This window comes from Macrobrachium rosenbergii, chromosome 48, assembly GCF_040412425.1.
Source record: "Macrobrachium rosenbergii isolate ZJJX-2024 chromosome 48, ASM4041242v1, whole genome shotgun sequence".
NCBI lineage: Eukaryota > Metazoa > Arthropoda > Malacostraca > Decapoda > Palaemonidae > Macrobrachium > Macrobrachium rosenbergii.
In genome coordinates, this window is record NC_089788.1 from 66255635 (window position 1) to 66327723 (window position 72089).

At 37.8% G+C, this 72089-nt stretch overlaps 2 protein-coding genes across 9 annotated transcripts; one reads left to right on the top strand and one right to left on the bottom strand.

Moving 5' to 3' along the window:
• Positions 1 to 2265: 2265 nt before the first annotated feature.
• Orai (calcium release-activated calcium channel protein orai) lies at positions 2266 to 53075 on the bottom strand. 8 transcript variants are annotated; one of them, XM_067091996.1, is made up of 6 exons: positions 43490 to 43592; positions 37409 to 37645; positions 27911 to 28039; positions 15566 to 15855; positions 12501 to 12539; positions 3750 to 7626 (listed from the first exon to the last, which is right to left on the bottom strand). In XM_067091996.1, the coding sequence occupies exons 2-6, from the start codon at positions 37553 to 37555 to the stop codon at positions 7311 to 7313; spliced, it is 921 nt and encodes a 306-aa protein (XP_066948097.1). In that variant the 5' UTR covers positions 37556 to 37645; positions 43490 to 43592; the 3' UTR covers positions 3750 to 7310. The 8 variants fall into 8 exon arrangements, with proteins under 8 accessions (XP_066948098.1, XP_066948104.1, XP_066948103.1 ...); XM_067091997.1 differs by lacking the exon at positions 12501 to 12539 and having other exon boundaries at positions 2266 to 7626; positions 43490 to 43619; XM_067091998.1 differs by lacking the exons at positions 37409 to 37645; positions 43490 to 43592 and adding an exon at positions 43277 to 43431.
• LOC136831648 (uncharacterized) lies at positions 19751 to 21004 on the top strand. Its single transcript, XM_067092276.1, has 2 exons — positions 19751 to 19852; positions 19970 to 21004. The coding sequence occupies exon 2, from the start codon at positions 20222 to 20224 to the stop codon at positions 21002 to 21004; it is 783 nt and encodes a 260-aa protein (XP_066948377.1). The 5' UTR covers positions 19751 to 19852; positions 19970 to 20221.
• Positions 53076 to 72089: the final 19014 nt, after the last annotated feature.

Here is a 72089-nt window from a genome sequence, read left to right on the forward strand (position 1 = left end):
ATAAGGAAATTCTAAATATGGAAATAAGGTTCTTATGGTAAGCATGGATGAAAGTAATGCAATGCCTATCATCCTGGGAGCAACAGCAATAATACTGTAGGAACCTGGAAAGGATTGGATGCAAAAACCTTGAACTGGGTTTGCTAACAGAGGTGTATTGCTGGCCAATGCTAGGATAATTAGGAGTCTCAGAACCATAAGAAAACAAGGTAGATGGAGTCACAAGCTCAGGAAGCAGGTTGCAGCTAAGATATAACCTGAGATACCAACTTTGTTTGAAATAATAAGTGTACTTCCCTAATGAGAATTTTCTCTCATTTACTTTCTAAGGCATGTCACTACTGCTGAGCTGACATTTCATAACTACTTGCCTTTCTGAATCACACATCATTCCTCACTCTTGGACGTCATTTTAAATAATCTGATAAATTTCTAATTACTATACTATATACTGCACTTCAAGAATATACTACTTGGTTATTTCCCTGCTATTGATAATTTCCGTGAATTTTTACTGCTATTGACACAATTTCCTTTCCACCACATACATGCAGCCTAAATGATTAAAACCTAAGCATCTCATGATCAACAAGGCTTAAATACTGGTTAACCATAGAGTCACATTTATAGACTAAAAGTTCTTGCCTAAAAGAAAGATATTGAAGGGAGCAGTTGAAAGATAAAATGCAGAAAGCAATGCAGCTGGGGCTGAAGGGACTTTGCGACAAACTTTAGTACTATCAACAGTGTGCCATGCACGACAAACTGCAAGTGGTAAACCCTACAGGGAAAACACTGCAATATATGTAACATATCTGTATTATTAAAGACAAAGTCTCTCGAAATGTATTCATATACTAATATTTAGTGACAGTATTAACATAATCTATTTTGAAATAATTAAGATTATAACATTTAAGCATAGCCACCTACTATGATAGAACGTAAATTATTGAAATCTTTGTAAAGGCAAAGATTTCCCTTTATGAACGAAATGTTCCTTATAGACAAAATATTACAATATTCCTTTTCTATTCAATTCATTCCACTATAAATATGGTAACTTTTCCTTATGAAAATGTGTGATATACCCAGTAAGTACCATAATATTCCAGAAATAATAAATACAAAAAATATTTGTTGCGTAAAATTTGACGAGTAAGGATGTTAAAATCCTTTGATGGTATTTAGAGAAATAAAAATGTCACAACTCTTACCATATGCGTACAATAAAATAATTTTTAATTAAATGTAATAATGATCCTCGATACACATAAATTTACTTAAAAATTATGTATTACACCTTCTGACGAGAGCTTAGAATGAGAATACAGTACATGTTTCGGGGAGAGCAATGGGCACTTTTTTATCATTTTACGATGAAAATTTATCTTTAGCAAGACTTCATAATTTTGAATGAAATATTCACATCATTATGATTATATTGATACATCAAGATAGCTTATGCAATTAAAAATATTCAAGTACTCAAGGAAAAAAAAGGCAGCCTGAGAAAACGTAGTCTTCGTCTTATTTTTTTCATCTGTGGTTCTAAGCAATACCATACATCAATACTTTCTTAAGCATTATGTCTTAAAAAACTGACTGACTTTTCTGACAGGTCTTTGGCCAGTCATACAAGAGTCAAGTGTTTTGATTTGGTGGTTTGGTTACACTACCCAATGATGCTGGTAATTCCAACTGGTGCCAAACTACCTAACGAAGATTATTTAGTCAAAGGGTGAGCTGACCTCTCCTAAGGCGATTCCATGTCTGTCCTCGCAGAAGTTACAGCCTTCCACTTTTTAGGGGTCCTGATTTGGTCCCCCTTTGGGTGGAACCACCAACCAGTTTCCACAGATCTTGGTTAGCTTATGAAAACCACAGGCCCCAGGGTACTGGCCTATGGTATGGCAGAGGCACAATAACAACCATTTAATCTAGCCCATGCAACCAAGTTGTGCACACGCTATAAACAGCAGTGACAGATGAGGCCATCATTCAGTCATTTATGATACAACCCTATTTCTCTAGTTTAGTCTGTTTAGTGGGTCATTTATTAAGTCACAAGCAAATTATATGAAATATCAAAATACAGTATTATGGAATTACTGTTTTCTAAGAAATGAAATAACATTACAGTATTACAAACTCTCATTTGAGGTTACAAGATTAATGGGGGCTAACATGAACTACTGTATGTTACCTAACACATAACTTGAGGCACAAATTATGGTTTTACTGATGTTTAAAACACACAACAAATAATTTTGTAGTTAATATAATTCACTATTATTAAGGAATTTCAACAATTTATTCAACAGTACAGTAATAGGGCTCATTTTCAGTCATACATACTGAACACATCAGCTTTGACTGTGACAAACAGAAACAAGTTTAACATGAGATGAAAGATGAACATGGTAGAAAAAATGGAAAATGAGAATACTTGCTGCAAAACACCCCAACCTAATACGACACTTTCCTGATATACAAGTGTATTACTATCAGAAGGTTTCAAACAATGTCATATTACTGACCCACTACAAACCTACAAACAATTACAACTACATTTAGAAAAAGACATGCCACCGAGGATAAAAATTCTGTGACACTTAAAAAACGACTGGGACAGTGAATGTCTGATTCACTGGTCCAAGAAGATGATATTTTCCACAGGGGCACCACTAATGAAAACAGGGCTATTGGCACCCTTCCCTTGTTCCTCAGAAGCCAGTTGATGGAGTTAGCTCTGTATTTTGCCCACTCTCATCACCATACCCATTATATCATTTACTACCTAAATTTTGGAAGCACTCATACCCTTTGTTCCAAAGGACTGCTGTGATCCTTCAAATATCAACCTATTAATCTTACAGGCTTAGTGCTTGAAACTCTACATAAAGATTACCTAATAAAAAACTTGGAATTTCAAAGTTCTATCTCTCATCAATATTCTTGCCAATGAGTTGTACAGCAAGACTCTCATAGGGCATCAAGTCACATAAATATAGTTAAGAGTACAGTAGTTTAAAGAGAACATGAAGTTACATTGCTACACTAGACTCTCAAAGGGCACTGGTTAACACAAACACACTCTCATAGGTTGCAGTCACAGTTATGACTCTCATACAGCTCACCTGAGGAGTTTGTTCATAAGTGAGAAATAAAAATGGTACAGTAGGGTCACAGATGTCAGTCAAACAAAGAGGCCAATCAGAATGAAGAAATCAGAAGGCATAAAGGGATGATGTAAAAACCTTCAATACCAGTTATACTGTTCTGCACAAGGTACACTTTAAGCCTTCTCTATTAAAATCAGGATTGTTTCTCTAAGGCAAGATCAAACAGTGATCTGTCCTTCCTTAAATCACATATAGGCACCCTCTACTAAACACTGGGGTATCTTTTATCATTCATCTTGACTTTTGTCAGGCAAATAACAGTCTGACATATGGTCATATTAACCCATCTCCTTATTTATATATTCACTTGTCCCTGCATAGTAATTTCAAGTTCCTTATCTAACTGGATTTGATGTCTACCTTACCCCTTGTCTTGTTTTCATCAACGATTTCAAGTACCCTCTCACTCTACACATTTACATGCAAATGATTTTCCTTGACAAATCATTTTCCCCTATAGCATATATCATTATAGATACACATAGCCTATACTATCCTATGTAAAAGAAACATAACCACTGATGAAGAAAATGGAGATTCTGAACAGGCCTCAAAATAGATTGCTGAAATATATGGCTTTTATTATTATCAAGTAGTTTACATTTGGAAAACAAACACACTGAAACTGCATTTGAAAGTAAGTCTAGTATAATCTGTATTGATATATAGGCATGAATCATGTTATGACAATGAATCAATCTAAAAGCTTTTGTTTTGCTGATCTGCAAATGAAGCTCTAAGGAAAATATCAGGAGTCAGATGGCAGAATAGAGTTATAAATGACACCATCAGGCAAATTACAGAAGCTTCATCTAAGCAGATGACATACTAATGAATGGGAGATGGAGATTGCTTGGACATGTCCTTCTCACAACCCCTAGTAATATAGTATATGATAGTGTCAGCTGGACTCCTGTGGGTGCCAGAAGAGTTGGAAGACCTAAACCTACTTTTATGATAACCAAGAGAAGAGAGGCTGCAGATGAGATTTGTGGAAGATAGAGCACATGAAGGACATGAGTGGCAGAGTTTCACTGAAGCCCTTTGCACTATGCAATGTTGGAGGTGATGATGATGACAAACTTAACCAGACCACAGAATTAAAATAAGATTCATGGTCATAGTGCAGTAGAAAAATTATACTAAAAATGTGGATGCTGCAGGGGTATAGGGTGCCCAGCAGATAGAAACCATACCTAGATTTCAGTGACACATGGTTTTGACATGTAAAGAGAAAATATGAAAAATAGTCAGAAAAATATTAGATACAGAAGCATGCTGAAGAACAACTGAAAGACACAGAAAATTATAGAAAAGGGGCACAAGCAAAGGTCTAAGGTAGACGGGAATTCAGGTGGAAAGTGGAGAGAACTCGTTACACACTGAACCCTGTAAATGGAAGAGCCCATGCAACAATGTTAATAATGATGTTGACAGTCATTCTCTTTCCATTTTGGACCTCTACTTGAGTTCATATAATTCTGATGTTAATCTAGATGTCATCTTGATAAAGGAGCGATAACTTATCTTAATGTTTCAAAGACTTTCAAAGACCCATTGTCTTTCTGTCTCTTCAACTAATGCTTCTTCAAATGTCAAAATTTGTAAATATGGACACTGAACTAATCCAATCTATCGACATTTTGAGTTTTAAGATGTTAACAGCTGAATGTCTTTTCATGACCACACTATAAGACCATTAAGTGTTGCTTTCAAGATGCCACAAATACTAAAAACTTTTCTGTAAATAAATGATGCAACTTCTACTTTGGTCATTGTTCTCAAGACCTCATGACAGCTGTTCCTCTGCCATTTAGCCATGCTCACTGTGCATGTCAAGTTTCACATCCCAACACATATTATGTTGAAATCATAACCTTAGGAATCAGCTGATCTGACCAAGGTTTAAAAGCATCATTTCCAGAATGTGGAATTCTCAAGTCTCTTAACTTATTTCCTGAATCATTTAACCTGCCTGTTTTCAAGAGGTGGGTCTTTCACCACTTAACCTGTTAAGCGTCTCTTATGGGAGATGTCAAGGCTCCCGTATCATCACATTTTCTCGCTTGCAAAGCGGCCATTTGGTCTAAGCTAATTTTTATGCTTTTTTGCGTTCCTTATCATACAGATATTGTTTTTCTTCCTGTATACACATTAGGATATTACATAAAGTAGAATAAAAAAAGATGAAAGAATTGATTTTTAATTTTTATATATCCTAAAGATCACAAGCATGAAATATAAAAAAAGTAAAATTTTTTCTTTCAAATACCATTCCCTGAAATAGAGCCAGTAGAGCAATAAATGGTTTCACTTCATTTACATTTGTATCATACCATTTTAGTGCATTTGATATTCTAGGCAAACTTTTTACATATTCACCGAGAAACTGGTTGGCATATCTGTCCAATTCTGTTACAATGTGCTCCATGGCTTTGTCATCAAAAAACTTCTAAAAAAAAAAAAAAAAAACTCCATAGGGTTTTCCTCATCTTGAACAATAAATTTCACACCTTTAGGTGAATGAAAATAAAGGGACTCCTCTCCTTATAGGTTGCTGCCCAGTCACTTGGCAATGCGATGCTCGACTCTAAATTATGGTTTTCTTCAGAATCAGAGAAATCTTCCTCATTCTACGTTAGAGGCTTCTGAGCTGCTACTCTGAGTCTTGTAGTCATCATCAGTCTCTATACTGAGTAGTAACAATATCTATTCAGGCCAAAAAGTTTTCTTTTGCTTTGGAATGATGTTTATAGGGATAAATGGGATCTAATAAAAAAAATCAACCATTAACTAACGAACACCTGAAGCGTACTGGGAAGTGAGAGGTAGATGTCCTCTAACAGACTGTTTTTCTGTTACGAAAATAAGTTGCCATTTACCCCCAATTTAGCTCGTAATGTTACCAAATGATGTTCCTATAATTTTTATAAAAGTAAAGTGCATTTCTGAGTTTGATCAGTGTGGCACCAGCCTTGAAAGAGGGAGAATGTGTTACTCCACTGAAGGCAGTGTGATATGAGGGGTAGGCGACAGAGATATGCCATTGGTGACGCTTAACAGGTTAAAGGGTAGAGTTCACTGATATTTTCCCTGAAAAAGAAATTATCCCAACAATTTTCTCAATATTTTTCTTTGTAGCTGATATTGAGAATAGAGGAATTAAAGCTGAAATTCACTCTGCTAATTATTTTAGAGAGAGAAAACTTGACTTGAGATCAGTCAAAGGTAAATTGTTCACTGCATTTTATATTTTCATTCTAACTCATCATTATTCACCATTATTAAATATACTATTTCGGCAATTTTTTAGATGCACAGACCAAATGTGCAGGCATACAAATACCTCCATCCAACCCAGACTTAAAAGAAACGAGAAAAAGCATTAAAGGAAAAATGGTAGGGCTCAACCCTGAAGGAAGCATTAGACCCCTCTTAAAGTAGAGAAGAAAACCTGAAGTTTGGCAACATGCACAAAATCACTTAACAGTGAAATCTTGTATTTAGGTGAATGAAAAGAGTATGTTTGTGTCATGATAAACTACAAATAATCAACATGCTGACTACTACCAACCTAGTTTTACTTTAGGTTTCACCTTTTGTTGATTTAATAGTTTGTAATGAAAACTCACTTAACCTAAATGAAATAGATATATCAATATAAGGTAATCACTCTCAAATTCAATGTAATGCCAAGAATAAATAAAAATTACTGTAAAAGGTCAAAGGCAATGAGATTGCACTTAAAAAATGTTATCAACATACTCCACAAGCATTCTATTGCTATCCCAAGAATAAAACCCATGAAAAAGCAATTATTCTTGGCCCTGACCTAAAAAGTTCTGTTATCTATGAATATAATATTTATGAATTTTGTGAGGTGAAAACACAAAGTCTGTAATATAATTTTCAACTAATGTAACAAAAGCTTCATGTGACTTAAACAATTAAGTACTTTCACATACTCATAGACTTCAAAAGGTCCAGAAAGATCAGGGCTTTAGGACACCTATAAATGAGGCTCAAACAACAGACATACAGTATATCATCAGTCATACTTACAAAAATAATTTAAATGCTATCTACTCTGTATTAAACTACACTTATATAAAACAAATTGAACAATCACACAACTTGTACGGAGGAACGACGTTCTCCATTATACTGACTGTCATTTGATCTTTGCTGAAGTGCTCGTAACTGCTCCTCAATATCTTTCAGGTCTTTACCAGCATTTTCTACTTTATGGGCCACTAACTTCCAATAGAAATGCAAAGCAAAGAGTGTAAAAAGAATAACTATAGGAACAAGGAGTACAGTTGAGCCAATTGCAGCATTCTGCGAGTAATCCAGGAATTTAACCCAAGACAGCAAGCCAATTTCCACCAAGAAGAGCAATATCCCAAAGACAGTTGAAAAGCTCCATGCAGCTTCAATGTACCTGAAAAAGAAAAAGATTGATTAAATTACTGTTCCATGTATAGCATATACTAAATTAATAATGTAATAAAACGAGTTCTACAAGAAGAGAAAAATTAACTTCAGATAAATGAACATGGACTGCATCTGCATTTGCGTCATTGCAATTCCAATGGTCATATTTAGACCACACTGAGATTTCAAAATTTCCCCCACCTCATCAGTCTTGTTCATCAGACAAGAAAAATAAGAGCCCACACATGTGCCACCAAAAGCAACTTTTGAGATCCAAAAACATTCTTAACTGTTCATAAACCTACAGCTATGTTCATAACTTGTTTGTGCTGCAACTCATCAGTTATTCAGTCAATGTTCATCAACATTTGATAATTTTCCAGATCTTTGTAATTTTTTGTTTAGTAAATAACTTCATAAATGTGATCTCAGCATACAGAATACTTTTCAGTCACCTGTGCTTCACGTTTTCTCCAGTAAACCTCACGCTTTGTCATAACATTTGCATAATTCCAGTGTTTTCCCTATATCCTGTACTTTATTTCTTATCTGTAGTATTTTCATAATTCACACATATGTATTTTTGTGACAATGACTATCATCTGTATGGTATTGCGAGTTGCATTAGCATAATTATTACTTTTTTAAAAAGATACTGACTTGCAGTAGCCATAATTATTACTTTTTTAAAGATATCATTGACATATTTTCATGATGCCTGTAACTATCAATAATAGTAGCCCCTCAACTTATCAGATGCTTCCTAGGTCTGGCCTTGGGATACATAAGAAAGATACTGTAGATTTTCATACACTTGAAAATTCTAGATATCCCTATACAGGCAGTCCCCGGATAACGGCGATCTGGTTTTACGGCGCTTGTCTAGCGATGAAAATTGGCAATTTTTGGCGCCGAAAATTGCCGATTTCAGCTTATCAGCACTGATACATACCTAATAGAGGTGCTGGTAACTGAAAATCAGTGCTTTCCAATGCCGATAAGCCCTGAAATTCGGTGAAAATGTGCGAAGATCGCTGATTTTTGTTAGCGGCGATTTTCGGTTATCATCACACCCTCAGGACAGAACCCCTGCCGATAACCGGGGACTGCCTGTACTAATATTAACTCCATATATTTTCTAGCTTAAACTAAACTGTAAATTACACTTATCATTCAACTGAAGAGATGTCTTATGTAAAATACTTCCTATCTGAAAAGACAGCCTATCATTAAAATTATAAAAAATGCAACTTACAAACCTGAGGTCTTTACATTGGAAAATCTCTCCTGCACTAGCTGGAAACAGATTATGAAAAATGAAAACATAAGGTATGGCAGAATAGTACATAGCGTCATCCAGTGGGGTCAGTGACTGGGAGGAGCCTCATCTCACTCGCCCCAAAGAATCCCATGACGCATCAGTGTTCTTCTAGCCCAGGGAAACTGATTAAGGGATGGCTGAGGTGGGCCATTAATGTACAGTAAAGACCTCAGGTTTGTATTCGATGTGGGGCTGGCAAAGAAGGTTGTGCCAAGGAGGAATCTCTCTCGGTGCTTTGGTCAGCAGAGCTAGAAGGTCGGGGTACTACTCAGTGTGCGGCCACAGGGGAGCCATCAGTGTCATCCTGAGGTTCTGGGAGGTCATCATCCTTCTGAGCACCTGATGAATCAGGCAAAAGGGTGGAAAGGTGTAAACATCCAGGCTGCCCCATGGATGTTGAAGTGTGTCTTCTGCCGCTACCCAAGGGTCTGGAACTACTGAGAAGAATACTTCCAGCTTTCTGTTGAAAAGGGTGGCAAAAAGATCCACCATCGCCTTCCCCAAAGAAAGAACATTCTTTTTGCCTCTTCTTGGTGTAATGACCACTATGTTCCTCTTGTCTGGAATGTGCCTTAGCTGACTGAACCACTGAGTGGTTTACTGCCCACTGATGTAACTGAACTGTTAAATCATGAAGATGGTGAGAGACTAGCTCCCCCATTTGTTTATGTAAGCCACCACTATGATATGGTTGGACATCAAGACCACAGAATGTCCTGTCACCTGATGCTGAAAATCCTGAAGGGCTAAATAAGCCGCCTTCAGTTCCAGGATATTGATGTGAAGTTGTTGCTCTTCTTGATTCGACATTCCTGAAGTCAGAAGATCCTCCATGTGAGCCCCTCATCCTTTGGTCAAGGCATCTGAAAAGAGAAGAATCTATGGAAGATGAGCATGAAGGGGAATTCCTATGGTCAGGCTCCTGTTGTCCAGTCACCATGCCAAGTCCCATCTCACCTCTTATGATAGAGGAACACGGAATAATAGAGAGTCCCTCACTGGGGACCAGTGTAGGTTGAAGGAGTTCTGGGGACCAGAACTCCTTCAACCTCCACTGTAACCAGTGAAGGTGAAGTTGGCCTCGAGGGACGAGGTTCTACAAAAATGGCAGATGACCTGGAACAACTTGCCACTGACGTGCTGGCCGTTTCAGTTTCAACAAGAATGACCTCATGACTGTCTTGAATTTCTCTATTCTTGAATCTGAAGGAAAGACTCTTGATGTGACGGTCTGTCAGCATACTCAAAAACACAGAAATACAGAAACAATTGCAAACGAAATGGCAGGTATACAAAAAACCGGTTTTTCATGAGAGATGAGCAGCGCACATCCACATAAAAGGCAGTTAAGAGAACACTGATGCATCATGGGATTCTTTGGGGCAAGCGAGATGAGGCTCCTCCCACTTGCTGACCCCACTGGATGATGTTATGTATTACTCTGCCATGCCTTGATCGATTACGTTTTAATTTTTCATAACTGGTTTCCAGCTAGCGCAGGAAAAATTTCCCAATGTAAAGACGGAAGGGTTTGTTATCGTATAGGAACAAAAGCAAATTAAGTCTTATGGGTTGAGGAATTAATGTATTACTTTTCATCTTTATAAATTACAAGGTTTAATATCACTTATATTCAGTGCCTCTTGTTAGCTGTTTGGTGCTTTATTACATCAAACAGCCTTACTTTTGTGATTTTGTGCCTAGTATTTTTGTACATATCTCATGGACTTTAGGATATACACTGAGAATTTCGAGAGGTTCATGGCCCCGGACAGTAAGGTTAGGTCAATGTTGCAAAAGCTGTGGTATGGGACAGATCACCTTGGTTCTAATGTCGTCTGTTTTATGTCCCAAAGGTGACAAATGGAAGGTGGCTGACAATCAACCTAAACCCAGTGAACGAGATCCTCCAATATGTCCCACTCTCGAAGGGGGCACTGGAGTTACAGCACAATCCATTAGGACTTTGGACTTCTTGGCATTGACTTCTTGGCATTCCTAAACTTCAAGGTCAAGGGAATAGATATGCTTTGTATGAGCCCAGTGTTTCAGCCTGGCAACAGCTTCAAAGTCTTATTTCAAAACTCTGTCAACAGTGTCAGCATGGGTGGATATGCCTGGCATACAACTTTGGAGATAACTGGATGGCTGGCTGGCTAGGGTGGCAACAGGTCTGGTTCCTGTAATGACAGCTTTAGCACTGTCTGAATCCCAACACCAAGGTGTGCCAGTCCATGTTTCGTCATCATGGGAGAGTCCCACACAGCTTTTTCAGACTGAGGCTGTTCCAGTTGCAGGTAAAGTTGCAGTCACTGCTGTCATTTTCAGACAATGAAGCAGCTGTGGCCTTGGGAAAAGTCTTGGATGACCTTCAATGGTCATAAAGACTCTGGTCACTTCTTATCAGGAGTAACCTTTGCCCCTCCCTCTTTAGAGATCTTAATATTCAAATATGTCTACACACAAGTGAGAACTAAATCTCCTGGATGTGCAGGGGAAGGGCTTTTGGTCAGCACACAGTATGAAACAGCAGAATAACTTTATTGAGTTGAAGGGTGTCATCCTAGACCTCCATCAATCATTCCATTTTTAATAGGAAAGGTTGCAATGATGGACATCTCTACACTGATGGCACACCTGAAGAATCCTGGTGTCCAAAGTCAGCAGCCCCTCATGACATAAAAGTAGACATCTTCATTTGGGCAGAGACAAATGACAAGCACTGTTCTGTGATTTGTCCCAAGAAAGCACAACAAAAGGATGTGTACTGTATTCAGTTGGAGGTGGCAGATTCTGGCATCAGAGTGGTTCCCATCTGCCATCATAGTGGTTCCTACATCTAGAAGTCTGGAAGGCTATTTGAGAATTGTGGGACATGCCTTTGGTGGAGCTGTTGATGACAAACCTGAACCACGTATTGCCAACACATAATTCAAATTAGCCTACCTAGGACTTCTCGCCTGAAAGTTGGTTGCAATGTTGCATTCCTGAAACAAGATGGATGCGTAAGCTTTTCTGTCTTTCAGCCTCATTTGGAGGACACTGGGCAAGCTCAGGACCCCCAGCTACACAAGGATGATGGTGACTGACAGTCTTTGGCTACAGAAGGAATGATTCATAAACCTGCCTGTAATGTACATGGCCATCAGAAGTCTGACTTGGAAGAAACTTCTCAAGCAACCAGATTTCCATGGCAACCCCAAGAGAATTCAAAGTATTGCCTGGAGGTTACCCATCAGATCTTGAAGGTTCAGGAATTTAGGAAGAGTCAGCAGCAACCATCCAAGAATCCTGCTGAACTCGACCAACAACTTTCAAGCCAAGTGGAGTTAATTCTGTAGCTGATGTCTTAAGAAGGGCATTAATCTGATCGATTCCAATATTTCTGTGATTGCAGTCTTTCTTCTTTTCCATGTCACTGCAAAATCTTGTCAGTCTCTTCTATTAAAGGTTAAAAGTCTGCTCTCTTGCAGGTGTTCAAGCTACAAGATCTGAATGTGGGTGCTTCAGTTGTTCGTGAAAGGCACATCAATCCAGTGAAGAGGGTGACTGGATCTTACCTGTTTTCTGAAGTGGAGGATGTGTGGACTGTTGATCTTCTGTTTGGTAGACAAAAGAATGAAGAATGTTGAGTCTAGGGATGTTCAAGAATGCAAATGTTGTGTAAATGTGATAGACAGTTTATAGGAAAATACTAGGTCTGTGTTATAAGAACTTAGTTTCTGGGACAGCCAAAGTACTTTGTATCAATAAACCTTACGTAAAGCGTGCAGGATAATGGCACTCAATATGTTGGGTTGGAAAGCATAGGCAGGAATAAAGTAAGGAAAATAGGGAAGAAAAAAATAATTTAATAATAAGGGACAAAGTTTATAGAATAAAAAAACAAACAGGTGGTCTACAAAATAAAGAATCACAAACCTTGATGCTGTCAATATCTGTAAATGAGTTGGAAAAATGACCGTTTTGTTTTTCAGTGAGCCCTAGGAAAATCAAAACCTTTTTGGATACTTCACATATACCAAACTAACCTAATTAATTCAAAAAATCCTTTATGAAAACTCCAAGAAAACAACAAGCTCTGAATCCCAATAAGAAGCTGGCAAAGTAGTAATGACAAAAAACAAAGATCTCCCAAGATAAGAGTTTCTCCTGAGGAAATACATCTTCATTTAGTCTTCTATTTCGATAATCTAGTTTATAGCAGATTCTATGTTTTTGATGAGCCAGTCCTGATAATCCCTACGACAATGGAATTTTCCTCTTACTTTGAGAGTGGGAGGATTTGGGAATCTTCAGTTATAGTTTTCTTATGACCTCTTAAGAGACCATATATGGATGTAGTGGTATCTATGATATATGAAGTATAATTTTCCCAGTCTGCTTTATTCACATCATAGCATGGAACAGAATGATTAAGATTGAATTTGCTATCATTACTGGGTAATGAATACTAGAATATAAATCATCCAAAACGTGCTGCTCAAATCTGTTTGCCACCTGAATGGAGCATATGGAAAGTGAGTGATGATGAATTATTCATTCAAGCAACAGAAGTTATTGGTTTTGGCAGTCTGAAGTAATTACAGTACATTTTGTATATCATAAGCATAATAATTATAGTTTCATTGGTCATCTATTTCGCTTACAGTTATTTCACTAAAGCTAGCAACAGGTAATGTCATGGCAAATAAAAAATGTGGGACTTGGGATTACTATTGCATCACAAGTGATTTTGCCATGGACATAAATTACCATTCTACGTTTATTGTCAGTTTTCCAGGACTGACTGACTTAATGGTAATTTCTGATTTGTATACCAAATTACCAATGTCTTTTATACAAGCTCATGGGATTATATTCTCATATCAAAATTGTACACGCTCATTCTATGGAACTGTCAGGACTGAAGACTGTAGCAAGTTATGGTAAATAACTGCTTTGATATTCTCTATGGGCTTCTGATTTTGATCAGATTTAGTACTTTTCACTCTAATGCTGGTTATTCTACCTTCAGATACTGTACATCAATGTTATTTGCTTGGTATATCATGTTACTTTAACATCATAAATCTTTTTGGGTTTCAATCTGAGACTTCATAAATAATACAGATAGTGAATTTCAGAATTATCCCTCATTCATGAAGTTATGTCATTCATATTTGTAGGATCCACACAAGGGGCTGATAATTACTGATTAAAAAATACTCATAGCAGCATGAGTCTTGAAATGGAAAAACAAATCACAGTTATGTATGGGTACACATATTTAAAAATAAACTTCTACAGAGGTCTTTTGGGAATCTGTTCAATTCCCCTTTTCAACGGAAAAGGAGAATCGAATAGATTCCTGAAAGACCTCTGTACAAATTTTGTTTTTAAATATGTGTACCCATACATAACTGAGATTTGTTTCTCCAATAATTGATTATAAATTAATTCTTAAAGGCCACTAGGTCATATTTCTATGCTGACAAGGCTCACTTAAAGGCTTATTCCTAAACAGGGCTGGCTGGGTTTGGGATGAAAATTTGTTTACTGCAATATGGCTATAGAATTTAAATTAGGAATAAGAAACCATGCACATCATTTTGAGCCCCATTTTTTTTGGGGGGGAAAAGGGGGAAAACAGCAAAATAAATTTTTTAAAATACAAACACAGTTTATGAGTCTATTTGCTTGGTCAGCAATCCATAAGATACACTGCATAATGAAAAAGAGGAACAAGATGATGATTCTTTGTCTGCCGCACATCTAGTAACCACAGATTCGCCAATGATTGTCAGTCCTTCCCATATTGCTTGCACTAGCCAGAAGGCTAGAGGAGCCTGTAGGAGGGCCCTCTAAGTAAATTGTTATATTTATAATAAAATACTAGCTACTTTGCAAGCTACTAATAAGGATTCAAAATTATCTACCTCCACCTGGGCTTTTATAAAGTAAAAGGCTTTTTTATTTGATAAGCTTCAGTCTCAGAACTAGGAAGTCTGACACTGGTGTCTTGTTGCCACTGCCTATATTTCTCTATGTTTTCTAAGTATAGATAATGCTACAGCTTAAATGCTTTTCTCATTTTTTCTACATACTTCCATAAACTACACTTATCCAGAAGTGTGCAATAAACTCAGTCTATATGAAAAAAGACTTGCATGTAAGGTGAAATGTATAATTTAATTCATAAAAGATTAAAATTTCACTTTATGACGTGATCAGTGGTTTGATACTTCAATGAAAGGACATTACATCGAAAACATGAGCAAATCAGGTGATGGGAAATTAATGATTTACAATTTTGCTTTATAAATACTCATATACAGGTATTCTAGAATATATTTAGTATCTCCTTTCACAAAGGAAAGATTACTGTTCCTTTAATTAAACCCTTATACTACTGTATATCTTGGTACTTTTGTCATAAATTTAGAACTTTAAACTGATGAAAATATCCTAACCTAATGAAAGTTATCAGTATCTTCACTGAGCATCAAGACGAAAAACTATTGACACTTGAGGGAAGTGAAAGGTAATACTATATCTGTACTAAATTTGTTAGGTAAAACATACTTTAATTATTGCACAATTTTAAAGTCAGATATTCCAAAACAGTATTCATGAAATACATTACCTGTGCATGGTCAGATGTGGTGAGTCAGATATAACATTTGTATTTGCTCCATGCAAACTGGTGACAGAGTCAACATGTGTCATATTGGCAACAGCTTCAACGTGTGGCAGCACACAAGTGGAGATCATCAATGCCAGTAAATGAACAGCAACAAGTAATGTTGTGCATACACTGAATGCTATTAACAAGCCCTCTGGAACATGGCTACAGGGACTTTTATCCTCAGGGCAATTGGGCAAATTCTTATCACAATTACAGTGTGGGGTTAACTGTACTTCAACCATGGCTACCTGAAAAGAGAAACCAAATTTTGCTACTATTTTACCAAAGCAATGCCATCAATAAATAAATATGTATTTCTGTTCTTACACGTATGGCAAAGTAACCAACATCTACTGTAATATTGAAAACAACCATAATTAATGAAATACTCCTTATGGAATATTTGGAATATTACCTTAAAGAACTTCATGTGAAACATGAGTCTGTTGGTTGGGAAGTGTTCTCATGTCTGCTTAGGGGAGGGGCCACTTCTGGCATAAAGCCAGCTTAATCTTAACCAACCAACCATGAAACACTAAAAAAAAATTCCAATTTCATAGTTCATTACCAATAATATTTTTACATCAGATTTTTTCAATATGGGGTTACATGTGAAATGAGTTACCCCTACTCTCTCTAGTCTAGTACAATATCTGCCAGCTTTCAGTGATTTCCAGGGCTTTCCTACAGGTCTTCATCTTGCCACTTCCTCATTTACTACTTTTCTGACTAACTGTTCCTAATCCCTTCATATCCATTTTCATGGGATACATCTCTGCCACTTCATCTATATCATGATACTCTCACTGCAAACCAGCCATGAACTGTAGTATTCTAGTCCAACTTTTCAAAATCCTCATTTTCTTGACAGTGCACACATATCTCTCCATTCAATAGTACACGCCTTATGCACATAAAAAAATGTTTGCTCCGTTTCCTGATGGGATACTTTTATTTGTCAAAAATCAAGCAATTTCTTGACATTTTACCCATGCTGCTACATGCTCCAAGATGCTACCAAGGCAAAATTTACCTATCTATTCTAAGAGCTATCCTTCCATTGTATAACAATGTTCAACCTCTGTCTCTTTCCAATTTGCACCTATATATTGCAGGAACTGAAAAGACCTATCTCTTTATATATTTTGCAAATTTAAGCATCTCTTGTGACACTGTTGATTCACAGTAATGAGTGAACCTCCACACCTTCCTTATAACAACCACTTGGCCACTTTCCTGGTACTTATTTCCTTTGTTTGCTTTCCAGTCATTTTAAGTATTGTTGTGTGCTGATTTTTAGACTTGTCCTCTTCATTTATCTCTTCTATCAATCAAACATTTCCGCAACCTCTTCCTCTGATTTTGCAGTTAACGCCAGGTTTCCTACATGCAGCAGTTACTAGAAGTCTACTTTCTTACAATCCTTTGTAGCTTCAAGTACTTTGGTGCACAGCAAAGGGTTCAGGGCTTACTCTTGATGGAAACCCGAATTTTTTCAAATTTTTCTGATACCACTGTCATCATTGTAGATGTTGTTTTATTGTCCTGTAACATGGTAAGCCCAAAGTCTTTCTATACCTTCTGCCTTCATAATGTCCATCTAGTTGATTGTCTTGGTCCACAATGAAAAAATTTCTTAATATCTAAAACCATGTGGTACAATCTCTTCCTCAATCTCTTGTATTGTTCCTGTACTTGCTTCAATATAAAGAAAGACTACTCTGTTGCTGACCTCTGGGAAGAAGCCAAACTATGAATTTACAGTTTTTCTTAGCCTGTTCCTCCAGCACATTCTCTGATATTTGAACATACTGCTTAAACAACCTTATTCTCTCTATATTTGCCACACTACAGTGCATCCCTTTACACTGTATATTATTGTTGTCATAACAATGTTTTTATTCTTCTGGTCCTATACCTTCCTTTTATCCCAGCTGCTCTTAGCAAATAACTTATTTCTGATGGTCCAGTGCATTTCATCTTTTCATCATACCATGGGTTCTTTCAACTTTAACATATGTTATTTCTGAGTCCAGTCCCGTGTCAGCCGGTGAAATTCCATTACAGCACGAATTTCCAGGTATAACCTTGCTAGATATACCAGAAAAAGAGCTTTCAGGAAAGCTGGGGTTACTACCCCAGTCGGCGTCTTCTAGGAAGGCGTCGGTATAAGAAGGGGTGAGTGAATTACCACTACCACGGAAACCTACTCGAAAGATCTCTCCCTATCAAAATCCCCGAACAGAGCGGTGAGCCGTTACAGCCCCACACCAAACACCCGCCAGGATCAGCGACACCAGCGCCACCTACCACATTCCATTTTCTAGCACGTGAAATCGCTGTTTGTTTTGTGTGCTCGTCTCCATTATTTTGAATTTTTCTACTTTCTGCGATGGCGTCGAGCAGCTTTACCATTTCCAAGTTAAGTACCATCTTCTTGTGGGGTTTTGTTCTATTTTTTGGCTGTTACGGTCTCGTATTTTCATAAATATTGAGATCTTATTATGTCGCCACGTGGCGTCCCCCGCCAGCCATGTCGACCATGAGGCTTACTCCTTCTGTTCTTTTCAGTTGGAGTTGTCTCCTCGTCGTTATAGATAGATTTTGCCCCCTTGGTTCCCTTCCTGGTGGTTCCTTGCGGTGGCTCCCCCCCTTATGAATTACGTTCAATTGGCCTACTGGCCTCTGTGGGAGTGATGCCCCGTCTAGGTACCCCTCCAGGTTGGGTTCCTGTTATTTTTGGTCTTACTAGGCTAATTAATTTTTGCTTGAAGATGGTGCTCTCTTTTAGTTTTATTTTTATTATTTTATTGGGTGGTTTACCTCGGGTGTTGGCGGCAGCCTCAGATCTAACCGCTTCCCCGTGGTAGGCTACGCTCTCTGTTGAGCACATTTTAGTTTTTTATGAGTGATGGTTATTTTGTGGAGTAGGCTTGTTTGCTTCCTTCCCCTTGCCCTGGGTGGGGAGTTCAGGTTGAGGGAGTTTTGTTGCTGTTTCCTCCGGGATCGTTTTTCGGTGGGCAGAGTGAGCCCCTTAGTTCTCTTCCTCCATTTTGGGGGGAATCGAGTTCTTAGGATGTGTTTCCTCTAGGCTAGTCGCCCCCTTGCCCGCCATTCTCGATCCCGGTTGGTTCTCGGCACAAAATTTCTCTCCCTGTTGCTTCCTCCTCCCTTCTGCCCTCCTTTTCCTAGCCTATATTAAGGTTAGGTCCATATTAGGCTTCGCCTAGGTAGGAGTCGGGCTTCGGGTTGCGTTGCTTCCAGTCATATTACCCTTCCAAGATTCATCGTCTGGGAGGTATGGTGCAGTTGAGCGGGTGAGCTTCTCCCCGTCTCCTGTTCCTTCCTGGTAGCCTACTCCTCCTCCTTCCCTCCCCCCTCCTCCTCTCTCCAGCCTTGCTCTACTCGTGCGGGTGACGCTAGATGGCGTTTTCTCCGAGTTCAGGGACTTCTCCTGTTGGTTGAGGGATTCGCTCCCTCCCATATCGTCCCTAGCATCGCTGTATTGGGGTTGGTGGTTTGTTTACTCGAACGTGTTCGAGTCACTCCTCGTCTCCCCGTCGGGTTACGTTGATACGGTAATAAATATTGCTTCAGCCTATGTTACGAACATACGAGCATTTTACCCGTCTTGTTTCTCCGGCGGGGAAGTAAGGGCGGAAGGTTTTTCATTTTATAGAGGAGCGGATCCTTCCGTCCTCTTGTGTTCTTACCATCACTCGTTACTGTTATTATTTTTGTTATTGTTTTTTAGATAAGTCTGTTATCTACAGGAGTACTCTCCTTAATTCATTATATATATTATATACGTGAGTCCGGTCCTATACCCGGGGGCTCCGCCGTTATTTTACTGGCAGCCCTTATGGTTAGTTCCTGGTCTCTCTTTCCTTCATTCCCCGGAGTACTCCGGGGTCTGAAATCCTTTACCTTCCACTCTATGTAATTTAGAGCTTATTGGCCCAGTTTATGATAAGGGAGTTCTTCTCCGCCGGAGTATTCCGGTTGCAGTTGAGTTTCCCGGCCTCGCCAGCTTTAGTTTGCTTAGGGTGGGAGGTTCATGTACTTTTCTACTTACAGACTGTTCGCTGTGAGGAGCGGGTGCACCGCCTCCCTCCAACAACCTTACGGTCACGTGGTTGCCGGACCCACGCTGGTTGTGCGGTCCGACTGGATGACCTGGTTGTCTGGCACCCTGATGGTTGTGAGGTTTGCTTCGCTCTCTGCACAACTGTCCAGGATGAGTCGGTAAGTGACAGTCTTTACATTACTCCTGCTTTATGCTCCTCATATTGTATATTGTATATTGTTTATGAGGTTCCCGGAATGGTTTTCGTTCTTAGCTAATTGTTGGTTTTCTTACAGGCGGACGAAGCTTCCAAGAAGTCTGCCTTGGAATCCCTCCGGGCCTGGGTGGCTGGGTTTGGCAGGAACGTTCCGTCGGGGAAGCCCTACGTCCTCGACGCCAGGTTGAGGGACTTGCTCTACCCCGGCGCACGGGTGGCGGCCGCAGTGCCTGAAGACCTTGCCACCCCTATCATCCAGCAAATCCGGGATGCGACCCAGCCACCCCAAGCGGATATCCTCTACGCTGAGGTCTCGGAGGATGTAGCCGCCATGGATCTTAACCTGGAACCAATGAACATAGAGCAGGACCAGGTGGTAAGTGGTGAGGTAAGTGAGGTTGTTGGGGCGGGCCCCCCTTTATTTGACTCCCCTGCTTCATCAATTTCTTCTTTCGCAGGTTTTGTGAAGTCTTCCTCCTTGGGTGATAGAGCTCCGTCTGCTATCCCCAAGTTGAAGTTGAAGACTTCATGGAAGGCGAAGGGCTACAAGTCCTCGACTTCCAAGAAGGCATCGCCCTTCCCCCCGTCGAAGGCTAAGGTTTCAGGACCTGTAGCCTCCGGGAGCAAGTCTGGTTCCTCCAGCAAAGGCGCGAGTAAGAGGGCTGCAAAACCAAGCCCTCCTCGCCAACCTGCTTTCGACGCAGAGGCCTTTGCCAATCAGCTCTATAAGCGATTTACAGAGGACCTAGATTCGAGATTTAACAAAATCTCCGAGAAGTTGGCCAGTCATGATAACATACTGGCGGGAATGGCTCACCCACCCCCAGCCGAACCACAGTATGTTATCCCCGACACTGCGGACCTCCCGCCGTTCGATGTCGGTAACCCTTGGCGTTTTGCACTCCGGGCCATCCAACATGATGGCAAGCTGACACTTGATGGTCTTGGCACGAGACGGTTGGAGGAATTGGAGTTCTTCCCCCCCGATCTCCTGCCCCCTTACCCAGGCTTCGTGAGGCTTACGGAGGAAGCTTGGATTCGGTCAGACAAGGTTCCTAGGAGACTGTCATCGTCCCTAGGGACCAAGCTCAGTCGGCTCTTCTGCGCACTCTGACAGAGTGGCAGGCGGACAACACGGTTGACTCCTTTCAAGGGCAACTTTACTATGTTTGCCCTGGGAGACAACCTACCCACCCCTTGCTTGACAAAGTCGCTCTGGCTACGGCCCGAGCGTGCCCGATGGTAATCCGTTACCACAGCTGAGGGAGACAGACCCTACTCCCTGGTATTCCCAGGAAGTAATGAGTTCTGGTTGGGCGCCCGTCCACTTTCACAGTCGGGAAGCTGGACCCTTCTGCGCTTCCACACAATTCAGTGAGCAGCTCCCAAGCTGCCGGAAACTCTTTTGAAAGCGGAGTTTGATGCTCGGGTTAAGTTAGCCCGGTCCTTGAACTCCGTATGCCTTACTGAAGCTACTGCCGTCTCCTGCTCGGACGAGCCTTTTTCCAAGTTTTGGCTAAATCCTTGCTGGCAGGCTTCCAGTCTGACTTATTTGAATTTATCATGGCCAGACTGGAATGTAGGAAGTTCATCTTTGCCGATGCGACTATCCGCCACGAGCCTAACAAGCTCGTGAAAAGCTCGATCTGGGGACCTAACCTCTTCCCTGAAGAGGAGGTCACGAATGTTATGGCCGAGGCTACACGGGCCAACCAGAGTCTTCGTTCTCGCTGGGGCATTTCGGCCTATAAGCGTAAGACCCCAGAATCGGCCGGCCCCCAATCGAGAGGAGGTAAACGCTTTCAGGAGGCATAAGAGGCCCCACCATCAGGCGGTAGTCCAAGCCGTCCCGGTCTCGGCAGTAGCGCAGCCTTCTACTTCAAGGCTCACCCCCAACAGTATGTGCTGGTCCAACCAGCTGCACCCTCCTATGTGGCCTCACCAGCGTACAACCCCACATATGAGGGCCGTGGTTACTTTCACGGCCTTAATAGGGTTGCAGGGGGGAGGAAGAGGCAAAGCCCCCTCATAGAGGGGAAGCCCAACACCACCCCAAGGGGAAGACCTGGACGTGGTAGGGGAATAAACCCGCTCCCTCCCACTGAGAGAACACAGGTAGGCGGTCGCCTGTTTTGGTTCAGGGACCAATGGACCTTCAGCCCTTGGGCACACAGCATTGTGTCCAAAGGACTAGGATGGAGCTGGATCAAAACCCTCCTCCTCTAACCAGGTTTTACCAGCCACCCACATCAATCCTAAAGGATTACGTGACAGAATTGCTCAACAAACGAGCAATAAAGAAAGTAAGGCACCTAAAGTTTCAAGGCAGGTTATTCACTGTTCCCAAAAAGACTCCGATCAGCAAAGAGTGATCCTGGATCTGTCGCATCTAAATCTCTACATAAAATGCGACAAATTTCGCATGCTTACGGTAGCTCAAGTCACGGACTCTACTTCCGCGTGGAGCCGTCACCACCTCTATCGATCTTTCAGGCGCTTATTATCACGTCCGGTTGCGCGGAACTTCTCTCAGTTCCTCGGTTTCAGACTCGGGAATCAAGCCTACTCCTTCAGGGTCATGCCCTTCGGTCTGAACATTGCGCCCAGGATATTCACAAAGCTGGCGGACACGGTAGTACAACAACTCCGGTCTCAAGGGATATCCCTAGCAGCATATTTGGACGATTGGATAATTTGGGCACCAACAGTTCCGGAGTGTCAGAAAGCTACGTCCATAGTCATCAATTTCCTGGAGTCGCTAGGTTTTCAACTGAACAGAGAGAAGTCCCGTCTGACTCCGGAGTCCCGGTTTCAGTGGTTGGGTCTCCAGTGGGATCTGTCATCTCACACGCTGTCCCTTCCGCCTCCCAAGAGGAAAGAGATAGCATCTCTCACCAGAAGATTCCTCAAAAATCCATCAGCATCCCGCCGGTCCCAAGAAAGGGTCCTGGGATCTCTTCAGTTTGCCTCAGTGACAAACCTGCTATTAAAAGCGAAATTAAAAGACATAAACAGAGTGTGGCGGAGTCGAGCCAATGTCAAGCTCAGAGACAAGGTCTCCTCCATTCCTCAAATCTTAAAGACAAGATTGCGACCTTGGACCTCGGTCAAAGGCCTGTCCAATACAGTTCCGCTTCAATTTCCCCCTCCGGCACTAGTAGTTCACACAGACGCTTCCCTAAGCGGCTGGGGGGGATATTCACCAAAACAAAAAGTACAAGGAACGTGGTCCACAATGTTTCAGCAGTTCCATATAAATACCCTGGAAGCTATGGCGGTCTTTCTAACTCTGAAGAAAATCCGCCCCCCCAACCGGATTCATATCAGGTTGGTATTGGACAGCGCAGTGGTAGTTCATTGCATCAACAGGGGCGGCTCCAAATCAGGCCGAGTAAACCAAGTAATGGTTGCTATCTTCTCCCTGGCGAACAAGCACGGCTGGCACCTGTCAGCCACCCACCTAGCGGGGTGCGGAACGTGGTGGCGGATTCCCTGTCCAGGACTACTCCGTTGGAGACGGAGTGGTCCCTGGACGTGGAATCTTTCAAATGGATTTGCCGCCGGGTTCCGGGCCTCCAAGTGGATCTGTTCGCAACGGAGAGCAACTTCAAGCTCCCCTGTTATGTGGCCCCCAACCTGGACCCTCAGGCGTTCGCCATAGACGCAATGACAGTAGATTGGAACAATTGGGAGAAGATTTATCTTTTCCCCCCAATAAATTTACTGCTGAAAGTTTTACACAAACTCAGGACATTCAAAGGTCAATTAGCCCTAGTAGCCCCTATTGGCGAAGAGCAATTGGTTCCTCTTCTTCAGGAACTGGGATTACGGAGTCTTCGGATTCCCAAGCCCATTCTGACTCAGACAGTACAAACCAAGACTGTGTCAGCTTCCTCAAGAATTCAGAATGCCCTAGTTTTATGGACTTTATAAAATTCTGCAGCCCAAAAGGAGCGAACATTGACCCTGTCAACACTCTGTTTTTAGAATCAGATAAAAGAGATTCTACTATTAGACAGTATGACTCAGCAGTCAAAAATTAGCCTCCTTCCTAAAAGCATCTGAAGCCAAAATCATGACAGCTAATTTAGGAGTTTCCTTCTTTAGATCATTGTTTGAGAAAGGCCTTGCTCCGGCCACTATTACCACAATCAAGTCAGCATTAAAGAAAGTATTTCTTTCTGGCTTTAAAATCGACCTTACAGATTCCTACTTTTCATCTATCCCCAGAGCATGCGCTCGTCTGAGACCAGTATCACGCCCACAGTCTGTTACGTGGTTTCTCAATGACGTCCTCAAGTTAGCATCAGAGATGGATAACTTTCATTGCTCTTATCAGGATATGTTAAGGAAGACTTTATTTTTGATTAGCTTGGCTTCAGGTGCTAGAATCTCAGAGCTGTCGGCTCTCACTAGAGGTGATAATTATGTGAACTTCCTCCCGTCTGAGAGGTCCTCCTTTCCCCTGACCCTAGATTTTTAGCTAAGAACGAAGACCCACAGGACAGGTGGTCTCCTTGGAAGGTGGTGCCCCTTCCTCAAGACCAGTCTTTATGTCCAGTTTATACACTTAAATCTTACCTTTTAAGAACTCCACAGAGTAAGTCGGGTCCTCTTTTTATCAGGGAGAAAGGTGGTACTCTTTCACTAAATGCTATAAGACAACAAATTCTATATTTCATTAAACAAGCCAACCCAGATTCAGTTCCCAAGGTTCATGATATTCGAGCAGTTGCTACTTCCATTAATTACTTTCATAATATGGACTTTTCAGAGTTATCTAAATTTACGGGTTGGAAATCACCTCTAGTGTTTAAACGCCACTATTTAAAATCGCTCAAGCCTGAAATTTTCTACCATAGCTGTGGGAAGTGTCATCTCCCCACCTTAATTAATCATATCCTTGTCCTTTCCTTTCCCCGCCCGCCTGCCTCATTTACTTTTCTGCTTATTCTCCTGGTTGATTATACCTCACTGCCTGGCTCCTCATATTGATGTTTCTTGTACCTGTTGATGGAAAAAGTGTAATCTGACATGCCATGATTGTTTTCTTATGGGGTACTGGACAGTTTTTATTTGGCTCCACGTACCCCAGATATATGTATATGTTCTTATTGCTCATTGATTTTGTCTCTTACGTGTTTAGCCTAAGTTTACGTGTATAGTATTAAGGTTATATTTGCAGTTATTTTGTGCGCTTTTCATGTTTCACCTTGCTTTAAGTAATTTTAAGGTTTTGGGGCTTCTTCTCCGTCGTCGGGACCTCCCCACGCTTTATAGTATTAAGTTTTTAATGTGCCTTAGATTTAGTATGCCTTAGTCTTAATATTCTTGCTACATGGAAGAGATTGCTTAATTAAAATTATTTTTGTAAAACTTTTGCCTTTTCTTCAGATTACCCCCATTTTTTTTCCTGGTAGTTGCAGCCTTGGCATGATTCTCTATCACGATTTCACCGGCTGACACGGGACTGGACTCAGAAAAGGGATTTTGACAAAGGAAAAATCTATTTCTGAGGAAGGTCCCGTGTCACCCGGTGACCCTCCCCTGAATCACCTAGTACTCTCCTCCCTCTTGCACATGCCAAGTCTGGGGTTAGTGCTAGCATGGAATGAGGTAGGTGGCGCTGGTGTCGCCGTCCTGGCGGGTGTTTGGTGTGGGGCTGTAACGGCTCACCGCTCTGTTCCGGGGATTTTGATAGGGAGAGATCTTTCGAGTAGGTTTCCGTGGTAGTGGTAATTCACTCACCCCTTCTTATACCGACGCCTTCCTAGAAGCTCGACTGGGGGTAGTAACCCCAGCTTTCCTGAAAGCTCTTTTTCTCTGGTATATCTAGCAAGGTTATACCTGGAAATTCGTGCTGTAATGGAATTTCACCGGGTGACACGGGACCTTCCTCAGAAATAGATTTTTCCTTTGTCAAAATCCCTTATTTGCATCCTCCAATTCTTATTCACCCTCTTCAACAAAAAAGTTCTCAAAACACTACCTTCATCATTCCTTTCTCTTCAAATTTAATTTCTCCATTTCCTTCTTTTATGTACTTTGTCCCTTTCACATCATTTCCCTCTGCTGGCTAAGATTCAGATTCCATTTCTTAAAACTCCTCTTTGCTCTTTCCACTTGCCTCTTGTTATTCCTGTAAATTTCTTTATCTTCTTCTCTACCTGTCCTTCACATGAAGGTTCTCTTCTCTCAGTTACCCTTTGATTTCACAACCACGTCTCTTTTCTTCTTCATTCCTTCCCCAGTGCTCAACTGCATGCCACTTCTCACATCCTTCATATGCCTCCTTTCAGTGGTTTAAGTGCTTTGATGCATTTGCTACACTTTTGTGATACTCCCTTTGGCTCCATTTCTTAATTTCCATATTTTTATTTTCTTGACTGTCTCTTTGTTTGCATTTTTATTCATCATTATTGAGTCAACCCATAACAATCTATGTTGTGTGATGCATGTCTCGCCTGGTGTTATATAACTGTGAAATCCTTGGTTCACCTGTCCTTCTCATCATAATAAAATTAATGTTCTTCAGCTCCTCTATTCTTTTATCTTATCACTTCTCTCTGGGTTTCTCAAATACAGTGTTAAGCAACTTCACTCAAAGCACAAAAAAAAATTCAAATGATTAAAATAATTACTCTATTTTTTAACACAAACTACTGGGGCACAGTACTTCTTTCTTCTTAGTTTTCAAAGGTGAAAAAACAATTGCCCTCATGATTGCAGAAATCATTTGATCACTTTCCACAATCACAGATGAACATAATAAATATCTAAAGGAGCCATCTACACTTGTGTTATCTCCAAATCTTGGGTTTCATCCAGCTGATCTTACACATGCAAAAGGCTATAATTAAAAACTTCATTCACCTAGGCTCCATATGGTTCATACATCATGTTGATGGCGCTAACTATGTATTGGCTACAAAAACAATGTTCAAAGAAGGAATGAAGTAGAGGCTTACCAAATGGATTTATATGCTCTCTTAAAAGACTCAGGAGGGTCAGATTTTAGTTCAAGGATTTACCTGTAGATGAATTATCTTTATCTTGAAGTTCATGAATATCTTTAAGGTCAATAAATGATAAAATATTCAGTCTAAACATCTGGAAGTATCTCTAAAAGTGTGCCCATGTGTGCAGCACACTGTAAATAGTACTGAAGGTTCTTCAGCCCCAGCAGCTTGGCTTACTGCCTATTACCTTCCACCTGTCAACTTGGGTCTCTTTACAACTAGTTGTCCAACGCCTCCAACTGTACCTTGCTTCAATTTTCAGCCTCATTTGAGAACAACTCCTTCAGGCGAGGCCAAAGAAAGACTCAAGATGTTACATTGCTAAACTACTTTGTAACATATAAATGAAATACACTTTTGCGTTTGCACCCGTGAAAATACTCTCTCCACCCTTTAAAAAATGCCCTGCTAACATAGGAGTCATGAAGAATCTCTTTGACAGTATCAATTGTACAGAAAAGTCAGTTTTAAGTAATATGTCTTCAGCAGTTCACTTGTATATGATCGTAAATCCTGCTCAGAGCTGTTGACAAAAAGTCTTCAGAAAGTTGCATGTCTGATAACCAACGTCAAAATAAAACAATCAAAATACTCAGTCAATGCAGAAACAATAAAACTGATTTGAATGAATTCCACAACAAAAATATATATACAGTATACAGTATATCACTCAGTTAACTTGGGGGTTGTAGTCCCTAAGCAACCCTCCTGGTACATGGTGGGTTTCCTTACGAGATCCCATAAATGGTGACACTATAATTCTGAATCTACAGTACATTCTCTTTGGAGAATCTGGTTTCCAGAAAATATACCTGGATGCAAATGATTCCAAACAAGAGGCTGAATGATTTTGATTCTTCAAAATCTGTAGTACCTTGGTTTCCCATGAGTTTGTTTACTTTGCACCTTTTATTGCAAGGTAAATAACAAGAACTTAAGGCTATAGAGCAACAAAAATTTAAAAAATCAGTAAAAAATCATGTACCTTATAATATACTTACCATTGCAAAACCAGAGAGTAAGGCTGATGTTCGACTTGAGGCTTTGAGCTTTGCACGGCTCAAGTGTAATTGCCGTAATGTATACATTCCCATTGCATTAGTTGCTGCGGGGACCAGCCGCATGGAAATCTGAAATAGTGGATGAGGTATTTTCAATAAAGATAAATGTAGTTATCATTACGTATATTATAGACTACAAGGTTGAAGATTCTGAAAATCTTAAACTAAAGACAATTTCTGAATACTGTAACTATTTTAAATGATATAAAATACAAGTAAATTTTCAAAATTCAGTTAGCATAAATTTCAAAAAATGCATGCTTGCAGGAGAATATTTACTTTATGTATTTACTGAAAGATACTTCTGCAATTTTCATTATCATATGCAAGAAGATGTGCTCATTCTTAACACATGAGCCATAATGCTATTTACTGATGAGTAAGTGTAAATAGAATCAGATGACCATTCACAGTGAGGAAAACCCACAGTTAAAACCCAAGGTAGGAGTAAGGTATTACTGAACTGAAAATCAAATAAGTACTGTAATTTGCACCATAAAAACTGAAAAATATATTACTAAAGTAGATAAAAGTGTGCCTGTGTATACCAAACCCAAAAAGGCTCAAAACCATGACTGAAAGGTCACTGTACAGAACCTTTGACACATCCTAAGCACAGTTTAACAGAGACACCTGCTACAAATAGTGACACGTATACAGTACTCTAACTATTTACAAAAATGCAACTGAAAGGATATCAAGGCCAGTGCTCTCATTACATTTGTTTCTAAGCATGAGCTGTACAGCAAATTTTCTTTATAAAAAAGGTTGCAAAACTAAATACTGTACAGTAATTAGTGGTACACAGGTGACTTCAAATACTGCTAAAATTTTAATTTATTTCCAAGTGGTCACCACTTCAGTAATGCTATGGACAGTTGAAGTTAATTTTTCATATAAAGAACAAATAGGGGACAAAACTCCCAAATCACTTATTTTTTACAAAAATATATCCCAAGATTTCTTTGGTCAGTGTTATAATCCTTTATAAGTGTAATTCTATGCAGAAAGTCAGTTCTAGTCAAACAGTCCTAATTACAAAAAAAAGCAACACATAAGACTAAATGCACCTGGAAAATAATTCAAAATAAATATGGCGTATGTAAAATAACCAAGTTTTTATTTCTCCATCATTTTGGGAGCTGTTAGTTTGTGATGGAAGTCATATAGAAAGGTAGGTAAAACACAATACAGAAATGTCAATAACTGTGGGCAACTTATAAAAATCTACCAACAGCTTTTCAAGGTTTACAGTAGTTGTAATTTAACCTGATTGGTTATATTCACTAATTTGTTAATGGTTAAAAGTTGAGTGGCATCAACTCCTGATATACATAACATTCCTATCTGTGCTGCATGTGAAGAAGCAATGGTATTCATTATGAGTTTCAATGCTAATAGTCAGTGCAGACTTTAGGTTACCACAGTTCTACAGTTAGGTTAAAAGATAAATATATAAAACTGCAATGACCTACATATCAATGACTGCTCTACAGGTTGAAAATGTGACGGTGGCCTTTAGAGTTGGAACTGAGTAACCCATAAGTGTATTCATGTGAATCCATAGTATCTAGGTAGATTATTCTTCATAAAATTCTTGAAAATGCTAAGCACAATATCACTACAGATATACAGTACTATCCACATTCATATAACATGCCACCAAACAGGGCAACTAACATCAGCTATCATATCACTGGTGAATGCTGACTTTTGTGAACTGGCTGTAAAAACTCAAAAGCTGGAAACGTGAAGATTTGTTGCAACTTCATTTGCAGTAACTTTAGGGGGAGTGTAGTGAAATGAGGGTTATTGGTGCAAGAAAATACCTTGTCATCCTTGTCAATACCAAACTTTCAATTTATGGTTGTCAAAAATCTATTTCCTTAATAAAAATTTGAACATAGGATACTCAGGTAATGCACAGCTACCTCTTGCTGAAAGAGGTTTGTAACTGGAATGCAGGTTGCCACTTTATTTTAACAAGACAAGGTGCCCACAAAACCAAACATACATGCAAATGTGAAATATGAATACAGTATGCAATAACGGGAATGTTAGGATAGCCTTAACTATGTCAAATAGGTACTGACACTAGTTGAATTTATTTATAATTACATAGGGCACTCATTACAATGCATTTGCTTTAAATATGCAAAACAGGTTGCACATTTAGATAATTTAGAGGTTGGGTAATGTTGCAAGCTAAAGAGAGGTAACTTTCTGTTAGCTTGAACACCACCTTGAGAGGTTATGAATACTTGTATAACATGAGTTTATAAAGTAGGCAGCATTTCCAATACTGAGAGCAACTGCAGCAATGATATATCGCCAGTCACCACAATACCATGTGATATCGAGTACATTCTTGTCTACTTATTTGCAGCTTGGCACCTGATATCATGGGTGTCACCCCCAGACAAAAGGAGTGCAAAGATGCCACAATGGTGTGAGGCACACAGACTGATGTGCCCTATTGAAAGGAGTATCTTCTCTCACTACTTTATCAATACACCTTAGAGACATCCAGATTAATTGTGATACATACTGTCCTTGATCTGAATACAGGACATCACTGTAGTGATCAAAAACCTCTGTATATACAAAAGCTATTGGTACAATTCTTAAACTATGGTGAGTGAATGCTTGAAACTTAAGGGTCTGAGAATTAATGGAAACTCAAAGTTGATTACTACCGCTGCACAGATTTTATTAATCATGAAGGAATTGGCTTGGGGCATTTTGACTATCATTTCCAAATTCCCACTTTGTGATATTTCAATTAAAAATAAAAGGAATCTGTAATGTAGCTCCTATATAAACCCTCGATCATCTACACAATACAACCATGACTGCACCTTTTTCAGTGCAAACAGGTATATGTATGCAACAGCAATATATGGCAAAAGTGAAAATAAAAACTCACAGTGTACATATGGATGTGTGGAGTAAAGACTGAATTGTCTGGGTGGTAGTTCAAAAAATACCTCTGCTCATCCTGGCAAACTAGGTGAACACTATATCTACACTGATTGGTTCAATGAGAATGTCGTGCTGACTAGCTTATTCTAGAGGATGGGGGAAATTATTGTTTTTCCATCAGTATTCCCAGGTAAACTGTGCACTATGTACATTATTATACTGCGCTTACAAATGGTTCATGATACAACTGTATACCATGTGTACTGCACTGTACATGCAAAATTGTACCCGTGGAAAATGTAAATAACATGAGTATTTAGCAGACATGCGGTGTGGTAGCTTCACACTTACACTGTGCACACCATTCAACATTACTGGTAATCTGGCTATTTATTTTCCCTTGTTGCACTTGCACTTACACAGTATTTAATATGCATACAGACATAAGTTAAATACAATACAAAAGCTTTTGGTATCTTGTGTTTGATGACAATGACTTGATCATGAATGCATAGCTTGGATAGGCTTGGGTAGGCTGTGATGAGTTCATAAGTGAGACATTTGCTTGCCGTCATATTTTCTGGTGTTTTATGTATACTGTAATATAAATTTGATATAAAAAAATAAAAAATCACTCCTATTTCCTAGGATTCTACACAATTTTTTTTAGACAATGTAGGTTCTCAAAGACTTGCAAGAGTAAGGCTAGGAATTTTGGGTAGCCTACAGGTAGCATAGCCTAGGCTAGCCTGGTCACTATTCCTACATCCTCACTTTACACATACTCATCAGCACTTTTGGACCCAGTACTGTGAATAACTGAGATGTTTCTAGGTATGACTGGATTTTCCAATCTTTATGTATTTGACTCACGTGTTCACGGTGTTATCAAGTTTCGACAACCATTTCCAGCTAGTGCACCTTTTGCAGTTCTCGTGGGATACCTGGATTCTTCTTAACTATCTAACTTGCCCTGTCTTATGCTCCTCCACATAAAGTTTAATGAAAAGGTAGGGATCTCTTGTTCCTGCTCACTCAGTGGAATCAAAATCACTATCTAATTTCACTCTTAGAATCCTGGGTTCAAGCTCCGTTCATGGCTTGATAATTTTAATGACAAAATGTTTTACTGTCCCTTTAAGCTGAGGATGGGGATTTGGGAAGGTCCATTGATCTACCTGCATCAGTAGCCAATGCTTGGTCTCCCCTGGTCCTAACTTGGGTGGAAAGGAGGCTTGGGTAGTGATCATGTGTGTGTATATGTTTGGTTCTTAAGACATTATGCAATAGCAATGACCTGTCTCTTGCCTCTGCCACACATGAGCAACCTTTAAACCTTGTGGCAATCAGCATTCGAGCTTAAACAGTGAGCGGGTAGGATCAGCGGGGTTGAAGGCATTCATAATTTTCTTCTTTAACAGCACTTTTCATGGATTCATCTCCATTTTCAATGCCCAGCATCAATGATCATTATTTTTATGAAACCCGTACACAGAAATCTATTCACCCATTATGACAACACCCTTCTCACCATATTCTTATAACACGTGACTCTAAATGCATGTAAGTAAAATGGTTTATAATTCATATGAACACATGTTGAATGGCTAAAAAATCCACGTATGTCTATATACAACTGAATACCTGATAACATTTTCCACAAAAATAACACTTTCTGCTGTATGATCTACTAGTGCCAAGATGACTCTCACAGCAGAGAAAAGTCTCCTTCCTGTATATTTACCTACTTCTGTGCATAACACATCACAAAAACTTCAAGCACTATGTTGTATAAGAAATAACCCAACCACCAACATAATTATCATATATCCATTAATTGCAAATTTGCTATTAGAAGTCTCCACAGCAATTTTACAAAGTACCATGCATTCCTTTGTGCAAGTGCAAGTAAAAACATGTCTCTGCAATCAACAGGTGCAAGATGTAAAAAAAAAAACACACACACATAACGAAATTATGATATTTCCCAAAAATTTTGAAGAAAAAATCTATACATACACCAATATTCAAAGTCAACAGAAATAAAAAAAAATCATGTAAAGTACAATGATGCCACTTTATAATAACATGACATATTACAATATTGATAATTTGTGAGGAAAGTGATAAGTACCAATGGCTAAACCAACAAAACAACTTGCCTTGGAATAAGTTCACACTTAAAAGTATGCATGTAAGACATAGTTCCTGAAAGAACATGAAAAAAACTTTACTAATAGCTTTGAGGAAACTAAAACCATTAACAAAGAATATCAAAAAGAGCAAATATACTTTGTCCTGAAGCTTTGAAGTCCTACTTTTCAAGTGCAATAAATGACAGCCGTAACTCACATCCAAGCAACCTCACAAATCCTGATGAGGGGCATCACTAATATTACTTCACTTTTAAATCAGAAAAACGAAAAAGGAGTCCTGCAATTTGTGAAGTTGCCTTTTTTGTCCAGTACTTTTGGAAGAACGCTTTTACTCTTGATATTATCATCAATTTAGAGAGAAAACGTATAAAGAAAACGAATACGATTCAAAAGCTATATGCTCAACAATTTCAAGATACCATTTTAGCTTAAAATTAATTTCCTGCAATACTGTACCATTCACAGTTAATCTTAAAACATAACTTCAAGAACAGAAAATGAATCAGTGAGAAGGCTATGGTTCAACTTTGGCTCACCCAAGTATCACTTATGGTTAAAGGGGTTCAGTGACAAATGATCAATGAAACTGAATAAAAATCAAATTTTTTTACAGCTAGATATGGCATAAGGCAATGTCAAATATTACATCAAAATTTGTTATAGTTTCATAGTTATAGGAGATTTTTCCTTTAGCATCCCAACAAACTTGGGCATTTGCGGTATTTTGTCAGAACAGTATAATATACTGTTTATTACAATAAGGAGTTCTTCGCTGGGTGAGCGGGTTCCGTTCTCAGCTACCACTCTGATGGTTGCGAGTTCGAATCTCCGAGCGGCCAGTGAAGAACAAGAGAAATTGGTTTCTGGTGATAGAAATTCATTTCTCGCTATAATGTGGTTCGGATTCCACAATAAGCTGTAGGTCCCGTTGCTAGGTAACCAATTGGTTCTTAGCCACGTAAAAATAAATCTAATCCTTCGGGCCAGCCGTAGGAGAGCCGTTAATCAGCTCAGTGGTCTGGTTAAACTAAGATATAGTTACTTACTTATTACAATAAGGTATTATAAATCTTACTGAAATAATACAGGTACCATCAAACTTAATTACTGGTGCCTTTTCCCCACCACCATATGGAGCTCGGTACACTTAAAACATTGGTCCAAGTAACACTGAGCCACATCAGGCCAAATTTTAGAAGACCATATCACAAAACATAAGTTAATTTTACTTCCAAATCTTACTTCTCCATCTTTTCCAACTACTTTCATTAAAAATTCATACACGATAGGCTGAATACTGTCCAATCAATACCCTAAGATTTTTTTCATTATCCTAAAGGACTGAATTTTGGCAGATTTTTGACAATGGTAAAACGAAAAATAGAGGCTTTTTATATATAAATAAATGATATTTACTAAGATTTCACCTTGTAGATTTATTGGTTATTACAAGACCTTTGTACCATATTTTCATTCGTGAAGAGCTGTTAATATAAGGGTGGGGTATTTGAATTTTGTTTTTAACTGAGGGGAGGTGAGAAAATGGTCACTGAATGGATTTCTTGTTTTAAGACTGATGTATATGATGCCATTTATTCTTGGTATCAACACTATAGCCAAATCCCAAAAAACAGTTACAAGAGTCTTCTGCGGAAAGAAAATTTTATCAAGAACAATACAATTAAAAACTGAAATACAGTACAGTATATACCACTGAAACACATTAAACATTAACACAAACACAGACGAAAATTATTTGCAATATCACTAAGAAAAATGTAAATATATCTAAAGAGGCAGTTCAACTGACAAATAAGCAGGAATATTTTATACAAAGCAAAAACTGAATAAAAGTTACGTTAATTTCACCATTACAACAGTAAAACAGAAAGAACTTACTACTGTAGTGCTTTCATCACAACAAAAGTGAAGCAGAAAAAACATACTTCTGTAGTGCCATAGTGTACTATAAACTTTTAATCTGTAATAATGTAGCTGGATATATAGGGGGAAGAAAGAGAGGATAGGTGGCTTGTAAAGGAAAAGACCTGAAGGACTAAAAATACAGTAGTGACATATAAAAAAAGTTACAATAAGAACTAAATATGGAAAAAACAACAGTCCAGTGTCTGTTCACAGTGCCACACTGCTGAGTGCTGTACAGAAAGTTTTCCTTTATTTTTACTGCATAACAGGTTTCCTTAAATTGTTGCACATGGTGATGCTCATAAGTTCAACTGAAACTGCATTACCACTTCAAATTGCCACACACCTTTTCCATGCTTTTGACATTTTCCAGTGGCTAAAAACTTGAATAAATGTATTTATCAATTTGTTTGTTTGCTGTTTGTATGTCACAGGACTCCCCATAAATTTTTTCTAATTTTTTATATATGAGCAACACATTAAACAGCAACTTGCTTAATAAGTTTATATCTTTCTGGGTGTGTGCTATATAAATGTGTACACATTGTGAAAAATAATAAAACTTTCATCGAGAACAGTGACATAGTGCAAACTGGTACACATGGTTATTTCCTAAAATTCATCAGTCTCCAAACTCAAATCCCACTGTCAGCTTGCATTAGCATGATGACACTAATGTCAACGTGGAAAATGTTTCTGACCCGGTAATTTTTAAATTTTTTTTTTTTTTTTTGTAATTTGAATAAGCATTATAGTTCAAATCTGTTGAAGTTGATAGTAGTTATGCTAAATATTAGGCCTTCTTCCAAGCTTTCATTGGAGAAAAATTCACAACCCAAAAGTCTGGTAGTTCAAAAATATGAGATACCTGATAAGCAGCAATTCTGTGAGAAATTCAAGACAGCCTATTCACAACCATCTGTAGGAGTAGCATCAAAATGTCACTAGAATAATGTTTCATGGTCGTCATCACTGTTTTTATTTTAGGGTTTCCTTTTGCTGGTCAGACATTTGATCACCTATTTTCTTCTATCTTATGACAATCTTTCTACCGAATTTCCCAAATCATACCCATTCTCTATGACCTTCTAAGTTTTCCCACTGATCAAAGTCCCACTATTTCCACATCCACTTTTTCATTTTGCTGATTATTCCCTCATTACTAGCCATACAGCTAACTGCTTTTATCCTGGCTACTGCTACTAATTTTCTTACTGCCCTTTTAGCTCTAAATTTACATTTGGGCTACTCTTACACAAACACGATGCTCTACCTCCTCCAAAACCTGGCTCTCCAGCGTAACACGACCCCTCTCCACCATCTCTTTACGATCAACTTTACTTATAAACGTGTGATATCAAAATCCCTTGACACAAATTTTAAGCTTTTTCATCAAGAGTAATACAAACGACACCATCAGTTAAAGATACGCAGTATACACAATGCTGCTTTGACCCCCTATACTTCATCCACAGGACCATCAAGTCCATTTTCTATTCTAAATCTTTGCTTTCTTTCTGGTCTACATCATCTTTGTTTTGTTTACACTGCTTATTCGCTCACTCCTTTTCCATTAAACTCATCTCTTTTAAACTATTCTAAAACCCTAACTCTTGAATCTGCTGTTAAACCCAGGTCATTCAAACACAGCAGCTCCCAGAGGCCTTCCTGTCTCCATTGCTATAATAAACAATACATGGATCAAATTTTTTGGGCATACTTGCCACTGTTTTCACTCTAGATTTTGAATCATGATTTTGCAAGCTTTGTCAATTACCTGGGTACATTTGATACATAAAAGATATGTCTTTTAATGAAGGGCAAAAAAAATGGATAGCTAGGAGGAAAGAGACCCAGTGAAACAGATAAAAAGTAAAATACAGAAAAAAGTATTGCAGTCTGGGACTAAAGGGACCATAAAAAGAATCTTAAGTACTGTACTGTCTGACGTGTGTCTTATAAAGCTCACTGTAAGAGGCACCCCACAAAGGGGTGTCGAAGTCAAACTGGTAAATCGGTGCCCTTTTAATGAGGGCAACTCATCCCAGTTTAATAAAACAACCATTCTTCTGAATAATTCACACAAAAAGTTATTTAACACTGAAATACATGACAAATTCTACGAAGGTACTGTATGCAAAGTCATAAACAGATACAGAACTAAGTTGCTGGCAGTTTAAATAAATGTGGAATTTTATCACTAATACACAAACAACTACGACAACAACTACTTAAAAGCACAGTATACATTTACAAACAGGATGTACTTGAAGTCTTCATTGGTTCTATAAGAATGAAAATGACTGCCTATAAAATAGCTCTAAAATGGGTTGCATGTTTCAAGCTAAAGGAATTGGTGCATATGTTAACAATGAAATGTAAAGAATACAAAGAAATAAGTTAATATAGTGCTAATAACCAATGTCTTACTAACCGCATGCCCCTGCATCATACGTGAAGCTCCTATGTAAGGAAAGTTAGAAGTAGGTACAGAAGTAGAGAAGGACCTTGGGCGGCTGACCCCCCTTGGGGGTGAAGGGGGTACCAAAAGGGAAGACTGACCGGTATCAGACCCAAACATGGTTTCAGTGTGCTTACTAATGGGAAAAGCTCAAAGGAACGACACAACACTTGTACTCCACAATAAATCTTTTCCTTTCCTGGAAGTGAACTAAATACAAACATGTTAGTTTCTAATCAGAGAGGGGTTAGTTATCAAGATACTAGGATAAGGAACACACTATTGGTCTACAATTAAAAACATTTCCATTTATCCATCAAGTTTTTTTGGATTGAAAATCACAACTACATTTACAATCATCATTCAGGACAATCTTTAACGTTGCAAATGGTATTAAATAAAAATCCCGTTCCATTTTCCCAATTAGCCTTTGAAATACTGGTAAAATCATTCCCTCAAAATATTGAGGTTCTTTCTTTTAAATGGCATCTGTAAGACAACCATAAATTCTAGTGCTCAAAATAACAAGCAAATGTACTATTTGAAAGAGTGGATTAAAAATGTTATTTGTAGGCTGGTACAGTATCTGAAAATTCTGACAACTGAATAAAAAAATCAGAAACTTTTGAAGTCCGGCAAAATTCAAAAGTAAGCTTGCAAAGCTATTTCTCTCTTTCCCCATTTAACGCTTCTCTCAAAATTACAATGCTGAATATTCATTAGTGTGATACTGTAACAATGGTCATCTAAACAAATAATAGACTAAGAGCACAAAATAACTCAGTCTTATAGTTAATTTTAATTTTGTAACACCCTCTTCTATACTCTCCTACCTGCTTCTTCTCATTTTAAAAGTAAAGGATAGTTGAACTGGACTAGCATCTCTCAAGATGGTATTTGTACTCGCAAGGTCAAACAGACCAAATCCCTCGTATTATTTGAAAATACGGTACTCCCCAGTCTATCCAAACAATGACTCTGGAAATCTGTAATCCACAGGTTATACTGTTCAGTCACTGTTTCTTCCCTTTTGATGTTAAACTTTGGAACTCTCTTCCTACTTCCAGCTTTCTTTATGCATATCCCACCCTTCTTTCCCTTTCCTTGATTTCTTAAGGCATGGCTGGAAAAGGATATTCAGGTGTCTGTAGCATTGGTGTCTGCTCTTAAAACTATGGCACCAAAATAATTCAATAGAAGAACTCTTTTACCCATGACCCTAAAATACCAAATGTTTAGAATATAGTAGACATTATAAATAGTGTCTGAAAATTCTGCAAAATGGAGTAGCATATATTACAGAAAAATCCCAAATGTTTAGCACATAGTACACATCATAGTTCCTGAAAATTCAATAAAACAGATTACAGTACTATATATAACAGCAAAGTCCCATGCATATTAGCAATAAATTTTTTGTAATACTGTAGTGAAGAGATCAAGACTGGTATACAGTAGTTGAATAAATCAAGACCTCACACTGAAAAAATGTAACATTACTAGACCTTTCTTGACTGCTGGCATATGAATCATTTATAAAAGGCAGATTAAATCATTCATGTAACACCAAAAAAATATTCTATTTAGAAAATGGTGTCTACATCAAGCTTACTGAATGATGGTAAATACTGGAATCTCACAAAGATAGAGATAATCTCATGTCCCCCATAAGTCCACAACTATTTCTTTAAAAGTCCAGATATGAAGTCAAGTCCCACAAAACATGATGTTCAACAGATATTCACAACTTCATTGTATAGCCCTAAAACAGACTTATGCTCTAGAGGATGGAAAAATCCCAGTCACAAAAATACAAATGTGATTATGCTAACAAATACTTTTCTGTCAAAGAAACATTGTTGAAATATTCTTTACATTACACGATTAAGTCTGCAAATGACAAAAAGTGGCAATAAGCAGAGATGATCTACCAAGCCTGATAAACAATGATTTTTCTAGTACTAGCAGCAGGCAGAAAACCTCATTCTCAGAATGTCACTGAAGTGCTATTTTAGCAAATGAAAGTTCTTGTAAAAATAACTTCTTGTGAAGTGGCTATAAAAGTTAACACATGGTTATTTCTATTTACAAAGCCACCAGGAGCTGCAATATACTGGTATAAAATAGTTATCAGCAAGGTATCAGAACAAGAAAGAGCTATATGTTCAAGCTTAGAACCTTATTTACAAAATGGATAGTACAGTACTAAGTATAATACCTACGTAAAGTACCACATATTGCCTATTCCTTGGAAAAAAAAAAAAAAGTTCTATTTACAGAATCAATGATTCAGCCTGTGCATGTAACTGGTTTGATTTAAAAAACCATGACCCAAACTCCCGATGATCAATAAGCCACCTAATGTGTATTGGAAGAGCTATGAGAGTAGTCTGTGGGTGCTGTTTGCATTAACGATGAGCTTGTGAAAAATTGTTTAGTGCACTATAGTTACTAAATTCTCTCAATCTTACAAATTTAATAAGAAAGACCACTTTTGGTTGGTTTACAATGCACTGAAAAACTGACTATAAAATTCTTTTGATAGAATGTGTGTGTCATTAAATACAGCACTGGCCCATCATAATACAAATGACTAAATTATTCTAGCCCTGAAAGCCTTACTGCAAATACTAGGCTATAGTTATGAATCTAAGCAAAACATATTAATAAGCCTTATTCTTTCCTGTTTCCTGAAAAAAATTGTTTTAAATCTCTAGCAGTTCCTTGGAAGTTTTGACATAATAAAAACTAAAGCTCTGAGATGAAATGTTTATTAAAGGGCTAAGTTTTAATTAAAATGGCTTGATTTTAAAATAAATACAGTACAAAATCTGATGAGTAATTGTAGTATGAAAAACATATGCTTCATGAATGTCAACACTTAGAAAACTTGAAATAACACTTGATAAGTGTATATGCCCTAAAAAATAAGTGAAAGGTAGTAAACACCCTGTATTCACGGGGGATGCGTACCACGCCCTCCGCGAATAGCTAAAATCTGCGAATACTTAAAACCCCTAGAACCCCTCTAAAAACACTTAGAACTGCCTATTTTGATAGTTCAAACACCAAAAAAAAACCCTCTACAAATGCTTATACCTGAGCATTTTAATATTTTTATCATAAAAAGTGCATTTATTGATGAAAATTATATGAACATACAGTAATTAGTGAAAAACACTGGAAGCAGGCAAATTTTCCGGGAACAATGTGTACGTATGTTCCATAGAGAAATCCGCGAATTGGTGAGTATGCGAATCATGAGAATGCAAATACGGGGGGTTTACTGTGTACTGTATAATATAACCTAACCAAGGATTCAGCATCCTACCTGCCTGGCCCTGGACATCCCACTTTAACCTTCAAATAAGGAGAGGACTAATACCACTTACAATCTGACCTCAACTACGACAGTGTTATTACCTGGCTGGAGTTTTCTGCCTGCCCCTGAATTTTCTAAAATGAAAAGGGTCAAGCACCAATTAAAAAGACCTGGTAAGTACTTCCAAAGATAATTTCACCAACTTCTTATGTGACATTAGTTGTGGAACTTTGTGACACAGTTTCACACAGGAACTTTGTGTCACATGGTGTTGGAGATGCTGATTATCACTATGTACCATACTGCCATTATTCTGTTCCCATCTTTTCCTTATACTGGATTTCAAAATATTCTTACCAACAATGACTGATTTTTCTGACTCCCTTTAGCAAATCCCTCATTATCAACAATGGTCATGGAGTTTTAAACATTTTTCAACATGCATAAAATACAAAATTCTTATTTAATTTACCCTACCTGATGGAATCACATCACATCATTACATGATCAGAGCAGAAATGTGCCAAATGCTGTACCAGCATGTGTAGTAATTACATAACTGGGAGGCAAAAAACTTAGTCAAACATGTGAAATATATATTTTTCTAACTGCTTGCATTTTATGCAGTTTTTACCTCTCCTGTTGGTGCAATCTGCTTATTATTGTAATTCCTTCACTATGTACCTTAGAATAATGGGGGGAAGAAGGTGGAAAAGAAGGGTTTTCAGTAAAAAAAGAAAAAAAAAGTGAATCCATAATGGTAAAACATAAATCACATGATAAGTAGTCTAAACCATATAACTGTGTAAAGGACAATTACAGAGGTATATCCAAACATTCCCTAACCCTATCTAACCAAAGAAGGTTCCTAACATTCCACAAGGGGAAAGGATTTGCTTGACAACCTAACCAAACCTACAGCTCTTCATTATTGAGAAACACACAGCTAAATATTCCAACTTTCCCTAACTTTAGACATCAGTTCCAACCTGACTGAGAGTTGGCTTTACTCCCCTCAATCCACTAACTACATGACCTACAGCATCTGGAATCATAAGAGTGAAATACACAAATACATCCTAACCTCACCTACCCTTCCCTAGAACACAGGGTTCTACTGTAAAGATGTGGGGCATCCCTGAACTTACCTGATGCATCCAATTACAACAATCCTTAAGTTTAGGATGTAGGTATAGAAGGCAGTTATTCATCAAGAGGAGTAGGTTGTACTCTGCTTGCATTAGGCTATTTGAACGTGGGTAGCCTAATTTTGTGATTTCCAGGGTAAGTTAACGCATACATTCATTCTTGTGTCAATCCCATCAACTAACTTTATGTCTAAAAGCAGGGGTCTTTTGTCTTATTTTGATATTTAATCTTACTCTTGGGATTACACTCACTTCACTAGACATTCAGGGCAAAACAGCCAATTTTACACAGAACATATCAAGGCTGTTATTTTCAGGTGTTGAAAATTTGGGTTTCCAAAAGTACAGGGGGAAGATCATCTAGAGAAACTGTATAAAAAAAATTATTCTAAAGGAAAGAAACACGAGGACATCTGCTATTTGCCAAGCACCAGTCTTCACACAGAATGTCCACAAAGTTACTGAAATGCCTGAAAACAGCATAGCCTAAGTGGGCTTGACCAATGTTAACAAGTATCCATACTTTTATTGCAAAATATTTAGCCTACACTAAGTTGTTATCCCTTTTTCTTTCAAATTATGGAAAAAGTGCCAAAATGACCATCACTCAACCATTGCCGATATTGTTTTCTGTGTTGGTGAAATATTATCGTATAATAGGATAGCCTAACCTTCAAGGGAGCGAATGCAGAATGTGAGGTAAGAGCTACCGGACCCCAAAAGTAGGCTAAGCTGTGACCCATTACTGCATTCTACCCCATTACATATTCTAAGGATATAATTAAAGCTAAAGCTAGTTTAAGTGTATTCTTAAGCTAGATTAGCCTAGGGGCCAGCTGAGACAGACGGACACAGGTTCTCCCAACGAAAACAAACCTAACCTTTCCTAGGATGCCTTGTTCTGACCTAACCAGGCCTCTCCTTCCTAACCTAACTTGGGGCACCGTGCCCTGACCTGGCTGGGGGGGGGGGGAACCACCAAGTAACAGTAAACACCTGAAAAAACATGGACTACGCTTCTGCTCGGAGATAGTGTTAGGGCCTGCTCCTGTCATTTTGCAAACTAGCCTGGCCCTTAGATTAGCATATACCCTACTGGTAGGCTAAGAATACTCGTAAGTCTAATCCTCACTGGATGATCTATGAAAATTTTACATCAACAAAACCCTTCGCTGTGTAACCTACAGTAATCCTAAAGTATCCAAGCACACTAGGCTTCCAGATACAATAAATTACACGTAAGCTAACGCTGCACAGGACAGGCTAAACATAAACCTTGCTGTGGAAGACAGGGCAACGGGACTCTGACCTTTGTTACCTAACCTACCACTGCCCGACTGAATGATTTCGCATTAATAGTGTATACCTTACCTTTTCATTGCTTCGCTGTTGAGTATTCATGTGAATTTGCGAGAAAAGAAATCACGAATGGGATGAGAAACTTTAATCGCCAAGGTGAGAGAAACTCTCGTGCTGGTTCGGTTTCCTGGTTCTGGTCTTGGAAAGCAACAATGGACATCGTACATAAACACTATGAAAGGTATATCGCACACCATATAAACCTTAAAACTAAAATTTACTCACCAACAATCACGTCTTCGCTTAAAAAGACATAACAAAACAGGATCGTCAGCAAGAAAATTTTTTTTTTCCTTGTTTCCACCACTAGGATATGGTAAACTTGTCAAATCTACAGTGGGTGAAAATACTACGCATGACGTCAAATGCACTTGCACCAATCAAAACCTTGCAGTATCAAAACAATGAGTTGTCCAGTGAAAATAACGAGGCTTCCCGTGTGACGTTCTTTTATACCAAAGTGACAAGGCAAAGGTCTTATATAGTTAATTCTTTATATTAGCTCCGCGCCTGTTTTTACCTTTTAAACTGGTTTTTTCTACACTTTTAGGGGTTCTGATACTGGCGGTGCATCTGTTTGTTGTCGGCCAAATGGAATGTCCCTTCGCGTGTTTAGTACTGGCCCAGGGGGTGTTGGGTACCCATACGTTAACAAGTTATTGCACTTGCCGGACGGGGTATGAACCGTTCGAAACAGACTTACCCGTGCTCTGTCTTGTGAAGATCGTGTATGGAAACCCCTTGTTGGATGGACTTTAGGGGTTAATTACAGGTTAATTACACTCGAGCGCCAAAAATTAAAGGTAAATTCATTATTAGCAACCAAAAAAACTGTAGAAAAAGTTAAGTTAGAAGGCTGTCGCCGCCACGGAGCTACTATATAGTTCTACCGTGATGGCAATAGCCACAATGCCCTCATAACTTCTGGAAGAATTTGAGAGGAGGGCACTGTGGCTATTACAATTACCAATGTATCTAGTAAAAAGTGACCAATAGATTCTACATATCTATCTATACACACACACACACACACACACACACACACACACACACACACACACACACATATATATATATATATATATATATATATATATATATATATATATATATATATATATATATATATATGCAACATACGGGGATGCTCAAGGGAACAAGTACCAGTGCAAATGCCGAACCAGATTAACTTAGATCTAATCGCGAGCATCCTTTCTATAAAAATTTATGCTGGTCAATAAAATAACGAGAACTCATGGGCTTGGCCAATGCGGGAGTCCCACTCATGTCATGGCTCCACCGAATGACAATGCATAATTGCATTATTTTTTCCTATAATTATCTTGAATTAGTTCATTTTGCCTGAAGAATGCAAGATAAAATACATATTGAAATTCATAATTTCCTCACTTCCCCTTCATCAAATTTGAAGTTCATTTCTAGTGTCTGTAGATTTCTTTGTTAGAAAGTATTCTTAAGTACAATCTCTGAAAAGAAAAAAACATTCAGTAGATGGTCTAGCTAGCAGCAGGAGAGAGGTAGCTTGGTTGCTCAGAAATGTTTCACTACAATCTCCAGATTATTAATTCCTCAGAGAGAGAGAGAGAGAGAGAGAGAGAGAGAGAGAGAGAGAGAGAGAGAGAGAGAGAGAGAGAGAGAGAGAGAGAGGTTTTTGAGAATTTATTGCTTGTGCAACGCATGTATAATTATGTATTACATGGCGATGGAAAATTATGTTCAAATGACCTTACTGTTATAAAGAATAATAATAATAATAATAATAATAATAATAATAATAATGATACTAATAATAATAATAATAATAATAATAATAATAATAATAATAATAATAATAAAGTATTACGATTCGTAATATAAAAGCTATTAACAAGTAAGTTAGCTATCTAAAGGAAAATTATTTTTTTGCATTAACACACCATTATGTCAACACTCAGTCTAGGGCTCACAATTGTATTGATATCCAGCCATCTGTGTAGCGATATTTTGGATAAGAAATGAGACAGATACATAAGATGAAGGCAATTTTTGTAACAGTAAGATGCACGTGAGTTGCAAAAAAAAAATTTTTTTTTTGTATTAGCATTTTAAAATCTGTCTTGTTTGATGTACATGCGTAGTTACAGAAAAACAGCATTCTTTTAACAAATTAACATCTAAAATTCAAACTTGACATAAAATTTGATATACTGAATATGAGACCAATGCCACAATGGAATCAGCCTTTGAAGAAGAAGAGGAAAGATAAGATTTTAGATTTTAAAGTCAAGTGATGAAATAACTCTCTTTTGGTATATTATATTCTTTGACATAACGCTGGAATAAACACTGGCGCACAAACGTACTGCGTTTCCTAGGAAGGAATGTTTTATCATATAGTGATAAGAGACTGTTAACACCTAAAATATGTACCATCCCTGAGCCACCAGGAAAGCAAATCGGAACTGGGACAAACATTTTCCCAAACTATTTCTCAGCGACAAGCAGGGGTACACCTCTCTGAAAAGTGTTTTATTGGCACGTGCGATGCCACTTTCTGTAATAGCAGCTTTGCTCCGGAGGGAAAAAGAGGCTTTTATCTTTTCCTCCTTGAGTGCTCAAGTTAGAAATATATCATTGGTCACGCTGAGGGGAATGTACAGGCAACTCCAATACTGCCTTTTGGATTCACAGCGTCAGCTTTAGATCTCTGTCTCTCTCTCTTATACCAAAAGCCCAGGAGATTGATAAACTTTTCGTTGTTAAACACGTCTTCATTTATTGTCTGATCCTCTTCAGAAATGTCTATTTCGATATCCAGTTGCAAAAGCCTCTCGATTTTGACCTTCAAGACTTTCAGTGTATTATACCTATGTATATATATACAGTATATATATATATACGTATTTACATATGTATATATACATATATATATATATATATGTATGTATGTATGTATGTATGTATGTATGTATGTATGTATGTATGTATGTATGTATGTATATATATATATATATATATATATATATATATATATATATATATATATATATATACATGCATACATACATATATAAACAGTCGACTAACAACCAAATACCCCACTAATGTTAAGTCTGCAGAGGCTCTTTTTTTTTTTGACAACGGGCCTAAATCTCTTCTTTCCTTGCCTGGGATCGAACTCTACATTGCTGCTGCTGATGAGAGGCTGGTACCACTCAAAATTGAGACCCCCAACAAACACACACACACACACACACACACAGAGAGAGAGAGAGAGAGAGAGAGAGAGAGAGAGAGAGAGAGAGATTTTTGTAAAATATGGTAATTTATAACCGGAAGATATGGAGTTCCTAAATCTCTCCTTTAAATCGTTGCTATCATACTCTTCATGGTAAAAATTCTGATCTCTTCAAAATAAAAATCTTGATAGGTGAATTGGTAAAAATCTATCAAAGAAATTGGTACTAAAGGAAGTTGAGTATAAAGAAAGTTAAATACAGAAACTTTTAAAGCCCATTTTTATCCTTAAACTCTCCGCTGATCACTTTTATATTTTTTTTCGCGTTTCTCAGTTATTAAGCGATAATGGATCCAGTTTTTATATAAATATGCACTTTCACAGGTCTCTTTGTATAAATTAGTTTTACTGATAAAAATTACATTTAAGCAGGTAATTCAGCTTTCTTAAAACACAGGCACATAATCGCACACATTTCTTTCTCTGTCTCTCTCTATATTGTATATATATATATATATATATATATATATATATATATATATATATATATATATATATATATATATATATATATATATATACTTTGCATAAATACAGTGCATGCTCTTGCTGTCTCATACTTTGATCCCATGTAAATCTACAAGTTCCATAAAAGATTTTATTTCCTCCAGAACAAAATAAAATATGCAGTAACCTGAAACTTCTGATTCTTCTCTTTTTATCACCTTGCACGCGCACAATGTGAGTACTATATGCGTTAAGGTGTGTCGGTGTGTGTGTGTATATATGTGTGTGTGTTTACATATGTGTATGCTTCGATCTCTCTCTCTCTCTCTCTCTCTCCTCCTCCCAGAAAGAAAACAGGAAAACGCAAATTCGTTTGCCAGTGAATCACACGCTCTGCGCTTCCTCAGAGAGAGACGACGCTCGGGCGCGCGTAAAGGCTGGGTGTGTGCAAAGCTACTTGAGTTTTCGCACAAATGATCTACTTTGGTTCGCAAGCATCGAGACGGCTGAAGCCCACACGAAGGAATAGGAATCCGTCAGCCTCCCTCTTCCCTGAAAAGGAAAGCCCCTCCACCTCTCTCTCTCCCCTTCCCCTGCGCATTGGCCCTTCCAGTGCCCCGCTTTAAATCCCCCTGCCTGGCGCTAGATTGAAACCCAACCAGACGTATGATTGGTGTTACTCCGTATCTTTGAATGAACTCTGTCGCCTCACTCGAATTTTTCGTCTCGTCTGCGAAAGAAGAAGAAGAAAAATACGAAGAGGAAATGGTGTTGGAGGCCAGGAGAAGAAAGATAAATGGCGTTGGATGCCCGAAGCAAAAGAGGAAATGGCGCTGGAGACTAGAATTTCCCTATTCACATCTGCTCTTAATTTGTGTTCTTGCTTACCCTCCGTTATCTGTTTTTGCATCTTTCCTTAGCACTGAGCTTCTCCATGTGAATAACATTTACAAATATTACCTGTTGAAAACGTACCTATCCATCATACTGTTTATTTCTCAACGAGTTCATCAGGGTTTGTTTGAATTTGACATTAAGAAGTACTTGAGAATGGCAAGTTTAAAAGCCTGTTTGAGAAACAGGTTATGCAACGTTTCAGTGTGTCAAGATTCAGAAGAAATATTCCTGGGAAAAAAGAACGACCACCGTTCGGGAGTGAAATTGGGGAAGGGAATGCCTGGAACTAGATCCTTCGCAGATGGCAAGTTTAACCAAGAATGAACTGAGGGCCTCTGCCTAAAGGGAAATGGAGATTTAGGAGCAGAATGCCGGAGTACGGGCAACGTGGCAACGAGGTACGTTTTCTTAGTCTTTCATCATCTTGTCACAAACGCCACGCCTACTAAATGATATTTTTCTAGATTGATGGGGAAAGTAATTCCGCGGGTGTTCCTTCGAAATCCGTTACTAGATGCCAAGTTCCGTGGTAACAATGTTTCTCCCTCACTCTCTCTCTCTCTCTGATATTCACACACATACATGGATTTATATTCGTATAAATATACACATACATACATATACATATATATAAATAAATAAATATATATATATATATATATATATATATATATATATATATATATATATATATATATATATATATATATATATATGTATATGTATATCACACTACCACATGTGAAAAAATAAGATTGGGTGTAGGTCCCGACGAGTTTCAACTTCATTTCTAAGCCAGTCTAATTTTTTCACCTGTGTTGAAGTGTGACAAACAAATCACGTGTTAGTGTGATTATAATCATATATACAGTATATATATATATATATATATATATATATATATATATATATATATATATATATATATATTATAAGTAGATAGATAGATAGACAGATATACGTGTGTGTGGATGGGACTTTCTTACCCACCTCAGAAAGACGCATTGGGTGAATGATGCAGCACTTTGCTCAGGTTTGCTAGGTTTGTGAATCCCTTTTAACCTACCGCCCACCAGTCCATCCAGTTTTTGATTGGTAAGGGTGTTTGCTGAAGTCTATATATAGGGCAAGGAGCTCGAATACTTAACCCTAAAGACTTACTCAGAAACTGGAAGGCTGTACGTATCTGGAGAAGCCCTCCAAAAAGTAAAAGAAAGGCGTATGATAAAAAAATACAAGTCTCTTTTGATTTCAATCCTTTCAACTGCAGTTTTCTCTGCTTCACTTCTCTCCGCTCTTTCCTTTTGCACATGGCGGATCAATTCGAAAAGTTCACGCATTAGCAACTATATCTTACAGGGATTAACAGGCGTGTCTGGGGTTTCACCTTGTACAGTTCCTAAGAGATACATATTTGAAATGCTCTTTGAGGGTCTTTCACATTCTCTTAAAAGTGTACAAAGTTTTATATAATACGAATAATGAAGAAAGGTATTTCGGAAGACAGTAAGGCAGCGAGGACAGGGACGAAGATTTGCTAACCCTTTCATGCAATCACATCCGGGACATTGAGAGAGCACAGAGCATCAGTGCATATCTGATTACAGAGGTGAACACTTGCCACAAGGATTTCCCAACTGAAATAATTATTGAGAATACTCATCGAAGTTTGGTTTGTCCTCTGGGGAAAGCACTTGGTATTCATTACGCGTAGATACGTCTATGTTAAGTGGGAATATGACAAAAGCACTAGCGGGTCATCATCATCTGTTATTAAGATAAACAAATCATTATGCGACTAAGGACACTCCATTTATTATTGATTCAGCTGAGCCGTCACCGAGTGGAACCAATGAGACTGCGTTAGTTAATGAAGCAGCTGGGTCGAAAGCAAGGGAATCACCCAAAGTTCATTAACTGCGTTAACGGATTTGGCTGGAATTTATATACTGACCTGTGTCTGTTTGTTTGTTTATCTGTAGGCTACAGCAAGAAATTATTGAAGGATTTCAATTATCTTTTGAGGGCTGAACGATGAACTAAGAAGGGCCGGTTAGATTTTGAGATGGTACCGTATCCGGACGCGGATCCAAGGTGTTATTACGGCTTTCTGACCCAAGATTTCATACCATAATTAACCCCCGTTAACGAAGCTTGACGAAGGATCCGTTAGATTTAATGTGGAATTGAAAGACTAAACAGAGTCTAGTGGGTAAAAAGTGCTTATAGCGGCTGGCTTTGGTGAGGCCAAGGGTATGCGCTCTATGAATGCTTTTTATTCATTTCAGTATCAATAATGTCACTCAGTTACATAACTTATCAGTCAGTGAGTGGCCTTACTGGGCGAGTTTTAATTTAATTGTGACAGAAGAAACCATTTCTTCTCATCTTGCACAAATTACCGTTGCATCTGGTGGTCGGTTATAAATGTAAAAATTATTCCAAACGTAGTTTATATTTGAATGCAGATGACATTTCTAAGAAGTTATTTTTTAATTCAGACTCTATCTGAAAAGATGAAGTGTGTGTGTGTGTGCTACAGTGAACATCTCCGATAAAATAAATAAAACATAAAGAAATTATGAATAAATTTGAGCTCATTTCATGTAATGTTTCATCCTAAACATTACTGAATTTTGCAGTTGTGGAATACCAGATATGAGAGCGTACTGCCACCCTCTCCCTCCCCTCATTTAAAAGTTGACGTTGATGAAGTTTGTCAACTACCTAACACTGAAAGTTAGCGCTTTCAAAAACCGATTGCCAGCACAAACGTGCCACTTGAGTTTTTGAAAATAATATTGTCTGTGTAAATGACCATATTCCTAGTGCTAACTCTTGTAAACTCATGCATACAATGCTAAAACAGTATGTTACTATTTGTACTCCAACCGCCCCCACCCTCCGCCATATTTACGAGCAAAATGCCACTACTTTTATTTGTAATTTCTATGATCAATTGGTTTGGAATAATGATCGCAACCATAACCTTTATTGTATTTATTTCATAATTGACTGTTGAACTTTATGGATTTTATGGACTATTCAGTTTTATTCCAATTTTCCTTGTTCTGCCGTATTCTCTTCCACAAATCGTGTTGAATCTTAGTGAACTAATCAGTGGTCTTTCGGCCTTGTTTACAAAAATAAGTCAGTCTCGAGATTCAATGTTACTATGCTCGAATGCATTCACCCGATATTCTCCAAGAGATGCAGAATAAGAAATGAAGACTGAACTACGGAAATTAAATCATGCTTCAGAAAAGTACATACATACATATATATATAAATATATATATGTATATATACATATATATACGTGTGTGTATGTATGTGTGTTTGCGTGCGTATGTATGTATATACGTAAGAGTATGAAGACAACAAGACTACGGTTCCGGGCCTTGGGTTCCTCCTTAGAGGGGAGATAAAACAAAAGTACCGAAATATAGACTAAGAACGTAAGTCCGAGAACAAATAAAAATCCCACACCAAAAACGCCTCAAGTAAGTACAGGGAAACGACAGACTCCTCCTCCATCAAGGCACAGATGTCGCCATCACCCGAGTTTCTGTTAAAACTGTGGCAGCCCGGGCTAACCTTGCACTGCCAGTTCCGAAGACCATGGATTCAAATAAAGGAGTGCAAGGTATGACGGCTACACAATTCTGAATTTTGGAATTGAGGAGCAACAGATCGACAGACAGACACACACACATTATATATATATATATATATATATATATATATATATATATATATATATATATATATATATATATATATATATATATATACATATACATATATGTGTGTGTGTGTAAGCATTAAGCTACAAACGTCCTTTAATATCCAATTCACTCTACCTAGGAAATAATATGTTTTCATATATGTTACCCGAAGGGAATCTTTTTTAGTTGATAATAAGTTCGTCGTCTCGTGGGCTCGAACCATGGAAGAACATGAACTCTAGACTACAGTGACGCCTTAAACAACACGAATGCGCGTCACTGTCGTCCTGAGTTCCTGCTCTTCCGTGGTTCGAGCCCACGAGACGACGAACTTATTATCAACTAAAAAAATTCCCCTTCGGATAATATATATTAAAATATGTTATTTCGAGGTAGAGCGAATTGGATTAAAGGATGTTTGTAGATTAATGCTGTACATGAATCACGGTGATGTGATATAATTCATTCATATTATATATATATATATATATATATATATATATATATATATATATATATATATATATATACACACAAACATATATACAGTATACAGATATAAAAGAGATCCACACATTTTATCTTTCATCCACAGCACCATTGGGGAAATACAAGATACATATTCATATGTATGTGTATACATATCATATGAAACGAAACGTCCAAAATAAACGAGATAACAGCAGAACCCGAACTGCTCTGGTTTAACGGAGAATTCCTGGCGGTTTAAAAGTTTCAGCTATCGAAACCTACGCTGGCAGGGAGATGAATGGAGAGTTCAGGTCGATCGAAACCCCTCATCTCCAGGTAAAACAAGACCATTTTTACATTTCGCCGTCATGGCATATTGCAAGTTCTGCTTCCTTAGTCAGGGATATTGGTTTCTAGGAATCCTGGCTCCTCAAATCACTCAGGTCGAGAGAGAGAGAGTGAGAAGACACTTGTGATAATTGTTATTACCTCCCTTCCGGAATGGCTGGTTCCAGTGATAAATATTTCCTACAGTCAGCGACGCGTAGCATAAATCATAAAAATGGAAAATTTACGCAAATTTTTGGAACGAAATATAATGACGGTATCATTAGGAGACTGAAGTTGGCTCTTCAAACTCAGTATCAAAAGCATAGGTAAATTTCATCACAACCAAAGCTTTTCGTCTAATTTCGAGAATATTTCTAATTTAAAACACGAACACGAGGCCACGTATTGCTAATAGTTGTTCTCACGACTGGAAACTCGTTCCTCTACACCGAATGGCGACTAAGCAAAGGCAGCGACAGGAAGGGTAGGGGGAGGGGACGGGGAGGAGTGGGAGGGGGACGACTTATATCGAGAATAGCAATGCCTACCTTAAAGTAATCAGGTACGTCTCATGGCTTTGTGGTCTGGGCCTCAACTGCTTTTGCCCAGCCTTCGTTCCTCATTTTTATGCCCTAGCACACGGACCTGGAGACGGAAGCTGAGTTAACGGTTGTGCTTTACGACTAATTTTCCCTACATAACTACAAGACCTTAACTACATTACAAATACGGTTCAATCATGGGCATAGTAAGGAGGAGCAGGGTGAACATTTACCCACTCGAACCGTGGCGAGGGGAACCGGTAAAATTGTGAAAATAAAAGCAAAGAAATGTAACTGATACAGTGCAGTCTGCATCCTCCAAAACAAAAATGACCAAGTACGTCAATGCTTTTTGAAAAATTATGAATCAAATTTGTTTGGGGATCAGTTTTTGCACTCCCAACCAAACCCCCAAAAATGAAATCCTGGGTACGTCCACAGATTAAACACTTGACATTCTAACGTGTACATATAGGTGTCTTGGGTCAAAAGACATTAACTAAATAACTAATAAAAAATAGAAGTAACCGCCTTAGTGCAATCTGGTAAGCACACGAAGGGGCCCAAGATATTCTTGCCTTCAAGACAGAGGGGCGGGGGGGAGAGGAAGCATAAGCAGTCGAAACCTATGGGCCTGCGATATGACTTGACCTATGGTGTTTCCTCCCATCTACACCAAACTATCAGTCCGCAATGAATCACCTTTGCCATTATTTCAGTCTGCAAGTGCACTGATTAAGTTCATTTACCTCAATTCAATCGATTCATCCCGCTCATAGACGTTTCTTTTATGATACACCTCCTGGCTTGTTTTTGCTCTTGGTGTTGTTTTAGATTAAGCTGTCCTGATGCCAGGTCGTCGTCTTGCACGTATGAGCAGCTCGTGAAGAATATCAAAGAATATTAATGATGCGCTCATTGGGTGGTACTCCCCCTAGGAGCCATTAATCTTCTATAATACACCTTTATAATATATATATATATATATATATATATATATATATAATATATATATATATATATATATATATATATATATATATATATATATATATATATATATATATATATATATATATATATATATATATATATATATATATATATATATATATATATATATATATATATATATATATATATATATATAAAACGTGTGTGTGCATAAACCGTCATTCAGAATGTGTATTGCTTTCAAGGAGGAAATAAATAATTAATTTTCCCCTGCTGTAGCACCTCTTACTCATATGTCCTCACGGATAGAAAACTTTGTCTAAACACTTCACACAAAGCGACCAGTTTAGTGAAACACATCGCGTAACATGATAAACTGGATCCGGCCAGTTAGCTCTTCACGGAACTAGTCAGTGGTCTCGTCCACTTCTTGCCTTTTATTGCCAGTTGGTAGAATTCCTTTACCTCTTATTTAATAGAACCATAGGATTTTCAGGCATACAAGAGGAGGAATTGTGGTCGAAAAGCGGCCAAGTTTACAAGCACGTTTTTAGAAGTTACATTAGGTCTACTTGCGACGCCTTCATCAAAATGAACAAAAGAGACAGAAAAAGGTCTATCAGTTAATTAGGGGTCTACTCCTGCTTAGCATACCAGATGGCTGGTATGTCGAGATGATGGAATCAACGAATAGCGTTAATAGAATGAGTGCAAGTTCTGCCCAACGTGGCCACTTCTGCAGCAGCAGCGGCAGTAGTAGTAGTAGTAGTAGTAGTAGTAGTAGTAGTAGTAGTAGTAGTAGTAGTAGTAGTAGAAATAGACGGGATTTGCCTTTGAAACGGCTTCAGTAGTTTGATTGTAGCTTGCGCATCCCTTTCCTGGTAAGAGAGTACAATAGACCTTTGTAACGGCTCCATTCTCCAAAACACGGGTGACGAAACCCTTGCAGTATTAAAGCTGTGTAAGGGAGGCTCACCGCAACTCCTATCATTTGCACGCAAGGATGCGTATCACAGGACCTCGTTATGCCTAGAGATAACACCGTTGCATAGACAATTCGTCAATCAGGCCCTTAAGGCAAGGGAACAGGTCAGAGGATTCACCAACACGCTCGTGACGCAGAAATCCTTAATGATGCTAAAGCGCTGTGCAGTTCACTGTCCTTACTGATTTAACATGGATGACATTTAATTCACTTTATTAACTAACAAAAGACAACTGTACGGAAAAATATATAAGTAAATTAAATATGGCTTGTAAAAATCAAGAACTTTTTAAAATTTTAGCGTCATCCCGTAATCGTATTGGGAAATAAATAAGCTTATTCAAGACAGGGCTGGAGGAGATTAAAAATGTGAAATAGGGAAAAGGACAGAAGACTTATCCAGAGAGAGTACTGTACACAAGTTCTCCCCTAAACAACGAACAGATAGTGCGGATAATCACCAATCTCTGATGAGCAATTCTTTCTCAAAGAGTAAATAAAAGAAAATAACAGAGAAGAAAAAGAAAAAGAGGCCCCTCTTGAAGGAAAAAATGAGAGAGAGAAACAATAGAGAGTGAGTGTGTGAGAGAGAGAGAGTGCCCAAACTGCAGCAGGTTCCCGTACGCCGAGCGGTTAAACCTGAAATTCATCATTATGTATCGAGATGAAGTATACCATCGGTAATCCAATTATGATCACATTGATAATACATAACGACGAACAATGATTGCACTTCGTGGATGCGCTCCCTCACTGTTGTGGTCCGACGGGGGGGGGGGGGGGGTGGAATCCAAATGCAGTTGTTTGTGGGAATACAAGGATGGGGAATCCAATCTATTAATCTCCTTTCCATGGATGCTGTCATAGACCTGCATTGTCTACCCCCAGTGGTTTAATCAAGTTTCCGATGCATTGCTTTTCAAGGGCCTTACTCCCCCCCAAGCATCCCTCTCTCTCTACCAACCCCCTCCCCTCCCCTCCATGAAATCGAGATCTTTCTAATACGCCTATGCTTTTTTTTTTTTTGATAATCTGAAATCTACTCACGTTGAGGATTGATGCTTGAATGAAGGCAGGAAACTCCGACTATCTTATTTTAATGAGATCGCAAGATGATTATCTTGAGGAAAGCTTAATTATGACAAAATGAATTAATTAAGGATACTATTAATAACAAAGAGTCTTTCTGAAGTCACGTCATATAATGAGATAAAGGGAAAAACACAAATTATATCATTAATGTGGCATAGATCCCCGTAGGGTGGTAATGCCGTCAGTGCACCTCACGCTGTGCACTGTAGGAGTTTCTGAAGGTTCTATAGTTCCTCGTTGGGCGAGCGGGTTCCGTTCTCAGCTAGCACTCTGCTGGCCGCGAGTTCGAATCTCCGGCCGGCCAATGAAGAATAAGAGGAATTTATTTTTGGTGATAGAAATTCATTTCTCGCTATAATGTGGTTCGGATTCCACAGTAAGCTGTAGGTCCCTATGCTAGGTAACCAACTGGTTCTTAGCCACGTAAAATAAATCTAACTCTTCGGGCCAGCCCTAGGAGAGCTGTTGAACGGCTCAGTGGTCTGGTTAAACTAAGATATACTTAATTTTTCTTAAGGTTCTTTGCAGCGTCCCTTCGGCCCTTAGCTGCAGCCCCTTCCATTCATTTTATTGTCCCTCCGTTCATAGCCCCTTTTTTCCATCTTACTTTCCACCCTCTCCTAACAACTGTTACGCAGTGCAAATGCGAAGTTTTCCTCCTGTTACGCCTTTCAAACCTATTTACTTTCAATTTAATTTTAATCCCTGAACACCTCATAGGTCCAAGCGGTAGTCCTTTGGCCTACATTTTAAATTCCATTCTATGGTGACACAGATTTAAAGTTTTATGAAGCAAAGACTATATATATATACATATATATATATATATATATATATATATATATATATATACATATATATATATATATATATATATATATATATATATATATATATATATATATATATATATATATATATATATATATATATATATGAAAGTTTTATCACATCACTGTGATTCATATACAAGCATTAAGCTACAAATGTCCCTTGATGGCCGTGTGGTTTAAGGCGTCACTGTAGTCCTGAGTTCTTGTCTTTCGTGGTTTGAGCCCACGAGACGACGAAGTTATTGTCAACTAAAAAATTCCCCTGCGGGTAACATATATGAAAATATATTATTTCCGAGGCAGAGCGAATTGGATATTAAAGGACAGCTGTAGCTTGATGCTTATATATATATATATATATATATATATATATATATATATATATATATATATATATATATATATATATATATATATATATATATATATAAACAAGAGACGATGAAATGTAGACATTTCAGCGTACACTGAAACAATGCGCTTTTAAGAAGAAACATTTTACTCGTTTTTTTTTCGTTTCTTTTATCTTGAAAAGAGTTCAGAGTTCTCTTAGGATAAGAGAAATTTTTGTTTTGCTTCTCCCAAGAGGAATCTAGTTTTTCAAGCATAATTTCTTTCTCCCCAAAATCCACTAATCCAGATAGTCAACTACCCCGGTAGCTCTCCAACACATAATGTTGTTTCATGTATTAATCTCTCTCTCTGTCTCTCTCACACATATATGTATACATAAATAAATATATATATACACATTATATAAAAAATATATATATATATATATATATATATATATATATATATATATATATATATATATATATATATATATATATATATATATATATATATATATATATATATATGAAATTTTATCACACCGTGATTTATATACAATCATGAAGCTACAAATGTCGCTTAATATCAAATTCACGCTACCTGGGAGTATCCCGATAAGGAATTATCACCGAAGGAGAATTTATAAGTGATAATTGGATTGGTACTGCCGGGCGCGATCCCACGACACAGCATTTATCCAGCAACTCCAGTCGACGTTCTACCACTGAGCTATCAAAGAGGTCTGGATAAGTGCTGTGTCGTGGGATCGCGACCGGGCAGTACCAGTCCATTTATCACTTATAAATTCTCCTTCGGTGATAATTCCCTATCGGGATACTCCCGAGGTAGCGTGAATTTGATATTAAGCGACATTTGTAGCTTCATGATTATATATATATATATATATATATATATATATATATATATATATATATATATATATATACATACATACATACAGTATATATACACCCCAGAGAGGTCAAAGTATTCACACCGCACCTGTTTCATCAATGAACTTATCTCTCAGTTAGTCTGGATATTTCTCCCGAGGACTGATGTCAGGAAGCATTAAACAACTTTTTTTTTCTTTTTCACGAAGGTGGGCGAGAAGGGAAGTGTCAACGTTAGGGAGGCCTAACCTCTAAGGAAGAAATGCACATGCCTTCTAAATAAGTGGAGGTTATATGAACCAAGGAAAACAGAGGCCACGAGAGAAATCCGTAGCTGGCAGTAAAGGGAAGGACACAGTCACCGAACCGAGCATCGATGATGAATAAGGGATGTGGTAGTTAGGCGGGTGTTACCCTTATGTGTTGGGGGGTGGAGGTGGGGGTGCGGGAAAGGGTGGGGCGACTTGTCTGTGCAAGTAAATCGAAGTTTCTAAGGCTCACTGTTGACTAACTTTTTTGTTCAAATCTGTCTGTCTGTCTGTCAGTCTCGCTCTCTCTCTCTCTCTCTCTATCTCTCTCGTTCACGCGCGCGCACACGCAAATATTTACTTTATTTTTTTTTCAGCAGTCGAAACTCTGCCTCTCGGTATGATATGAACGCAACCGGAAACTTCCAGTTTTATCTTTCAAAGACGAATTCGCCGGGACTAGTGAACTCTTGATAATGGACTTTTCACGAAGTGGAATTACAAAGAGCTTTAAGAGATAAAGTGTCCTGATTTTTCTTGCTACCTTTTGACATTCGAAGATATATAACTTTTAGACAAATTTTGCTTTTCGGTCATACCGGTCACAAACCTGAATGATTTAATGAGTGAGAGAGAGAGAATATTCCCATGGAACGAATTGAGTTTTGCTTTATATATATATATATATATATATATATATATATATATATATATATATATATATATATATATATATATATATATATATATATATATATATATATATATATATATATACATATACATATATACAGTTACATAGAGATGATAGCTAGTTGTTACTTATACAATCCTGACTTTTACTACTCACAAGTATGAAGGCACAAATATCCCTTAATTTAATAAAGAATTCACTTAACTTATGGAATAACTTACACCAAGAAAGGATTAAATATGATATAAGTACACCAGCCCAGGCCAGGGTTCCAACATATGCCTTTTGAGTTGGATACAGAGGCAAAGGGATTTATCCGTTCGACTACGAAGAGAGATCTCTTTTGATAGAGCACCAAGGTACCAAAGAAGAGGTGGGTCGAGCATAGAAGGCAATATAAGCGCTAGTAAAGTTGTGGAAAGGAAGAGGATATTCTACGAGACCGATGGAAGCTGTTCAGGTGAAACAGGCGTTCGAGAGGTGGGCGAGTGGCAGGAACGATGACATGGTAAATATCTATCATGGGTGGACAAATGGATAGAAGCCTTCTGGTGGCAGTCCGCTCATGTGGAGAGAATGAAGAGGCTTGGTTTGTTTAACTTGAGGTTGTATAATTCGAGGCCTAGGAGGAAAGAGGAGGGCGACAATAAGATGTGGGGTCTATCCTTAGTTCAGCAGTGAAAGCATTAATGTGGCAGTGACTACTAACTTGTTTTTGTCTGAAACCTTCCTTCTAATAATAAAATAATATTCATTGTAAGGAAGATGTCATTAAGAATAAGATTCCAAATGTTTTCTTTATAGGCACTTAACAAAGTCTAGCGTCATCCAAGTACCGGGTGTTTCAAAATTAGAGCCCCCACCCTCCACAGAACAAATGGAAAGTTATGAAGTTTTCTGCTATAGCCTATCTCCAAGTACATTATTTTAAGTTTCTATTAAGCTATTTTTCAGTTTATATTTCTTGTATTTTTAGACTGAGTGACGGAGTTAGATACAGCCATGGCTAACAACTTGGAGGAAATCAGATGGATTGACCGAATCCGGGCTATAACCTTCAGAGAGACCAGGGATGCTGGTGCATCCTTCATTTCACATTCCTGGATAGCTAAATACATTAAAAGAGATGAATCCTTTGTTAAAAGAAACTGGAACAAAAATCCATATGACTGTCATCGCAAAAAGAGTGAGAATCTTGGAAGGCCTGAAGTCCTTTCTCAGGAGTCAAAAGACATCACAGCTGAGGCAGTGGGTAGACCAAGAATGTCTTTACATAAATTGGCGCTTGAACTAGAAACAAAAAGGGGAAAGAAGATAAGTTATAGTGCTGTATATCATGAGTTGAAAAAATCTGGTATCAGGCCATTTCATGTTATCAGCAAGCCCAACATCACTCAGCAACAGAGAGAAGACTGTGTATGATTTTGTGGTTCATTTCTTAAAGATTGGGATGAAGCTGACTTTCTCCATGTTGCCGCATCAGATGAATTCTTCATTTGCACATTCAGGAAGTCAAATCATAAAAATGACATCATTTGGGCTGCAAAGTTGGATGATATTAGCGATGATGTGCACTATCGCTAAGTTGTGAAATTTCCTGAATGATTGGGAATTTTTCTCTGTTTCACAGCCAAACGGTTAATGTGGATCATCAAAGAAAAAGGACAGTCATGGAATGGTGAATACTTCAGAGAAACTGTGCTTACTGGTGCAGTATTTCCTTTCCTCAAAGATCCTGAACATGTATTATCTGTTGAAGAAGTCACATTTTTGCATGATAAGGCACCATGTTTCAAGGCTCTTCAGACACAGGAGCTGCTTCGAAACAGTGGTATTGATTTCTTCTCGTTAAGTAAATTTCCAGATAGCTCCCCTGACCTTAATGTGTGTGAAAACATTGGTAGTATCTTAAAGGATCTTGTTGAAGCGTACAAAGTGAACTATGATGGTATACCAAGTCTTGACGACCTGCGAAGAGAGGTGACCGAAGTGCTCAGGGAAATGGAGTTTGAGTCTCAGCTTTTTTGCAATTTGCTGAAATCATACCCCTCAAGAATGCAGGCTGTGGTACAGGCAGATGGAGGCCACACAAAATATTAAATACTCAGAGAGAAACTTAAATAAATACCTGTTCTGAATTACTTTTGTTTTTGTCCATATCAATTTTAGTTTATGCTGTAGAGGGGGGGGGGGAGGCTCTAATTTCGAAACACCCTGTAGTTACTTCAAGAATCCTAGTTTTTTATTTATCTGTTGTGTTACGGGTGCTGATGTGAAACAGTAAGAAATGTGCTGAGGGTGAGATTAACACCAAATAAAAAGTATGCTGAAAGGGAGATTAAGTAAGTTGAAGTGCAGATTAATACAAAAAAGGTGTTAAAGGTGAGATAAAAAATACTTATATGCAGAGCGTAAGATTTCTTCCAGATTAAAATTATGCTGAAGCTACGACTAAGTTTAAAAAAATATATAAAATTCTTATCCTAAAATGCACTTTGCAGATAAAACTAATTTAAGAAAGTTTGATGGTAAGACTAATGCAAAAACAAGGATGTATTGAAGATGGAACTAATATAACAAATAAAAAATGCACTGAAGTTTCTTCAGTGCAATCGAGTTTTCTGTACAGCGTTTACTGCTGTATGAAACTCTCAGCCACGGCCCATGAAACTCTCAGCAGCGGTCCCCTAAAACTTTCGGCCACGGACCGGTGGTAACCTGTGTTTTTCAGACGCGCGATCATGACTAACTTTAACCTTATGTAAAATAAAAACTACTGAGGATAGAGGGCTGCAATTTGGTATGTTTGATGATTGGAGGATGGGTGATCAACATACCAATTTGTAGCCCCCTAGCCTCAGCAGTTTTTAAGATCTGAGGGCGGACAGAAAAATTGCGGACGGACAGACAAATAGCCATCTCAATAGCTTTCTTTTACAGAAAACCAAAAAGACAGTGTTGGAGGTAAGGCTAAAATGCGTTGAACAAAGCCTACAACAGTCTTCGGTGTTGGAGATGAAACCAGCATAAAATGTGAACGCATCTTTTGTGCGTGAAAGCCTCCCAGACAAGGCTGTCTCAGGAACAAAATGGAAGTGCCAGAAATGATGATTTGTAATTTGGATTCCGTAAGGCTTTGAAGGTTGGGGGAAGAATATTTTTTCGGGATAATACTCTCATTCTCACTCTAACGCCTTTGCATAAACATCAGTAACTTTCTCTCTCTCTCTCTCTCTTTTACAAGCAAAAAATAAACACTCTCATACACAATCGAACTTTCTCTCCTCTCTTTCTCTTACATATTCTATTTCTGTCTCGCGCGCGCGCGTGCGCCACAAAAATTAAGCAAAGGATCATGATTTCAAGACCATCTCGAAGTTCATTGTCCATTAACCCAAAACCAAAGGCGCAAGACATATGACGGATTTTCAAGCCTAGTAATTTATTATTATTATCATAGTATTATTATTATTATTGTTATTATTATCATTATTATTATTATTCCGTCACTGTAAGATGTATGGAGATCATTCTAGCTGTGTTGTGGAGACCAGAAGTGGTTTTTATCATTATCATTAACAAATGGGAAATGCAATAGAAATTTCAAAGTTGCGATTCTGAGAGAGAGAGAGAGAGAGAGAGAGAGAGAGAGAGAGAGAGAGAGAGATCAAAGGGCTATGTATAAATATATATACTGTATATATATATATATAAATATATATATATATATATATATATATATATATATATATATATATATATATATATATATATATATATATATATATATATATATATATGTGTGTGTATCTATCTATCTATCTATCTATATATATATATATATATATATATATATATATATATATATATATATATATATATATATATATATATATATATATATATATATATGTCTAAACAAAGTGATGGAGAGATATCAGCACATAACTGAATATAATTGGAATTATGCTGATGAGTCAACAATGCTCAGCTATTATTAGCTGTCAACACAATTTGCTTATTATGAACTGCACTGTCGCTTGTTTTGACAGCCTAATTAGATTTGCTTGTTTGTTTACTATCATGATTGAACTCTCCTCTCCATCCAGGTCATCACCAGAGAGCAGTTCTTACTGACAGATAATAATACTTCCACGATCAGTTGTATCGTAATAAGCCTCGAAGTGTGTTTACCGATGGGGATAATATGTAGCTCATTTAGTTAATTGATTAACATTTAAGTTCTTCCAGGGTAAAGATGGTTTATGAATGTAAGTTTCTTGTAAATTTATTTGCTGAACAACTGAATAAGTGGATCGCTAACGTTGCAGATTAGGATTTATCTGGGGAACTTTGTCGTAGTAAGAGAATTATTTACTGATGTGAACCTTCTCAAGTGGAATTTATGGCTTCAATTTCTCCAAATTAAGAATTTCTTCATTCCATTTTTTCCCTTAAAACAACTGAAAACCTTTTTGGAAACCACGAGTGATTAATTATTATACGCCATACGAAGATGATAACGGACAAAATCACCCTAAAATGAAACAATTTCATTAGAAATAATTTGTAAGGCCCCCTTAATTAATCTTAATAAAAATGGCGATGCAAATTCCCTCAAGAACAAATGGCGGGTATGATTCATATACCATACAGGTAGGCATCTGTGTAACTTCCCTCCCCCCCCTCTCTCTCTTTCTCACGAAAGCAATCACAAGTGCATGAAAATATTTGCTATGCAATATCTATCATTCTTCCGCAGTAAAGTACGCACTCACACTTCTTTTCTGTAGAGATTATATCATACATTTTCTCTCTCTTTATCCATCTAACTCCCATACACACATATGTATATAAACACAAGTAAACTTTTTTAAAGGAATTTCTTCCTCCGTCATTCCATCTGACTGTAACCGCTCCACTTCTCCCTCCCTCTGCCCATTCCAACAAAACTTCACGTAGTTTCTTTAGAACTTTGACATTCACTCACGCACGTGCACATCTCCTAAATGCAGTTTTTATCTCTCTCTCTCTCTCTCTGTATCGCACACACACGTCTTCTATAGATTTTTTCATATTCCTGTCTCCCACACACGAACACAATCACGCTTATATAACTTACGCGACTGTCACAAAATGGCAATGATACCTTTAAAGTTTGTAAAAATAACCCTTTCTATTTTTGAAGCATTAGGCTGCCTCCATCCGCATCTGTCGTAACGGTAGTACTCATAACTTGGAAATTTCCAGCACACATCGAGGCTTCGTGAATGAAAACGAATGAATGGTGGAAACGAGAGTCCTTCATTGCCCAACAAAAATGAAATACCATCCTTGGCCTAAGGGCGAAGCAATTGGTAATTCGACAACGAAGCATTACAACTGCATCATCATTGTACGGCAAACCAAACCGCATGACATCAGAGAGAGAGAGAGAGAGAGAGAGAGAGAGAGAGAGAGAGAGAGAGAGAGAGAGAGAGAGAACTACGTTTGTGATCTGGGAGGTTAAATATATCGCATCAATTGTAGATTCTGTTAAAGAGACCGGCTCAGTTAGGTATCGGGTCGTGAGGTGTTGATAGACGTACTGCTTCCGATATGTTTGATTGTTATTTTCTATTTAAATGAACCTTTTTTTTTAATGACAGGAGAGGGAGTTAATATCCAGGAAGGACGTGTTTTTACAGAGGTGAGGACGTATTCCTGATAAGGTGTCTGTGTTGGTATATAAAGTGGCATTGAGGTTACGAAAGAGATAGGGAAAGAGGGTTCCTTTGTAGTTTCCTGTAAAAGAAATCTGTTGAGGTGGCTATTTGTCTGTCCGTCCGCACTTTTTCTGTCCGCCCTCAGATCTTAAAAACTACAGAGGCTAGAGGGCTGCAAAATGGTATGTTGATTATCCACCCTCCAATCATCAAACATACCAAATTTCAGCCCTATAGCCTCAATAGTTTTTATTTTATTTGAGGTTAAACTTAGCCATGATCGTGGCAGAAAGTTTCATGGGGAGCGGCTGAGAGTTTCATACAGCATTATACGCTGTGCAGAAAACTCGATTGCGCCGAAGAAACTTCAGCTTATTTTTTACTTGTTTTTCTCATGGGATTGATACTGCAGTGAGGAGATGGATACAGCAAATACAACAACAATTTCTGCTGTTTCTCTGAAGGTAACATTTTCACCAATCCTGTTAGACAGTGCTTACGGTATCGTTTTGTTTTTTATATCACTGACTTTTAAGATGACCGTTATACTCGATGTATTCAATTCAGTTTTTTAATTACACCTAAGTAAATGTATCCAAATTCTGAGTGTAATATCACAGCAAAAAATAAATAAATAAATAAAAAAAAATAAGCTAAAATAAAAAAAAATAAGCCCACACAGTCAAACGCACTTGTGTAAGGGGGATAACTAAGTAGATTTCTTCTTACAAAAGTACTGAAACAAAGAGTAGGTGTTTAGGTTCAAGTGCAAATGAAACCCAAAGTTAAAACCTCTCTAGAAAGTACAATGAAGTAACAGACAGACATACACACACACAAACACCCCCAAAATGGTAATAGAAATCACAGATGTGGGTGACAATAAGGCAGTGTAAATTTAAAACCAAAATGAAACACAAATTACATTTAATAAATGGAAAGGTTGAAGTAGGGGGGGACATTATTTATGGCCTGAAAAGACTTCATCTTCCTGTTCCTCACGTATACACCACACCTTTCCTTACTCCAATTCCCTTCATAATAATAACAAGCATTCTTCTTTTATCTACCCTTTCTCTGTCCGTCTCTTTAAATATAAATGGATAATACTCAAAATCATTTTATTTTCTCGATGACTTCCAGCGTCCGAAACATTTCCGATACATGGAGCCTGAATCATAATCCCTTTTACATCTGCAGGAGTCGAGCATTTGTTTTAATGCTGGACTAGGACGGACGTTTCCGTTTTCTGTCTATATTATATATATATATATATATATATATATATATATATATATATATATATATATATATATATATATATATATATATATGTTTACATATGTGGTTATATATATGTATGTATACCTATCTATCTATCTATATATATGGATAGATAAACCATTTCAAATAATAATTATTATTTGAAAAATGAGTGGACACGCTACCCAAATTTATATATATATATATATATATATATATATATATATATATATATATATATATATATATATATATATATATATATGTATATATATATATTTTAAAATTTGGGTAGCGTGCCCACCATTTTTCGAACAATAATTATCATATTATTTGAAATGGTTTATCTATCCATATATATAGATAGATAAATATAACATATGTAAACATATATATACATATATATATATGTTTACATATGAGGCCCGAAATTAGTGTCACCGTACATAATACCTGTAAATGCAAGTAATTTGCTTCCCACTGGTTGAATGATTAGTGTGATGGACTTTTTTTTTTATTTTTTATATTGTTCCTGGCATGCCGAAAGCTTTTGATTTTTGGCATGTTTTTCACATTGATAGCAAAGAATCGACGTAATGTAATATATATATATATATATATATATATATATATATATATATATATATATATATATATATATATATATATATATATACACACACACGAGGAAGGAAAACGCCAATATGAGTGAAACAAAGGGGGAACAGAAGTGCCTTATATTTCGTGTAGTGTCTCCTCCACTTTGCAAATAATAATTATTCTTTGAAAAATGCTGGACACGCTACCCAAATTTAAATATATTGGCGTTTTCCTTCCTCGTGTGTATATATATATGTATATATATATATATATATATGTATATATATAATTTATGTATATATATATATATATACATATATTATACATAATTTATATTATATACATTACATTGAGTCTTTGCCATCAATATGAAAAACATACCAAAAATCAAAAGCTTTCGGCATACTAGGAACAAGGCAAAAGATAAGAAAAAAAAAGTCCATCACACTAATCATTCACCTAGTAGGAAGCAAATAACTTGTATCTACAGGTATTATGTACGATGACACTCATTTCGGGCCTCATTCTGACTCTTTGTGGAAAGTAGGCCTGGTTACTAACTTCAGTAATTTAATTTGTTTATTTTATTCTTATTTTATTCGTGGTTTGGGCTCGTAAGAGAGATTGAAACCTTTTAGTCCACACGCACAGTATGGCCTTTATGTATCCATAGCTTTCGGCATGTTTGCTAAAGTGATGAAATGCCGTAATGCCTCCGGTCCTATTATGAAATACAAAATATACTTATAATCATCTGAGTTCAGACATATGAAATAGTCTATTGTGTATACTCTCATATAAAAAGAAACTCTTTCTGGGAATCATTTTTCCAAGACTGGTGCGTTTTTCTATCGAAAACACAGACACGTTCGCATTGTAATTTTAGGAATGAGAGCCCATCTTCAGATCTAAAGATGTCCCGGATGCATATTCACCAACTGTATAGCCTACTATGGTTCGGCCAGACGAGTGAGAACGGGCGCCCGCTCAGTCTTTTGTTTGTTTTTACGGTAATCCCCAACGGGCTTGTACTAAACACGTCACTCAAGCCAAGGTCTAGACCTTTACTCAAGCAATGTTTCTGGTACTTTGGGCGTGGTAAATATATTGAGATTATTTTCAAGGAGATTCTATGGTTAGTTTTTAAGATATGGCGTCCCGCTTTTTTCAGGGAAGGTCCCGAACCATAATACAATTGGGGAATATGCGTCCCGTATTGGAAATGGTTTGCATTTTGATGAGCAGTCTGACCTGAAACAGAGGTCGTGGCTTGTGCCCTGTTTGTGACGGTCCTGGCGTAAATCATTTAGGCCGTAAAATCCAAAACAACATAAGACGTTATGTTTATGGTATTTACCCACGGTCAAGAGAGACGAGGTCTGCTCACTTCCCCCTAAAATCCCCCATGTAGGCTGAGCTTTGTCTACCTCCTTATTAGTCAGCAGATGAATTGCCGTAATGAGCAGGTACCTCTAAGATACGTCATTGCCTACGTAGTTACCCCAGGTGGGAGGCGACTCCGCCCGATTGGGTAGACCTTGTTGCTCTTGGCCTTGGTATTTAACGTTATTATTTTATGTTTGACGTACATCCCCAAGGGGCTGGTACTAAGCACGGTACCCATTTTGCATGTAAACGTGCTTGTGGCCTAAATGACGTACGACCGTAACGACCCGAACTCGTTTGTGATACCCAACATTTCACCCGTCATACCGACGACTGAACAGTATTGAATACGAGACATCTGCAACGCACAGAAAGCAGGAAATTAATCCAGAACTTGTACAGAAATAAACTATTTGGCAAGCAACATAACGTCGAAAGTCTCTTTGTAGTTTCACGATTGTCTGGGGAACAGAAATGTTTAAATAATTTATGATAAAGACTGAGTGTAACTAAATTGGAATCGCTTTTAGTATGTTTAAGTACATATCTAAGTATTACGCTTAATTGTGGAATCCTACATGCCTGTTTGTAAATTAATTCAGGTACCTGCTATAATGTCTCATTCCATTCCTGATAAAACAGACTCGTATTTTTTCAAACAATCCCAGACAGTTCTGAACTGCAGTTTCTGTGATTAGGTGATGTTTTATGGGGCAGATAAACGGAATAACGGTGCAATATGAACAATCATGGTATTTAGAATAAGAAGTTATACACGACTGACACCAAGAAAAGATAGTTGTCATAATAGATTTGACTATCACAAAATATCTCAGTTAAACCCCAGTGTATGATTTATAGCAATTTCAATTGCCTGCAGGATACGTTGCATGCAAAGGATATATCCATGTGCAAGCAAGTATACGTGCACCTTGTCGAATGGATACATTATGCTATTATATCTGAACGCGCAAGGCTCAGACTCTGCAGTTGAAATATCTCTCTAGTCTACTGCATCTCAACGGAGCCTTTCGTTTCCCTACAAAGGCGAGATTTCTTTCAGTCTAAAATGGTTCTCCTCATGCCCATCTGAAAGTCTGAAAAGGTGTCTTCGTGGTTGCAGGAATCAGAAGTTGTAAAGCATTTAACCATTGTCTTACGAAATGCACTTCTCAGACGAAGGTAAAATATCGGAACATTGAACTGACACAGGACTATTGCCAAGACATGAATAAAAAAAATTGCATACGCGTAATTACGAAGCGAAGTTCATCTCGGGGAAATGACAGGATCTGAAAACGGAATGTGGTGAAATGCAGTTGAATGAAGGCCAGCAGAATTCGGGGCGACTTTCTTTACTCATATAATGAGGAATGCAAAACTCATTCATTACTCATAAGTCCCACGTCAATTTATGAGGAATCTGCATTTCATACATCATACATTCGTAACCGCGTCATTATCGAACATTTCTTATCTGCATCATCACGTGTAATGATTCGCATATTCACTTTCGCGACCTCTCTCTCTCAGTGACATCTGAAGCTGTACTCTCCATTCAGAAACAAATTAATGACTAAGTACATATATGTATATATATATATATATATATATATATATATATATATATATATATATATATATATATATATATATATATATATATATAATTATACCTAACGCCTACAATAGGTTACTCATAGAATGATTAATCTTCCGATTCTCTACTAGGATTTTGGGATGAGGTTGCTACCGCAATGCTTCCCTGCACCCCTCTGGCTATGACCCACAATAGTCAGATGACTATCTGGTACATAACTCATAGTTGAGGTCAACAGATACATGCTAAATTTTAACGTAGGGTGTTCATATACTATACTCTTTCAATAATGAGAGTGTAGTATTTAGTAGACTAGAAGGATAATATTTACACGCACACACAAACACACACACACACACAAACACACACACAAATATATATATATATATATATATATATATATATATATATATATATATATATATACATATATATATATACACACACATATACAGGCAGTGATGAGAGAAGTCAGCGAAAGGCAATTAAACGGAAGTACCGAGTTGTGGGACATTAAAATGGACAGTGAATGGAGCGTGGAATGGTTAATGTTTATGGATAGCGTACGGATCAGGGATAGGGCACAGATACTACTGAAAGAGTGAGTGTTTGTAGGAAGAGAAACTTGAAAGCAATTGAAAGAGTAAGGTTACAAGAACAAATGGAAATCATGTCGGCGCAATAAGCGTTAACAATGGGAGAATTTAATCAGCTGACTCGGATCTTTCCTAGATAGTGACCCCCAACAGAGTTCGGGATCGTTATCTTGGACTAATATTTCTTGAGGGTCATTACCTGTACGATATTTAAAATCTTTTGTTCATGTTTTTACGGACTAAACACACCGCAAAGGTGGATACATACCGGGTTAAAACCCTTGGGGGTCACTATCTAGGAAAGACCCGCTGACTCTTATACCTGTTTTGAGGTACTGTACATGTACTGTCTTAATATAGAAAAATAGGCTAAAAACTTGCTTCATACATTTCCACTGTGGTTTCACAAACGCTCGAAGTTTTTTCCAAAATCTTTTGCACACATACTGCTACCTCTCTTCCTTGACTTGTTCTATGATTCATCAATTAGAGTGTATTTACTATGAAATACCTACACGAATCAACTGTCTCCATTCTTTCTTTATCCGTATTCATATTCATAAATCTGGTTTAAATTTACCCTCAAGCCTTACTCTTGATCACATTTACTCTAATTTTTTTCCTTTAAAAACGCTTTTGACATCCTCAGTAGTTTTTGGAGTTACTTTTCACTATCACGTGACGTTGTTGTATTACCTGCAAACATTAACTCTTCGTAACTATTCGCAATCAATATTTTTTGCACCTGTTTAATTTTCTTCCTCTAACTTCTCGCGTTAATCCATCAATGAAGATTCTGAACATCCAAGGAGACAACTTTGTCGCACACCCACTTTTACCCCAAACCAGCCACTCTCCTGTCTACATATTATAATATGCATACCTTCATGATAAAGCTCTTAAACGTTCTAAACAACTTATTTCCTATACCACACATACACACACATAATATATATGTTTATATATAATACTCAAACATACACACACACATTATATATACATGCACATTATTATTATTAAAATAGTTTAACCAGACCACTGAGCTGACTATCAGCTATCATAGGGCTGGCCAAATATACATACACACACACACACACATATATATATATGTGTATATATACTAATCTGTTCCCTATCTCTCTTTTTGTCACAGATCTCTGCAGACTGTTCTATATTATGGAAAATTCTTCCAAAAATAAACACACATCTATTCTTGTAATTTCACACCATCACTCACAAACTTCCACGAAAATGATAAACGACAACAGAGATGAAAGCGTGGGAAACCAAGGGGGTTAAACTCATGCTGAATAGAACTATCTCATTCTATGAGAGAGAATTTCTAAGAAAACTTCGCCGTCCCAAAGCGATTTATTGACCTGGAAATCCAATAAACGTTTTTTTTTCTCTCTCTCTCTTTCTTTCCTCTTTCCTGGAGATTACGCTTAATGTTTATTTTGTGAATATATGGTAGTTTTTTTTTACCTTCCTAGAATTATCTGCTTTCAAAGGGGAGGAAAGTTGGATGGAATAAGTAAACAACATTTCGGAGATAATGCGGGGGAAGCAAATGATAGCGGCTCAAGTTCGAGTTATTTACAGAAAGATGATTGAGGTGTTTTTGAGATTTCGCAGCTGTGATGGTTTCTGAGTATTATGATTTGGGTGTTTGTTAGATTTTGCACTCCTGAGGGCCTCGTGAACTCGACTTGAATTGAACTGAATTGAACTGAAATGAATATAGAATTTAGGCCAAAGGCCAAGCACTGGGACCTATGAGGTCATTCAGCGCTGAACCGGAAATTGACACTAAAAGGTTTGAAAGGTGTAACAGGAGGAAAATCTCGCAGTTGCACTATGAATCAACTGTTAGGAGAGGGTGGCAAGAAAGGTGGAAGAAAGAGAATATGGAAGGAGGTAGAGTAAA

Excerpts from the sequence above, each read along its gene's own strand:
- LOC136831648 (XM_067092276.1), top strand. The coding sequence starts at position 20,222 with ATGGATCTTAACCTGGAACCAATGAACATAGAGCAGGACCAGGTGGTA.
- Orai (XM_067091996.1), bottom strand. The coding sequence starts at position 37,555 with ATGTTTGGGTCTGATACCGGTCAGTCTTCCCTTTTGGTACCCCCTTCA. Across the intron at positions 15,856-27,910 it reads TACTCTCTGGTTTTGCAATG|GTAGCCATGGTTGAAGTACA; the intron begins GTAAGTATATTA and ends TTCTCTTTTCAG. Across the intron at positions 12,540-15,565 it reads CCACATCTGACCATGCACAG|AAGATCAACAGTCCACACAT; the intron begins GTAATGTATTTC and ends TCTACCAAACAG.